This window comes from Balaenoptera borealis, assembly GCF_965194805.1.
Source record: "Balaenoptera borealis genome assembly, contig: HAP1_SCAFFOLD_297, whole genome shotgun sequence".
Classification (NCBI taxonomy): Eukaryota; Metazoa; Chordata; class Mammalia; order Artiodactyla; family Balaenopteridae; genus Balaenoptera; species Balaenoptera borealis.
In genome coordinates this window covers 18,420-90,508 of record NW_028123885.1, presented here as the reverse complement: position 1 = coordinate 90,508, position 72,089 = coordinate 18,420, and positions in this window count along the sequence as shown.

Genomic DNA, 72,089 nt, shown 5'->3' with positions numbered 1-72,089 from the left:
AGGCTCCCATTTCTCCATGGCCTGTCCTGCATTTCTGGTTTTGACACTTTTTTCAGCATGGCCCTTTTGACCGATGGGAAGCGAGACATCTTTGTAGCGCTGATTTGCCTTTCCAGGTTGCTCGGTTGGCCAAAAAGGGCGTATGCGTTTTTTCCTGAATATATTCAGGAAAAAACGCATACGCCCTTTTCGGCCAAGGGCATCATTGTCAACGTTTTGCCGCTTTTCATGTGCTTTAAAGGCGATTCGAATCTACCTCCTGAAATCTGTTTCCTGCAATTCTGCCTTGATTTCAAATCCTCTTCTTTGCCTTCCCTCAATATATTTGTGGATGAGAGTTATCATTTATAACTCTGCAGGTTTGTGAATTGCAGTGCCCTGAACCTCCATTTTACAACTCGCTTTTTAGGGAGCTGGCCGCAAAAGCGCAGGATGGCTAGGCCCTGTTCTGGTTCCGGGGGGCAGGCTGAGCCTGTGGTTAATTCTTCTTCCTGATGGGAAAATAGAGTGACCTGTGCCTGTCCCAACACCAAGAGCTAGTCTTTCATTGGTTCCACGTCTTCCCGTTCATCCTCAGTACAAATTGCAACCTGTACGGAACAGGAGGTTAAAGGTGCTGATGCTCCAAGGAGGGAGATTGCTAGTAAAGTGGCTGGAATGGCGAACCCGGGCACAAGCAGATGAGAAATGAGGTGCGTTTTAGAAACCTTTCCCCATCACACGGTGTACCATCTTCTGGGTATCTCATGCATGTTTTCGATGTAGGAAGATGCCCTTGAACCTGGAGATTTGGGACCCATGCGATGGGTACCACGCAGTATTACTTTAAAGGGTCTGCGTTTGCTCACCCAACCTCACCAAACCTCTCAGCCGCAACAGTGTCCACCCTTAGGTCTCATCCAGCTGTGGGTCTAGATATGGTCAATCCAGGTTGCATCACAGCCCCTGAACGCATTGTGTAAGAATTTCGCTCTCTTTCATTGTCTTTGTTTCATGGGTTTTTCAAAGTAATTTATTTTTATAATGGGGTTTAGCTGCTTTTCACTGCTGTGTTTATGCCGCTTTTTACCCACTTGACACACTAACAGAGAGATATCAATACATAGGTTTTAAGATTATTACTAGTCAGATATATTCTTGTGCGGTGAATAGGGCGTGTTGAGTCCAGTTCTCTGAGCAAGGAGTAGGTCTTGTCTATTACATATTGGGTTTATGGAACGGTATCTGAGCTAATTTGAAACCCTTGTTTTATGTATCACCCCACCTCACCTTTCCCGTTAAGCAGCCATAGTGTGTTTTCTGCATGTGTGACTCTGTTCTGTTTTGTAATTCAGTTCAAGTGTAACGGTTTTTACATTCCCTCTATCAGTGATACCTTATGAGAAGTGTCCTTTTCTGTGTGACTTATTTCACTTAGAGTCGTCGTACCTAAATCCACTCATCATGCTGCTACTAGCCTTATGACATTGATTTCACGGCTGAGTGATATTCCATTGTACATAAGGACCACAACTTCTTTATCCATTTTTCTCTTTCCTGGGATATTGAAGGTGGAATGAAGTGGAGGTCCTTGTCAACAGAGCAGCCCTAAACTTTGGGGTGCTTGTGTCTTGCTGATTTTTCATTTTCCCAATTTATACCCCCATGAGTGGAAGTGCCCTATGCTCTCTAAGCTTTGCTTTTTAGACGTTTCAGGACTCACCGTACACTTCTCCAGAGTGGCTGTTGACAATTTACATCCCGCCCATCAGTGTAGCAAGGCTCCCATTTCTCCATGGCCTGTCCTGCATTTCTGGTGTTGACACTTTTTTCAGCATGGCCCTTTTGACCGATGGAAAGCGAGACATCTTTGTAGCGCTGATTTGCCTTTCCAGGTTGCTCGGTTGGCCAAAAAGGGCGTATGCGTTTTTTCCTGAATATATTCAGGAAAAAACGCATACGCCCTTTTCGGCCAAGGGCATCATTGTCAACGTTTTGCCGCTTTTCATGTGCTTTAAAGGCGATTCGAATCTACCTCCTGAAATCTGTTTCCTGCAATTCTGCCTTGATTTCAAATCCTCTTCTTTGCCTTCCCTCAATATATTTGTGGATGAGAGTTATCATTTATAACTCTGCAGGTTTGTGAATTGCAGTGCCCTGAACCTCCATTTTACAACTCGCTTTTTAGGGAGCTGGCCGCAAAAGCGCAGGATGGCTAGGCCCTGTTCTGGTTCCGGGGGGCAGGCTGAGCCTGTGGTTAATTCTTCTTCCTGATGGGAAAATAGAGTGACCTGTGCCTGTCCCAACACCAAGAGCTAGTCTTTCATTGGTTCCACGTCTTCCCGTTCATCCTCAGTACAAATTGCAACCTGTACGGAACAGGAGGTTAAAGGTGCTGATGCTCCAAGGAGGGAGATTGCTAGTAAAGTGGCTGGAATGGCGAACCCGGGCACAAGCAGATGAGAAATGAGGTGCGTTTTAGAAACCTTTCCCCATCACACGGTGTACCATCTTCTGGGTATCTCATGCATGTTTTCGATGTAGGAAGATGCCCTTGAACCTGGAGATTTGGGACCCATGCGATGGGTACCACGCAGTATTATTTAAAGGGTCTGCGTTTGCTCACCCAACCTCACCAAACCTCTCAGCCGCAACAGTGTCCACCCTTAGGTCTCATCCAGCTGTGGGTCTAGATATGGTCAATCCAGGTTGCATCACAGCCCCTGAACGCATTGTGTAAGAATTTCGCTCTCTTTCACTGTCTTTGTTTCATGGGTTTTTCAAAGTAATTTATTTTTATAATGGGGTTTAGCTGCTTTTCACTGCTGTGTTTATGCCGCTTTACACCCACTTGACACAGTAACAGAGAGATATCAATACATAGGTTTTAAGATTATTACTAGTCAGATATATTCTTGTGCGGTGAATAGGGCGTGTTGAGTCCAGTTCTCTGAGCAAGGAGTAGGTCTTGTCTATTACATATTGGGTTTATGGAACGGTATCTGAGCTAATTTGAAACCCTTGTTTTATGTATCACCCCACCTCACCTTTCCCGTTAAGCAGCCATAGTGTGTTTTCTGCATGTGTGACTCTGTTCTGTTTTGTAATTCAGTTCAAGTGTAACGGTTTTTACATTCCCTCTATCAGTGATACCTTATGAGAAGTGTCCTTTTCTGTGTGACTTATTTCACTTAGAGTCGTCGTACCTAAATCCACTCATCATGCTGCTACTAGCCTTATGACATTGATTTCACGGCTGAGTGATATTCCATTGTACATAAGGACCACAACTTCTTTATCCATTTTTCTCTTTCCTGGGATATTGAAGGTGGAATGAAGTGGAGGTCCTTGTCAACAGAGCAGCCCTAAACTTTGGGGTGCTTGTGTCTTGCTGATTTTTAATTTTCCCAATTTATACCCCCATGAGTGGAAGTGCCCTATGCTCTCTAAGCTTTGCTTTTTAGACGTTTCAGGACTCACCGTACACTTCTCCAGAGTGGCTGTTGACAATTTACATCCCGCCCATCAGTGTAGCAAGGCTCCCATTTCTCCATGGCCTGTCCTGCATTTCTGGTTTTGACACTTTTTTCAGCATGGCCCTTTTGACCGATGGGAAGCGAGACATCTTTGTAGCGCTGATTTGCCTTTCCAGGTTGCTCGGTTGGCCAAAAAGGGCGTATGCGTTTTTTCCTGAATATATTCAGGAAAAAACGCATACGCCCTTTTCGGCCAAGGGCATCATTGTCAACGTTTTGCCGCTTTTCATGTGCTTTAAAGGCGATTCGAATCTACCTCCTGAAATCTGTTTCCTGCAATTCTGCCTTGATTTCAAATCCTCTTCTTTGCCTTCCCTCAATATATTTGTGGATGAGAGTTATCATTTATAACTCTGCAGGTTTGTGAATTGCAGTGCCCTGAACCTCCATTTTACAACTCGCTTTTTAGGGAGCTGGCCGCAAAAGCGCAGGATGGCTAGGCCCTGTTCTGGTTCCGGGGGGCAGGCTGAGCCTGTGGTTAATTCTTCTTCCTGATGGGAAAATAGAGTGACCTGTGCCTGTCCCAACACCAAGAGCTAGTCTTTCATTGGTTCCACGTCTTCCCGTTCATCCTCAGTACAAATTGCAACCTGTACGGAACAGGAGGTTAAAGGTGCTGATGCTCCAAGGAGGGAGATTGCTAGTAAAGTGGCTGGAATGGCGAACCCGGGCACAAGCAGATGAGAAATGAGGTGCGTTTTAGAAACCTTTCCCCATCACACGGTGTACCATCTTCTGGGTATCTCATGCATGTTTTCGATGTAGGAAGATGCCCTTGAACCTGGAGATTTGGGACCCATGCGATGGGTACCACGCAGTATTATTTAAAGGGTCTGCGTTTGCTCACCCAACCTCACCAAACCTCTCAGCCACAACAGTGTCCACCCTTAGGTCTCATCCAGCTGTGGGTCTAGATATGGTCAATCCAGGTTGCATCACAGCCCCTGAACGCATTGTGTAAGAATTTCGCTCTCTTTCACTGTCTTTGTTTCATGGGTTTTTCAAAGTAATTTATTTTTATAATGGGGTTTAGCTGCTTTTCACTGCTGTGTTTATGCCGCTTTACACCCACTTGACACAGTAACAGAGAGATATCAATACATAGGTTTTAAGATTATTACTAGTCAGATATATTCTTGTGCGGTGAATAGGGCGTGTTGAGTCCAGTTCTCTGAGCAAGGAGTAGGTCTTGTCTATTACATATTGGGTTTATGGAACGGTATCTGAGCTAATTTGAAACCCTTGTTTTATGTATCACCCCACCTCACCTTTCCCGTTAAGCAGCCATAGTGTGTTTTCTGCATGTGTGACTCTGTTCTGTTTTGTAATTCAGTTCAAGTGTAACGGTTTTTACATTCCCTCTATCAGTGATACCTTATGAGAAGTGTCCTTTTCTGTGTGACTTATTTCACTTAGAGTCGTCGTACCTAAATCCACTCATCATGCTGCTACTAGCCTTATGACATTGATTTCACGGCTGAGTGATATTCCATTGTACATAAGGACCACAACTTCTTTATCCATTTTTCTCTTTCCTGGGATATTGAAGGTGGAATGAAGTGGAGGTCCTTGTCAACAGAGCAGCCCTAAACTTTGGGGTGCTTGTGTCTTGCTGATTTTTCATTTTCCCAATTTATACCCCCATGAGTGGAAGTGCCCTATGCTCTCTAAGCTTTGCTTTTTAGACGTTTCAGGACTCACCGTACACTTCTCCAGAGTGGCTGTTGACAATTTACATCCCGCCCATCAGTGTAGCAAGGCTCCCATTTCTCCATGGCCTGTCCTGCATTTCTGGTTTTGACACTTTTTTCAGCATGGCCCTTTTGACCGATGGGAAGCGAGACATCTTTGTAGCGCTGATTTGCCTTTCCAGGTTGCTCGGTTGGCCAAAAAGGGCGTATGCGTTTTTTCCTGAATATATTCAGGAAAAAACGCATACGCCCTTTTTGGCCAAGGGCATCATTGTCAACGTTTTGCCGCTTTTCATGTGCTTGAAAGGCGATTCGAATCTACCTCCTGAAATCTGTTTCCTGCAATTCTGCCTTGATTTCAAATCCTCTTCTTTGCCTTCCCTCAATATATTTGTGGATGAGAGTTATCATTTATAACTCTGCAGGTTTGTGAATTGCAGTGCCCTGAACCTCCATTTTACAACTCGCTTTTTAGGGAGCTGGCCGCAAAAGCGCAGGATGGCTTCAGGCCCTGTTCTGGGTCCGGGGGGCAGGCTGAGCCTGTGGTTAATTCTTCTTCCTGATGGGAAAATAGAGTGACCTGTGCCTGTCCCAACACCAAGAGCTAGTCTTTTCATTGGTTCCACGTCTTCCCGTTCATCCTCAGTACAAATTGCAACCTGTACGGAACAGGAGGTTAAAGGTGCTGATGCTCCAAGGAGGGAGATTGCTAGTAAAGTGGCTGGAATGGCGAACCCGGGCACAAGCAGATGAGAAATGAGGTGCGTTTTAGAAACCTTTCCCCATCACACGGTGTACCATCTTCTGGGTATCTCATGCATGTTTTCGATGTAGGAAGATGCCCTTGAACCTGGAGATTTGGGACCCATGCGATGGGTACCACGCAGTATTACTTTAAAGGGTCTGCGTTTGCTCACCCAACCTCACCAAACCTCTCAGCCGCAACAGTGTCCACCCTTAGGTCTCATCCAGCTGTGGGTCTAGATATGGTCAATCCAGGTTGCATCACAGCCCTGAACGCATTGTGTAAGAATTTCTCTCTCTTTCACTGTCTTTGTTTCATGGGTGTTTCAAAGTAATTTATTTTTATAATGGGGTTTAGCTGCTTTTCACTGCTGTGTTTATGCCGCTTTACACCCACTTGACACAGTAACAGAGAGATATCAATACATAGGTTTTAAGATTATTACTAGTCAGATATATTCTTGTGCGGTGAATAGGGCGTGTTGAGTCCAGTTCTCTGAGCAAGGAGTAGGTCTTGTCTATTACATATTGGGTTTATGGAACGGTATCTGAGCTAATTTGAAACCCTTGTTTTATGTATCACCCCACCTCACCTTTCCCGTTAAGCAGCCATAGTGTGTTTTCTGCATGTGTGACTCTGTTCTGTTTTGTAATTCAGTTCAAGTGTAACGGTTTTTACATTCCCTCTATCAGTGATACCTTATGAGAAGTGTCCTTTTCTGTGTGACTTATTTCACTTAGAGTCGTCGTACCTAAATCCACTCATCATGCTGCTACTAGCCTTATGACATTGATTTCACGGCTGAGTGATATTCCATTGTACATAAGGACCACAACTTCTTTATCCATTTTTCTCTTTCCTGGGATATTGAAGGTGGAATGAAGTGGAGGTCCTTGTCAACAGAGCAGCCCTAAACTTTGGGGTGCTTGTGTCTTGCTGATTTTTCATTTTCCCAATTTATACCCCCATGAGTGGAAGTGCCCTATGCTCTCTAAGCTTTGCTTTTTAGACGTTTCAGGACTCACCGTACACTTCTCCAGAGTGGCTGTTGACAATTTACATCCCGCCCATCAGTGTAGCAAGGCTCCCATTTCTCCATGGCCTGTCCTGCATTTCTGGTTTTGACACTTTTTTCAGCATGGCCCTTTTGACCGATGGGAAGCGAGACATCTTTGTAGCGCTGATTTGCCTTTCCAGGTTGCTCGGTTGGCCAAAAAGGGCGTATGCGTTTTTTCCTGAATATATTCAGGAAAAAACGCATACGCCCTTTTTGGCCAAGGGCATCATTGTCAACGTTTTGCCGCTTTTCATGTGCTTGAAAGGCGATTCGAATCTACCTCCTGAAATCTGTTTCCTGCAATTCTGCCTTGATTTCAAATCCTCTTCTTTGCCTTCCCTCAATATATTTGTGGATGAGAGTTATCATTTATAACTCTGCAGGTTTGTGAATTGCAGTGCCCTGAACCTCCATTTTACAACTCGCTTTTTAGGGAGCTGGCCGCAAAAGCGCAGGATGGCTTCAGGCCCTGTTCTGGGTCCGGGGGGCAGGCTGAGCCTGTGGTTAATTCTTCTTCCTGATGGGAAAATAGAGTGACCTGTGCCTGTCCCAACACCAAGAGCTAGTCTTTCATTGGTTCCACGTCTTCCCGTTCATCCTCAGTACAAATTGCAACCTGTACGGAACAGGAGGTTAAAGGTGCTGATGCTCCAAGGAGGGAGATTGCTAGTAAAGTGGCTGGAATGGCGAACCCGGGCACAAGCAGATGAGAAATGAGGTGCGTTTTAGAAACCTTTCCCCATCACACGGTGTACCATCTTCTGGGTATCTCATGCATGTTTTCGATGTAGGAAGATGCCCTTGAACCTGGAGATTTGGGACCCATGCGATGGGTACCACGCAGTATTACTTTAAAGGGTCTGCGTTTGCTCACCCAACCTCACCAAACCTCTCAGCCGCAACAGTGTCCACCCTTAGGTCTCATCCAGCTGTGGGTCTAGATATGGTCAATCCAGGTTGCATCACAGCCCCTGAACGCATTGTGTAAGAATTTCTCTCTCTTTCACTGTCTTTGTTTCATGGGTGTTTCAAAGTAATTTATTTTTATAATGGGGTTTAGCTGCTTTTCACTGCTGTGTTTATGCCGCTTTACACCCACTTGACACAGTAACAGAGAGATATCAATACATAGGTTTTAAGATTATTACTAGTCAGATATATTCTTGTGCGGTGAATAGGGCGTGTTGAGTCCAGTTCTCTGAGCAAGGAGTAGGTCTTGTCTATTACATATTGGGTTTATGGAACGGTATCTGAGCTAATTTGAAACCCTTGTTTTATGTATCACCCCACCTCACCTTTCCCGTTAAGCAGCCATAGTGTGTTTTCTGCATGTGTGACTCTGTTCTGTTTTGTAATTCAGTTCAAGTGTAACGGTTTTTACATTCCCTCTATCAGTGATACCTTATGAGAAGTGTCCTTTTCTGTGTGACTTATTTCACTTAGAGTCGTCGTACCTAAATCCACTCATCATGCTGCTACTAGCCTTATGACATTGATTTCACGGCTGAGTGATATTCCATTGTACATAAGGACCACAACTTCTTTATCCATTTTTCTCTTTCCTGGGATATTGAAGGTGGAATGAAGTGGAGGTCCTTGTCAACAGAGCAGCCCTAAACTTTGGGGTGCTTGTGTCTTGCTGATTTTTCATTTTCCCAATTTATACCCCCATGAGTGGAAGTGCCCTATGCTCTCTAAGCTTTGCTTTTTAGACGTTTCAGGACTCACCGTACACTTCTCCAGAGTGGCTGTTGACAATTTACATCCCGCCCATCAGTGTAGCAAGGCTCCCATTTCTCCATGGCCTGTCCTGCATTTCTGGTGTTGACACTTTTTTCAGCATGGCCCTTTTGACCGATGGGAAGCGAGACATCTTTGTAGCGCTGATTTGCCTTTCCAGGTTGCTCGGTTGGCCAAAAAGGGCGTATGCGTTTTTTCCTGAATATATTCAGGAAAAAACGCATACGCCCTTTTTGGCCAAGGGCATCATTGTCAACGTTTTGCCGCTTTTCATGTGCTTGAAAGGCGATTCGAATCTACCTCCTGAAATCTGTTTCCTGCAATTCTGCCTTGATTTCAAATCCTCTTCTTTGCCTTCCCTCAATATATTTGTGGATGAGAGTTATCATTTATAACTCTGCAGGTTTGTGAATTGCAGTGCCCTGAACCTCCATTTTACAACTCGCTTTTTAGGGAGCTGGCCGCAAAAGCGCAGGATGGCTTCAGGCCCTGTTCTGGGTCCGGGGGGCAGGCTGAGCCTGTGGTTAATTCTTCTTCCTGATGGGAAAATAGAGTGACCTGTGCCTGTCCCAACACCAAGAGCTAGTCTTTCATTGGTTCCACGTCTTCCCGTTCATCCTCAGTACAAATTGCAACCTGTACGGAACAGGAGGTTAAAGGTGCTGATGCTCCAAGGAGGGAGATTGCTAGTAAAGTGGCTGGAATGGCGAACCCGGGCACAAGCAGATGAGAAATGAGGTGCGTTTTAGAAACCTTTCCCCATCACACGGTGTACCATCTTCTGGGTATCTCATGCATGTTTTCGATGTAGGAAGATGCCCTTGAACCTGGAGATTTGGGACCCATGCGATGGGTACCACGCAGTATTACTTTAAAGGGTCTGCGTTTGCTCACCCAACCTCACCAAACCTCTCAGCCGCAACAGTGTCCACCCTTAGGTCTCATCCAGCTGTGGGTCTAGATATGGTCAATCCAGGTTGCATCACAGCCCCTGAACGCATTGTGTAAGAATTTCTCTCTCTTTCACTGTCTTTGTTTCATGGGTGTTTCAAAGTAATTTATTTTTATAATGGGGTTTAGCTGCTTTTCACTGCTGTGTTTATGCCGCTTTACACCCACTTGACACAGTAACAGAGAGATATCAATACATAGGTTTTAAGATTATTACTAGTCAGATATATTCTTGTGCGGTGAATAGGGCGTGTTGAGTCCAGTTCTCTGAGCAAGGAGTAGGTCTTGTCTATTACATATTGGGTTTATGGAACGGTATCTGAGCTAATTTGAAACCCTTGTTTTATGTATCACCCCACCTCACCTTTCCCGTTAAGCAGCCATAGTGTGTTTTCTGCATGTGTGACTCTGTTCTGTTTTGTAATTCAGTTCAAGTGTAACGGTTTTTACATTCCCTCTATCAGTGATACCTTATGAGAAGTGTCCTTTTCTGTGTGACTTATTTCACTTAGAGTCGTCGTACCTAAATCCACTCATCATGCTGCTACTAGCCTTATGACATTGATTTCACGGCTGAGTGATATTCCATTGTACATAAGGACCACAACTTCTTTATCCATTTTTCTCTTTCCTGGGATATTGAAGGTGGAATGAAGTGGAGGTCCTTGTCAACAGAGCAGCCCTAAACTTTGGGGTGCTTGTGTCTTGCTGATTTTTCATTTTCCCAATTTATACCCCCATGAGTGGAAGTGCCCTATGCTCTCTAAGCTTTGCTTTTTAGACGTTTCAGGACTCACCGTACACTTCTCCAGAGTGGCTGTTGACAATTTACATCCCGCCCATCAGTGTAGCAAGGCTCCCATTTCTCCATGGCCTGTCCTGCATTTCTGGTGTTGACACTTTTTTCAGCATGGCCCTTTTGACCGATGGGAAGCGAGACATCTTTGTAGCGCTGATTTGCCTTTCCAGGTTGCTTGGTTGGCCAAAAAGGGCGTATGCGTTTTTTCCTGAATATATTCAGGAAAAAACGCATACGCCCTTTTTGGCCAAGGGCATCATTGTCAACGTTTTGCCGCTTTTCATGTGCTTGAAAGGCGATTCGAATCTACCTCCTGAAATCTGTTTCCTGCAATTCTGCCTTGATTTCAAATCCTCTTCTTTGCCTTCCCTCAATATATTTGTGGATGAGAGTTATCATTTATAACTCTGCAGGTTTGTGAATTGCAGTGCCCTGAACCTCCATTTTACAACTCGCTTTTTAGGGAGCTGGCCGCAAAAGCGCAGGATGGCTTCAGGCCCTGTTCTGGGTCCGGGGGGCAGGCTGAGCCTGTGGTTAATTCTTCTTCCTGATGGGAAAATAGAGTGACCTGTGCCTGTCCCAACACCAAGAGCTAGTCTTTCATTGGTTCCACGTCTTCCCGTTCATCCTCAGTACAAATTGCAACCTGTACGGAACAGGAGGTTAAAGGTGCTGATGCTCCAAGGAGGGAGATTGCTAGTAAAGTGGCTGGAATGGCGAACCCGGGCACAAGCAGATGAGAAATGAGGTGCGTTTTAGAAACCTTTCCCCATCACACGGTGTACCATCTTCTGGGTATCTCATGCATGTTTTCGATGTAGGAAGATGCCCTTGAACCTGGAGATTTGGGACCCATGCGATGGGTACCACGCAGTATTACTTTAAAGGGTCTGCGTTTGCTCACCCAACCTCACCAAACCTCTCAGCCGCAACAGTGTCCACCCTTAGGTCTCATCCAGCTGTGGGTCTAGATATGGTCAATCCAGGTTGCATCACAGCCCCTGAACGCATTGTGTAAGAATTTCTCTCTCTTTCACTGTCTTTGTTTCATGGGTGTTTCAAAGTAATTTATTTTTATAATGGGGTTTAGCTGCTTTTCACTGCTGTGTTTATGCCGCTTTTTACCCACTTGACACACTAACAGAGAGATATCAATACATAGGTTTTAAGATTATTACTAGTCAGATATATTCTTGTGCGGTGAATAGGGCGTGTTGAGTCCAGTTCTCTGAGCAAGGAGTAGGTCTTGTCTATTACATATTGGGTTTATGGAACGGTATCTGAGCTAATTTGAAACCCTTGTTTTATGTATCACCCCACCTCACCTTTCCCGTTAAGCAGCCATAGTGTGTTTTCTGCATGTGTGACTCTGTTCTGTTTTGTAATTCAGTTCAAGTGTAACGGTTTTTACATTCCCTCTATCAGTGATACCTTATGAGAAGTGTCCTTTTCTGTGTGACTTATTTCACTTAGAGTCGTCGTACCTAAATCCACTCATCATGCTGCTACTAGCCTTATGACATTGATTTCACGGCTGAGTGATATTCCATTGTACATAAGGACCACAACTTCTTTATCCATTTTTCTCTTTCCTGGGATATTGAAGGTGGAATGAAGTGGAGGTCCTTGTCAACAGAGCAGCCCTAAACTTTGGGGTGCTTGTGTCTTGCTGATTTTTCATTTTCCCAATTTATACCCCCATGAGTGGAAGTGCCCTATGCTCTCTAAGCTTTGCTTTTTAGACGTTTCAGGACTCACCGTACACTTCTCCAGAGTGGCTGTTGACAATTTACATCCCGCCCATCAGTGTAGCAAGGCTCCCATTTCTCCATGGCCTGTCCTGCATTTCTGGTGTTGACACTTTTTTCAGCATGGCCCTTTTGACCGATGGGAAGCGAGACATCTTTGTAGCGCTGATTTGCCTTTCCAGGTTGCTTGGTTGGCCAAAAAGGGCGTATGCGTTTTTTCCTGAATATATTCAGGAAAAAACGCATACGCCCTTTTTGGCCAAGGGCATCATTGTCAACGTTTTGCCGCTTTTCATGTGCTTGAAAGGCGATTCGAATCTACCTCCTGAAATCTGTTTCCTGCAATTCTGCCTTGATTTCAAATCCTCTTCTTTGCCTTCCCTCAATATATTTGTGGATGAGAGTTATCATTTATAACTCTGCAGGTTTGTGAATTGCAGTGCCCTGAACCTCCATTTTACAACTCGCTTTTTAGGGAGCTGGCCGCAAAAGCGCAGGATGGCTTCAGGCCCTGTTCTGGGTCCGGGGGGCAGGCTGAGCCTGTGGTTAATTCTTCTTCCTGATGGGAAAATAGAGTGACCTGTGCCTGTCCCAACACCAAGAGCTAGTCTTTCATTGGTTCCACGTCTTCCCGTTCATCCTCAGTACAAATTGCAACCTGTACGGAACAGGAGGTTAAAGGTGCTGATGCTCCAAGGAGGGAGATTGCTAGTAAAGTGGCTGGAATGGCGAACCCGGGCACAAGCAGATGAGAAATGAGGTGCGTTTTAGAAACCTTTCCCCATCACACGGTGTACCATCTTCTGGGTATCTCATGCATGTTTTCGATGTAGGAAGATGCCCTTGAACCTGGAGATTTGGGACCCATGCGATGGGTACCACGCAGTATTACTTTAAAGGGTCTGCGTTTGCTCACCCAACCTCACCAAACCTCTCAGCCGCAACAGTGTCCACCCTTAGGTCTCATCCAGCTGTGGGTCTAGATATGGTCAATCCAGGTTGCATCACAGCCCCTGAACGCATTGTGTAAGAATTTCTCTCTCTTTCACTGTCTTTGTTTCATGGGTGTTTCAAAGTAATTTATTTTTATAATGGGGTTTAGCTGCTTTTCACTGCTGTGTTTATGCCGCTTTTTACCCACTTGACACACTAACAGAGAGATATCAATACATAGGTTTTAAGATTATTACTAGTCAGATATATTCTTGTGCGGTGAATAGGGCGTGTTGAGTCCAGTTCTCTGAGCAAGGAGTAGGTCTTGTCTATTACATATTGGGTTTATGGAACGGTATCTGAGCTAATTTGAAACCCTTGTTTTATGTATCACCCCACCTCACCTTTCCCGTTAAGCAGCCATAGTGTGTTTTCTGCATGTGTGACTCTGTTCTGTTTTGTAATTCAGTTCAAGTGTAACGGTTTTTACATTCCCTCTATCAGTGATACCTTATGAGAAGTGTCCTTTTCTGTGTGACTTATTTCACTTAGAGTCGTCGTACCTAAATCCACTCATCATGCTGCTACTAGCCTTATGACATTGATTTCACGGCTGAGTGATATTCCATTGTACATAAGGACCACAACTTCTTTATCCATTTTTCTCTTTCCTGGGATATTGAAGGTGGAATGAAGTGGAGGTCCTTGTCAACAGAGCAGCCCTAAACTTTGGGGTGCTTGTGTCTTGCTGATTTTTCATTTTCCCAATTTATACCCCCATGAGTGGAAGTGCCCTATGCTCTCTAAGCTTTGCTTTTTAGACGTTTCAGGACTCACCGTACACTTCTCCAGAGTGGCTGTTGACAATTTACATCCCGCCCATCAGTGTAGCAAGGCTCCCATTTCTCCATGGCCTGTCCTGCATTTCTGGTGTTGACACTTTTTTCAGCATGGCCCTTTTGACCGATGGGAAGCGAGACATCTTTGTAGCGCTGATTTGCCTTTCCAGGTTGCTTGGTTGGCCAAAAAGGGCGTATGCGTTTTTTCCTGAATATATTCAGGAAAAAACGCATACGCCCTTTTTGGCCAAGGGCATCATTGTCAACGTTTTGCCGCTTTTCATGTGCTTTAAAGGCGATTCGAATCTACCTCCTGAAATCTGTTTCCTGCAATTCTGCCTTGATTTCAAATCCTCTTCTTTGCCTTCCCTCAATATATTTGTGGATGAGAGTTATCATTTATAACTCTGCAGGTTTGTGAATTGCAGTGCCCTGAACCTCCATTTTACAACTCGCTTTTTAGGGAGCTGGCCGCAAAAGCGCAGGATGGCTTCAGGCCCTGTTCTGGTTCCGGGGGGCAGGCTGAGCCTGTGGTTAATTCTTCTTCCTGATGGGAAAATAGAGTGACCTGTGCCTGTCCCAACACCAAGAGCTAGTCTTTCATTGGTTCCACGTCTTCCCGTTCATCCTCAGTACAAATTGCAACCTGTACGGAACAGGAGGTTAAAGGTGCTGATGCTCCAAGGAGGGAGATTGCTAGTAAAGTGGCTGGAATGGCGAACCCGGGCACAAGCAGATGAGAAATGAGGTGCGTTTTAGAAACCTTTCCCCATCACACGGTGTACCATCTTCTGGGTATCTCATGCATGTTTTCGATGTAGGAAGATGCCCTTGAACCTGGAGATTTGGGACCCATGCGATGGGTACCACGCAGTATTACTTTAAAGGGTCTGCGTTTGCTCACCCAACCTCACCAAACCTCTCAGCCGCAACAGTGTCCACCCTTAGGTCTCATCCAGCTGTGGGTCTAGATATGGTCAATCCAGGTTGCATCACAGCCCCTGAACGCATTGTGTAAGAATTTCTCTCTCTTTCACTGTCTTTGTTTCATGGGTGTTTCAAAGTAATTTATTTTTATAATGGGGTTTAGCTGCTTTTCACTGCTGTGTTTATGCCGCTTTTTACCCACTTGACACACTAACAGAGAGATATCAATACATAGGTTTTAAGATTATTACTAGTCAGATATATTCTTGTGCGGTGAATAGGGCGTGTTGAGTCCAGTTCTCTGAGCAAGGAGTAGGTCTTGTCTATTACATATTGGGTTTATGGAACGGTATCTGAGCTAATTTGAAACCCTTGTTTTATGTATCACCCCACCTCACCTTTCCCGTTAAGCAGCCATAGTGTGTTTTCTGCATGTGTGACTCTGTTCTGTTTTGTAATTCAGTTCAAGTGTAACGGTTTTTACATTCCCTCTATCAGTGATACCTTATGAGAAGTGTCCTTTTCTGTGTGACTTATTTCACTTAGAGTCGTCGTACCTAAATCCACTCATCATGCTGCTACTAGCCTTATGACATTGATTTCACGGCTGAGTGATATTCCATTGTACATAAGGACCACAACTTCTTTATCCATTTTTCTCTTTCCTGGGATATTGAAGGTGGAATGAAGTGGAGGTCCTTGTCAACAGAGCAGCCCTAAACTTTGGGGTGCTTGTGTCTTGCTGATTTTTCATTTTCCCAATTTATACCCCCATGAGTGGAAGTGCCCTATGCTCTCTAAGCTTTGCTTTTTAGACGTTTCAGGACTCACCGTACACTTCTCCAGAGTGGCTGTTGACAATTTACATCCCGCCCATCAGTGTAGCAAGGCTCCCATTTCTCCATGGCCTGTCCTGCATTTCTGGTGTTGACACTTTTTTCAGCATGGCCCTTTTGACCGATGGGAAGCGAGACATCTTTGTAGCGCTGATTTGCCTTTCCAGGTTGCTCGGTTGGCCAAAAAGGGCGTATGCGTTTTTTCCTGAATATATTCAGGAAAAAACGCATACGCCCTTTTCGGCCAAGGGCATCATTGTCAACGTTTTGCCGCTTTTCATGTGCTTTAAAGGCGATTCGAATCTACCTCCTGAAATCTGTTTCCTGCAATTCTGCCTTGATTTCAAATCCTCTTCTTTGCCTTCCCTCAATATATTTGTGGATGAGAGTTATCATTTATAACTCTGCAGGTTTGTGAATTGCAGTGCCCTGAACCTCCATTTTACAACTCGCTTTTTAGGGAGCTGGCCGCAAAAGCGCAGGATGGCTAGGCCCTGTTCTGGTTCCGGGGGGCAGGCTGAGCCTGTGGTTAATTCTTCTTCCTGATGGGAAAATAGAGTGACCTGTGCCTGTCCCAACACCAAGAGCTAGTCTTTCATTGGTTCCACGTCTTCCCGTTCATCCTCAGTACAAATTGCAACCTGTACGGAACAGGAGGTTAAAGGTGCTGATGCTCCAAGGAGGGAGATTGCTAGTAAAGTGGCTGGAATGGCGAACCCGGGCACAAGCAGATGAGAAATGAGGTGCGTTTTAGAAACCTTTCCCCATCACACGGTGTACCATCTTCTGGGTATCTCATGCATGTTTTCGATGTAGGAAGATGCCCTTGAACCTGGAGATTTGGGACCCATGCGATGGGTACCACGCAGTATTACTTTAAAGGGTCTGCGTTTGCTCACCCAACCTCACCAAACCTCTCAGCCGCAACAGTGTCCACCCTTAGGTCTCATCCAGCTGTGGGTCTAGATATGGTCAATCCAGGTTGCATCACAGCCCCTGAACGCATTGTGTAAGAATTTCTCTCTCTTTCACTGTCTTTGTTTCATGGGTGTTTCAAAGTAATTTATTTTTATAATGGGGTTTAGCTGCTTTTCACTGCTGTGTTTATGCCGCTTTTTACCCACTTGACACACTAACAGAGAGATATCAATACATAGGTTTTAAGATTATTACTAGTCAGATATATTCTTGTGCGGTGAATAGGGCGTGTTGAGTCCAGTTCTCTGAGCAAGGAGTAGGTCTTGTCTATTACATATTGGGTTTATGGAACGGTATCTGAGCTAATTTGAAACCCTTGTTTTATGTATCACCCCACCTCACCTTTCCCGTTAAGCAGCCATAGTGTGTTTTCTGCATGTGTGACTCTGTTCTGTTTTGTAATTCAGTTCAAGTGTAACGGTTTTTACATTCCCTCTATCAGTGATACCTTATGAGAAGTGTCCTTTTCTGTGTGACTTATTTCACTTAGAGTCGTCGTACCTAAATCCACTCATCATGCTGCTACTAGCCTTATGACATTGATTTCACGGCTGAGTGATATTCCATTGTACATAAGGACCACAACTTCTTTATCCATTTTTCTCTTTCCTGGGATATTGAAGGTGGAATGAAGTGGAGGTCCTTGTCAACAGAGCAGCCCTAAACTTTGGGGTGCTTGTGTCTTGCTGATTTTTCATTTTCCCAATTTATACCCCCATGAGTGGAAGTGCCCTATGCTCTCTAAGCTTTGCTTTTTAGACGTTTCAGGACTCACCGTACACTTCTCCAGAGTGGCTGTTGACAATTTACATCCCGCCCATCAGTGTAGCAAGGCTCCCATTTCTCCATGGCCTGTCCTGCATTTCTGGTGTTGACACTTTTTTCAGCATGGCCCTTTTGACCGATGGGAAGCGAGACATCTTTGTAGCGCTGATTTGCCTTTCCAGGTTGCTCGGTTGGCCAAAAAGGGCGTATGCGTTTTTTCCTGAATATATTCAGGAAAAAACGCATACGCCCTTTTCGGCCAAGGGCATCATTGTCAACGTTTTGCCGCTTTTCATGTGCTTGAAAGGCGATTCGAATCTACCTCCTGAAATCTGTTTCCTGCAATTCTGCCTTGATTTCAAATCCTCTTCTTTGCCTTCCCTCAATATATTTGTGGATGAGAGTTATCATTTATAACTCTGCAGGTTTGTGAATTGCAGTGCCCTGAACCTCCATTTTACAACTCGCTTTTTAGGGAGCTGGCCGCAAAAGCGCAGGATGGCTTCAGGCCCTGTTCTGGTTCCGGGGGGCAGGCTGAGCCTGTGGTTAATTCTTCTTCCTGATGGGAAAATAGAGTGACCTGTGCCTGTCCCAACACCAAGAGCTAGTCTTTCATTGGTTCCACGTCTTCCCGTTCATCCTCAGTACAAATTGCAACCTGTACGGAACAGGAGGTTAAAGGTGCTGATGCTCCAAGGAGGGAGATTGCTAGTAAAGTGGCTGGAATGGCGAACCCGGGCACAAGCAGATGAGAAATGAGGTGCGTTTTAGAAACCTTTCCCCATCACACGGTGTACCATCTTCTGGGTATCTCATGCATGTTTTCGATGTAGGAAGATGCCCTTGAACCTGGAGATTTGGGACCCATGCGATGGGTACCACGCAGTATTACTTTAAAGGGTCTGCGTTTGCTCACCCAACCTCACCAAACCTCTCAGCCGCAACAGTGTCCACCCTTAGGTCTCATCCAGCTGTGGGTCTAGATATGGTCAATCCAGGTTGCATCACAGCCCCTGAACGCATTGTGTAAGAATTTCTCTCTCTTTCACTGTCTTTGTTTCATGGGTGTTTCAAAGTAATTTATTTTTATAATGGGGTTTAGCTGCTTTTCACTGCTGTGTTTATGCCGCTTTTTACCCACTTGACACACTAACAGAGAGATATCAATACATAGGTTTTAAGATTATTACTAGTCAGATATATTCTTGTGCGGTGAATAGGGCGTGTTGAGTCCAGTTCTCTGAGCAAGGAGTAGGTCTTGTCTATTACATATTGGGTTTATGGAACGGTATCTGAGCTAATTTGAAACCCTTGTTTTATGTATCACCCCACCTCACCTTTCCCGTTAAGCAGCCATAGTGTGTTTTCTGCATGTGTGACTCTGTTCTGTTTTGTAATTCAGTTCAAGTGTAACGGTTTTTACATTCCCTCTATCAGTGATACCTTATGAGAAGTGTCCTTTTCTGTGTGACTTATTTCACTTAGAGTCGTCGTACCTAAATCCACTCATCATGCTGCTACTAGCCTTATGACATTGATTTCACGGCTGAGTGATATTCCATTGTACATAAGGACCACAACTTCTTTATCCATTTTTCTCTTTCCTGGGATATTGAAGGTGGAATGAAGTGGAGGTCCTTGTCAACAGAGCAGCCCTAAACTTTGGGGTGCTTGTGTCTTGCTGATTTTTCATTTTCCCAATTTATACCCCCATGAGTGGAAGTGCCCTATGCTCTCTAAGCTTTGCTTTTTAGACGTTTCAGGACTCACCGTACACTTCTCCAGAGTGGCTGTTGACAATTTACATCCCGCCCATCAGTGTAGCAAGGCTCCCATTTCTCCATGGCCTGTCCTGCATTTCTGGTGTTGACACTTTTTTCAGCATGGCCCTTTTGACCGATGGGAAGCGAGACATCTTTGTAGCGCTGATTTGCCTTTCCAGGTTGCTCGGTTGGCCAAAAAGGGCGTATGCGTTTTTTCCTGAATATATTCAGGAAAAAACGCATACGCCCTTTTCGGCCAAGGGCATCATTGTCAACGTTTTGCCGCTTTTCATGTGCTTTAAAGGCGATTCGAATCTACCTCCTGAAATCTGTTTCCTGCAATTCTGCCTTGATTTCAAATCCTCTTCTTTGCCTTCCCTCAATATATTTGTGGATGAGAGTTATCATTTATAACTCTGCAGGTTTGTGAATTGCAGTGCCCTGAACCTCCATTTTACAACTCGCTTTTTAGGGAGCTGGCCGCAAAAGCGCAGGATGGCTTCAGGCCCTGTTCTGGTTCCGGGGGGCAGGCTGAGCCTGTGGTTAATTCTTCTTCCTGATGGGAAAATAGAGTGACCTGTGCCTGTCCCAACACCAAGAGCTAGTCTTTCATTGGTTCCACGTCTTCCCGTTCATCCTCAGTACAAATTGCAACCTGTACGGAACAGGAGGTTAAAGGTGCTGATGCTCCAAGGAGGGAGATTGCTAGTAAAGTGGCTGGAATGGCGAACCCGGGCACAAGCAGATGAGAAATGAGGTGCGTTTTAGAAACCTTTCCCCATCACACGGTGTACCATCTTCTGGGTATCTCATGCATGTTTTCGATGTAGGAAGATGCCCTTGAACCTGGAGATTTGGGACCCATGCGATGGGTACCACGCAGTATTACTTTAAAGGGTCTGCGTTTGCTCACCCAACCTCACCAAACCTCTCAGCCGCAACAGTGTCCACCCTTAGGTCTCATCCAGCTGTGGGTCTAGATATGGTCAATCCAGGTTGCATCACAGCCCCTGAACGCATTGTGTAAGAATTTCTCTCTCTTTCACTGTCTTTGTTTCATGGGTGTTTCAAAGTAATTTATTTTTATAATGGGGTTTAGCTGCTTTTCACTGCTGTGTTTATGCCGCTTTTTACCCACTTGACACACTAACAGAGAGATATCAATACATAGGTTTTAAGATTATTACTAGTCAGATATATTCTTGTGCGGTGAATAGGGCGTGTTGAGTCCAGTTCTCTGAGCAAGGAGTAGGTCTTGTCTATTACATATTGGGTTTATGGAACGGTATCTGAGCTAATTTGAAACCCTTGTTTTATGTATCACCCCACCTCACCTTTCCCGTTAAGCAGCCATAGTGTGTTTTCTGCATGTGTGACTCTGTTCTGTTTTGTAATTCAGTTCAAGTGTAACGGTTTTTACATTCCCTCTATCAGTGATACCTTATGAGAAGTGTCCTTTTCTGTGTGACTTATTTCACTTAGAGTCGTCGTACCTAAATCCACTCATCATGCTGCTACTAGCCTTATGACATTGATTTCACGGCTGAGTGATATTCCATTGTACATAAGGACCACAACTTCTTTATCCATTTTTCTCTTTCCTGGGATATTGAAGGTGGAATGAAGTGGAGGTCCTTGTCAACAGAGCAGCCCTAAACTTTGGGGTGCTTGTGTCTTGCTGATTTTTCATTTTCCCAATTTATACCCCCATGAGTGGAAGTGCCCTATGCTCTCTAAGCTTTGCTTTTTAGACGTTTCAGGACTCACCGTACACTTCTCCAGAGTGGCTGTTGACAATTTACATCCCGCCCATCAGTGTAGCAAGGCTCCCAGTTCTCCATGGCCTGTCCTGCATTTCTGGTGTTGACACTTTTTTCAGCATGGCCCTTTTGACCGATGGGAAGCGAGACATCTTTGTAGCGCTGATTTGCCTTTCCAGGTTGCTCGGTTGGCCAAAAAGGGCGTATGCGTTTTTTCCTGAATATATTCAGGAAAAAACGCATACGCCCTTTTCGGCCAAGGGCATCATTGTCAACGTTTTGCCGCTTTTCATGTGCTTTAAAGGCGATTCGAATCTACCTCCTGAAATCTGTTTCCTGCAATTCTGCCTTGATTTCAAATCCTCTTCTTTGCCTTCCCTCAATATATTTGTGGATGAGAGTTATCATTTATAACTCTGCAGGTTTGTGAATTGCAGTGCCCTGAACCTCCATTTTACAACTCGCTTTTTAGGGAGCTGGCCGCAAAAGCGCAGGATGGCTAGGCCCTGTTCTGGTTCCGGGGGGCAGGCTGAGCCTGTGGTTAATTCTTCTTCCTGATGGGAAAATAGAGTGACCTGTGCCTGTCCCAACACCAAGAGCTAGTCTTTCATTGGTTCCACGTCTTCCCGTTCATCCTCAGTACAAATTGCAACCTGTACGGAACAGGAGGTTAAAGGTGCTGATGCTCCAAGGAGGGAGATTGCTAGTAAAGTGGCTGGAATGGCGAACCCGGGCACAAGCAGATGAGAAATGAGGTGCGTTTTAGAAACCTTTCCCCATCACACGGTGTACCATCTTCTGGGTATCTCATGCATGTTTTCGATGTAGGAAGATGCCCTTGAACCTGGAGATTTGGGACCCATGCGATGGGTACCACGCAGTATTATTTAAAGGGTCTGCGTTTGCTCACCCAACCTCACCAAACCTCTCAGCCGCAACAGTGTCCACCCTTAGGTCTCATCCAGCTGTGGGTCTAGATATGGTCAATCCAGGTTGCATCACAGCCCCTGAACGCATTGTGTAAGAATTTCGCTCTCTTTCACTGTCTTTGTTTCATGGGTTTTTCAAAGTAATTTATTTTTATAATGGGGTTTAGCTGCTTTTCACTGCTGTGTTTATGCCGCTTTACACCCACTTGACACAGTAACAGAGAGATATCAATACATAGGTTTTAAGATTATTACTAGTCAGATATATTCTTGTGCGGTGAATAGGGCGTGTTGAGTCCAGTTCTCTGAGCAAGGAGTAGGTCTTGTCTATTACATATTGGGTTTATGGAACGGTATCTGAGCTAATTTGAAACCCTTGTTTTATGTATCACCCCACCTCACCTTTCCCGTTAAGCAGCCATAGTGTGTTTTCTGCATGTGTGACTCTGTTCTGTTTTGTAATTCAGTTCAAGTGTAACGGTTTTTACATTCCCTCTATCAGTGATACCTTATGAGAAGTGTCCTTTTCTGTGTGACTTATTTCACTTAGAGTCGTCGTACCTAAATCCACTCATCATGCTGCTACTAGCCTTATGACATTGATTTCACGGCTGAGTGATATTCCATTGTACATAAGGACCACAACTTCTTTATCCATTTTTCTCTTTCCTGGGATATTGAAGGTGGAATGAAGTGGAGGTCCTTGTCAACAGAGCAGCCCTAAACTTTGGGGTGCTTGTGTCTTGCTGATTTTTCATTTTCCCAATTTATACCCCCATGAGTGGAAGTGCCCTATGCTCTCTAAGCTTTGCTTTTTAGACGTTTCAGGACTCACCGTACACTTCTCCAGAGTGGCTGTTGACAATTTACATCCCGCCCATCAGTGTAGCAAGGCTCCCAGTTCTCCATGGCCTGTCCTGCATTTCTGGTGTTGACACTTTTTTCAGCATGGCCCTTTTGACCGATGGGAAGCGAGACATCTTTGTAGCGCTGATTTGCCTTTCCAGGTTGCTTGGTTGGCCAAAAAGGGCGTATGCGTTTTTTCCTGAATATATTCAGGAAAAAACGCATACGCCCTTTTCGGCCAAGGGCATCATTGTCAACGTTTTGCCGCTTTTCATGTGCTTTAAAGGCGATTCGAATCTACCTCCTGAAATCTGTTTCCTGCAGTTCTGCCTTGATTTCAAATCCTCTTCTTTGCCTTCCCTCAATATATTTGTGGATGAGAGTTATCATTTATAACTCTGCAGGTTTGTGAATTGCAGTGCCCTGAACCTCCATTTTACAACTCGCTTTTTAGGGAGCTGGCCGCAAAAGCGCAGGATGGCTTCAGGCCCTGTTCTGGTTCCGGGGGGCAGGCTGAGCCTGTGGTTAATTCTTCTTCCTGATGGGAAAATAGAGTGACCTGTGCCTGTCCCAACACCAAGAGCTAGTCTTTCATTGGTTCCACGTCTTCCCGTTCATCCTCAGTACAAATTGCAACCTGTACGGAACAGGAGGTTAAAGGTGCTGATGCTCCAAGGAGGGAGATTGCTAGTAAAGTGGCTGGAATGGCGAACCCGGGCACAAGCAGATGAGAAATGAGGTGCGTTTTAGAAACCTTTCCCCATCACACGGTGTACCATCTTCTGGGTATCTCATGCATGTTTTCGATGTAGGAAGATGCCCTTGAACCTGGAGATTTGGGACCCATGCGATGGGTACCACGCAGTATTACTTTAAAGGGTCTGCGTTTGCTCACCCAACCTCACCAAACCTCTCAGCCGCAACAGTGTCCACCCTTAGGTCTCATCCAGCTGTGGGTCTAGATATGGTCAATCCAGGTTGCATCACAGCCCCTGAACGCATTGTGTAAGAATTTCTCTCTCTTTCACTGTCTTTGTTTCATGGGTGTTTCAAAGTAATTTATTTTTATAATGGGGTTTAGCTGCTTTTCACTGCTGTGTTTATGCCGCTTTTTACCCACTTGACACACTAACAGAGAGATATCAATACATAGGTTTTAAGATTATTACTAGTCAGATATATTCTTGTGCGGTGAATAGGGCGTGTTGAGTCCAGTTCTCTGAGCAAGGAGTAGGTCTTGTCTATTACATATTGGGTTTATGGAACGGTATCTGAGCTAATTTGAAACCCTTGTTTTATGTATCACCCCACCTCACCTTTCCCGTTAAGCAGCCATAGTGTGTTTTCTGCATGTGTGACTCTGTTCTGTTTTGTAATTCAGTTCAAGTGTAACGGTTTTTACATTCCCTCTATCAGTGATACCTTATGAGAAGTGTCCTTTTCTGTGTGACTTATTTCACTTAGAGTCGTCGTACCTAAATCCACTCATCATGCTGCTACTAGCCTTATGACATTGATTTCACGGCTGAGTGATATTCCATTGTACATAAGGACCACAACTTCTTTATCCATTTTTCTCTTTCCTGGGATATTGAAGGTGGAATGAAGTGGAGGTCCTTGTCAACAGAGCAGCCCTAAACTTTGGGGTGCTTGTGTCTTGCTGATTTTTCATTTTCCCAATTTATACCCCCATGAGTGGAAGTGCCCTATGCTCTCTAAGCTTTGCTTTTTAGACGTTTCAGGACTCACCGTACACTTCTCCAGAGTGGCTGTTGACAATTTACATCCCGCCCATCAGTGTAGCAAGGCTCCCAGTTCTCCATGGCCTGTCCTGCATTTCTGGTGTTGACACTTTTTTCAGCATGGCCCTTTTGACCGATGGGAAGCGAGACATCTTTGTAGCGCTGATTTGCCTTTCCAGGTTGCTCGGTTGGCCAAAAAGGGCGTATGCGTTTTTTCCTGAATATATTCAGGAAAAAACGCATACGCCCTTTTCGGCCAAGGGCATCATTGTCAACGTTTTGCCGCTTTTCATGTGCTTTAAAGGCGATTCGAATCTACCTCCTGAAATCTGTTTCCTGCAGTTCTGCCTTGATTTCAAATCCTCTTCTTTGCCTTCCCTCAATATATTTGTGGATGAGAGTTATCATTTATAACTCTGCAGGTTTGTGAATTGCAGTGCCCTGAACCTCCATTTTACAACTCGCTTTTTAGGGAGCTGGCCGCAAAAGCGCAGGATGGCTTCAGGCCCTGTTCTGGTTCCGGGGGGCAGGCTGAGCCTGTGGTTAATTCTTCTTCCTGATGGGAAAATAGAGTGACCTGTGCCTGTCCCAACACCAAGAGCTAGTCTTTCATTGGTTCCACGTCTTCCCGTTCATCCTCAGTACAAATTGCAACCTGTACGGAACAGGAGGTTAAAGGTGCTGATGCTCCAAGGAGGGAGATTGCTAGTAAAGTGGCTGGAATGGCGAACCCGGGCACAAGCAGATGAGAAATGAGGTGCGTTTTAGAAACCTTTCCCCATCACACGGTGTACCATCTTCTGGGTATCTCATGCATGTTTTCGATGTAGGAAGATGCCCTTGAACCTGGAGATTTGGGACCCATGCGATGGGTACCACGCAGTATTACTTTAAAGGGTCTGCGTTTGCTCACCCAACCTCACCAAACCTCTCAGCCGCAACAGTGTCCACCCTTAGGTCTCATCCAGCTGTGGGTCTAGATATGGTCAATCCAGGTTGCATCACAGCCCCTGAACGCATTGTGTAAGAATTTCTCTCTCTTTCACTGTCTTTGTTTCATGGGTGTTTCAAAGTAATTTATTTTTATAATGGGGTTTAGCTGCTTTTCACTGCTGTGTTTATGCCGCTTTTTACCCACTTGACACACTAACAGAGAGATATCAATACATAGGTTTTAAGATTATTACTAGTCAGATATATTCTTGTGCGGTGAATAGGGCGTGTTGAGTCCAGTTCTCTGAGCAAGGAGTAGGTCTTGTCTATTACATATTGGGTTTATGGAACGGTATCTGAGCTAATTTGAAACCCTTGTTTTATGTATCACCCCACCTCACCTTTCCCGTTAAGCAGCCATAGTGTGTTTTCTGCATGTGTGACTCTGTTCTGTTTTGTAATTCAGTTCAAGTGTAACGGTTTTTACATTCCCTCTATCAGTGATACCTTATGAGAAGTGTCCTTTTCTGTGTGACTTATTTCACTTAGAGTCGTCGTACCTAAATCCACTCATCATGCTGCTACTAGCCTTATGACATTGATTTCACGGCTGAGTGATATTCCATTGTACATAAGGACCACAACTTCTTTATCCATTTTTCTCTTTCCTGGGATATTGAAGGTGGAATGAAGTGGAGGTCCTTGTCAACAGAGCAGCCCTAAACTTTGGGGTGCTTGTGTCTTGCTGATTTTTCATTTTCCCAATTTATACCCCCATGAGTGGAAGTGCCCTATGCTCTCTAAGCTTTGCTTTTTAGACGTTTCAGGACTCACCGTACACTTCTCCAGAGTGGCTGTTGACAATTTACATCCCGCCCATCAGTGTAGCAAGGCTCCCAGTTCTCCATGGCCTGTCCTGCATTTCTGGTGTTGACACTTTTTTCAGCATGGCCCTTTTGACCGATGGGAAGCGAGACATCTTTGTAGCGCTGATTTGCCTTTCCAGGTTGCTCGGTTGGCCAAAAAGGGCGTATGCGTTTTTTCCTGAATATATTCAGGAAAAAACGCATACGCCCTTTTCGGCCAAGGGCATCATTGTCAACGTTTTGCCGCTTTTCATGTGCTTTAAAGGCGATTCGAATCTACCTCCTGAAATCTGTTTCCTGCAATTCTGCCTTGATTTCAAATCCTCTTCTTTGCCTTCCCTCAATATATTTGTGGATGAGAGTTATCATTTATAACTCTGCAGGTTTGTGAATTGCAGTGCCCTGAACCTCCATTTTACAACTCGCTTTTTAGGGAGCTGGCCGCAAAAGCGCAGGATGGCTTCAGGCCCTGTTCTGGTTCCGGGGGGCAGGCTGAGCCTGTGGTTAATTCTTCTTCCTGATGGGAAAATAGAGTGACCTGTGCCTGTCCCAACACCAAGAGCTAGTCTTTCATTGGTTCCACGTCTTCCCGTTCATCCTCAGTACAAATTGCAACCTGTACGGAACAGGAGGTTAAAGGTGCTGATGCTCCAAGGAGGGAGATTGCTAGTAAAGTGGCTGGAATGGCGAACCCGGGCACAAGCAGATGAGAAATGAGGTGCGTTTTAGAAACCTTTCCCCATCACACGGTGTACCATCTTCTGGGTATCTCATGCATGTTTTCGATGTAGGAAGATGCCCTTGAACCTGGAGATTTGGGACCCATGCGATGGGTACCACGCAGTATTACTTTAAAGGGTCTGCGTTTGCTCACCCAACCTCACCAAACCTCTCAGCCGCAACAGTGTCCACCCTTAGGTCTCATCCAGCTGTGGGTCTAGATATGGTCAATCCAGGTTGCATCACAGCCCCTGAACGCATTGTGTAAGAATTTCTCTCTCTTTCACTGTCTTTGTTTCATGGGTGTTTCAAAGTAATTTATTTTTATAATGGGGTTTAGCTGCTTTTCACTGCTGTGTTTATGCCGCTTTTTACCCACTTGACACACTAACAGAGAGATATCAATACATAGGTTTTAAGATTATTACTAGTCAGATATATTCTTGTGCGGTGAATAGGGCGTGTTGAGTCCAGTTCTCTGAGCAAGGAGTAGGTCTTGTCTATTACATATTGGGTTTATGGAACGGTATCTGAGCTAATTTGAAACCCTTGTTTTATGTATCACCCCACCTCACCTTTCCCGTTAAGCAGCCATAGTGTGTTTTCTGCATGTGTGACTCTGTTCTGTTTTGTAATTCAGTTCAAGTGTAACGGTTTTTACATTCCCTCTATCAGTGATACCTTATGAGAAGTGTCCTTTTCTGTGTGACTTATTTCACTTAGAGTCGTCGTACCTAAATCCACTCATCATGCTGCTACTAGCCTTATGACATTGATTTCACGGCTGAGTGATATTCCATTGTACATAAGGACCACAACTTCTTTATCCATTTTTCTCTTTCCTGGGATATTGAAGGTGGAATGAAGTGGAGGTCCTTGTCAACAGAGCAGCCCTAAACTTTGGGGTGCTTGTGTCTTGCTGATTTTTCATTTTCCCAATTTATACCCCCATGAGTGGAAGTGCCCTATGCTCTCTAAGCTTTGCTTTTTAGACGTTTCAGGACTCACCGTACACTTCTCCAGAGTGGCTGTTGACAATTTACATCCCGCCCATCAGTGTAGCAAGGCTCCCAGTTCTCCATGGCCTGTCCTGCATTTCTGGTTTTGACACTTTTTTCAGCATGGCCCTTTTGACCGATGGGAAGCGAGACATCTTTGTAGCGCTGATTTGCCTTTCCAGGTTGCTCGGTTGGCCAAAAAGGGCGTATGCGTTTTTTCCTGAATATATTCAGGAAAAAACGCATACGCCCTTTTCGGCCAAGGGCATCATTGTCAACGTTTTGCCGCTTTTCATGTGCTTTAAAGGCGATTCGAATCTACCTCCTGAAATCTGTTTCCTGCAGTTCTGCCTTGATTTCAAATCCTCTTCTTTGCCTTCCCTCAATATATTTGTGGATGAGAGTTATCATTTATAACTCTGCAGGTTTGTGAATTGCAGTGCCCTGAACCTCCATTTTACAACTCGCTTTTTAGGGAGCTGGCCGCAAAAGCGCAGGATGGCTTCAGGCCCTGTTCTGGTTCCGGGGGGCAGGCTGAGCCTGTGGTTAATTCTTCTTCCTGATGGGAAAATAGAGTGACCTGTGCCTGTCCCAACACCAAGAGCTAGTCTTTCATTGGTTCCACGTCTTCCCGTTCATCCTCAGTACAAATTGCAACCTGTACGGAACAGGAGGTTAAAGGTGCTGATGCTCCAAGGAGGGAGATTGCTAGTAAAGTGGCTGGAATGGCGAACCCGGGCACAAGCAGATGAGAAATGAGGTGCGTTTTAGAAACCTTTCCCCATCACACGGTGTACCATCTTCTGGGTATCTCATGCATGTTTTCGATGTAGGAAGATGCCCTTGAACCTGGAGATTTGGGACCCATGCGATGGGTACCACGCAGTATTATTTAAAGGGTCTGCGTTTGCTCACCCAACCTCACCAAACCTCTCAGCCGCAACAGTGTCCACCCTTATGTCTCATCCAGCTGTGGGTCTAGATATGGTCAATCCAGGTTGCATCACAGCCCCTGAACGCATTGTGTAAGAATTTCGCTCTCTTTCACTGTCTTTGTTTCATGGGTTTTTCAAAGTAATTTATTTTTATAATGGGGTTTAGCTGCTTTTCACTGCTGTGTTTATGCCGCTTTACACCCACTTGACACAGTAACAGAGAGATATCAATACATAGGTTTTAAGATTATTACTAGTCAGATATATTCTTGTGCGGTGAATAGGGCGTGTTGAGTCCAGTTCTCTGAGCAAGGAGTAGGTCTTGTCTATTACATATTGGGTTTATGGAACGGTATCTGAGCTAATTTGAAACCCTTGTTTTATGTATCACCCCACCTCACCTTTCCCGTTAAGCAGCCATAGTGTGTTTTCTGCATGTGTGACTCTGTTCTGTTTTGTAATTCAGTTCAAGTGTAACGGTTTTTACATTCCCTCTATCAGTGATACCTTATGAGAAGTGTCCTTTTCTGTGTGACTTATTTCACTTAGAGTCGTCGTACCTAAATCCACTCATCATGCTGCTACTAGCCTTATGACATTGATTTCACGGCTGAGTGATATTCCATTGTACATAAGGACCACAACTTCTTTATCCATTTTTCTCTTTCCTGGGATATTGAAGGTGGAATGAAGTGGAGGTCCTTGTCAACAGAGCAGCCCTAAACTTTGGGGTGCTTGTGTCTTGCTGATTTTTCATTTTCCCAATTTATACCCCCATGAGTGGAAGTGCCCTATGCTCTCTAAGCTTTGCTTTTTAGACGTTTCAGGACTCACCGTACACTTCTCCAGAGTGGCTGTTGACAATTTACATCCCGCCCATCAGTGTAGCAAGGCTCCCAGTTCTCCATGGCCTGTCCTGCATTTCTGGTTTTGACACTTTTTTCAGCATGGCCCTTTTGACCGATGGGAAGCGAGACATCTTTGTAGCGCTGATTTGCCTTTCCAGGTTGCTCGGTTGGCCAAAAAGGGCGTATGCGTTTTTTCCTGAATATATTCAGGAAAAAACGCATACGCCCTTTTCGGCCAAGGGCATCATTGTCAACGTTTTGCCGCTTTTCATGTGCTTTAAAGGCGATTCGAATCTACCTCCTGAAATCTGTTTCCTGCAGTTCTGCCTTGATTTCAAATCCTCTTCTTTGCCTTCCCTCAATATATTTGTGGATGAGAGTTATCATTTATAACTCTGCAGGTTTGTGAATTGCAGTGCCCTGAACCTCCATTTTACAACTCGCTTTTTAGGGAGCTGGCCGCAAAAGCGCAGGATGGCTTCAGGCCCTGTTCTGGTTCCGGGGGGCAGGCTGAGCCTGTGGTTAATTCTTCTTCCTGATGGGAAAATAGAGTGACCTGTGCCTGTCCCAACACCAAGAGCTAGTCTTTCATTGGTTCCACGTCTTCCCGTTCATCCTCAGTACAAATTGCAACCTGTACGGAACAGGAGGTTAAAGGTGCTGATGCTCCAAGGAGGGAGATTGCTAGTAAAGTGGCTGGAATGGCGAACCCGGGCACAAGCAGATGAGAAATGAGGTGCGTTTTAGAAACCTTTCCCCATCACACGGTGTACCATCTTCTGGGTATCTCATGCATGTTTTCGATGTAGGAAGATGCCCTTGAACCTGGAGATTTGGGACCCATGCGATGGGTACCACGCAGTATTACTTTAAAGGGTCTGCGTTTGCTCACCCAACCTCACCAAACCTCTCAGCCGCAACAGTGTCCACCCTTAGGTCTCATCCAGCTGTGGGTCTAGATATGGTCAATCCAGGTTGCATCACAGCCCCTGAACGCATTGTGTAAGAATTTCGCTCTCTTTCATTGTCTTTGTTTCATGGGTGTTTCAAAGTAATTTATTTTTATAATGGGGTTTAGCTGCTTTTCACTGCTGTGTTTATGCCGCTTTTTACCCACTTGACACACTAACAGAGAGATATCAATACATAGGTTTTAAGATTATTACTAGTCAGATATATTCTTGTGCGGTGAATAGGGCGTGTTGAGTCCAGTTCTCTGAGCAAGGAGTAGGTCTTGTCTATTACATATTGGGTTTATGGAACGGTATCTGAGCTAATTTGAAACCCTTGTTTTATGTATCACCCCACCTCACCTTTCCCGTTAAGCAGCCATAGTGTGTTTTCTGCATGTGTGACTCTGTTCTGTTTTGTAATTCAGTTCAAGTGTAACGGTTTTTACATTCCCTCTATCAGTGATACCTTATGAGAAGTGTCCTTTTCTGTGTGACTTATTTCACTTAGAGTCGTCGTACCTAAATCCACTCATCATGCTGCTACTAGCCTTATGACATTGATTTCACGGCTGAGTGATATTCCATTGTACATAAGGACCACAACTTCTTTATCCATTTTTCTCTTTCCTGGGATATTGAAGGTGGAATGAAGTGGAGGTCCTTGTCAACAGAGCAGCCCTAAACTTTGGGGTGCTTGTGTCTTGCTGATTTTTCATTTTCCCAATTTATACCCCCATGAGTGGAAGTGCCCTATGCTCTCTAAGCTTTGCTTTTTAGACGTTTCAGGACTCACCGTACACTTCTCCAGAGTGGCTGTTGACAATTTACATCCCGCCCATCAGTGTAGCAAGGCTCCCATTTCTCCATGGCCTGTCCTGCATTTCTGGTGTTGACACTTTTTTCAGCATGGCCCTTTTGACCGATGGAAAGCGAGACATCTTTGTAGCGCTGATTTGCCTTTCCAGGTTGCTCGGTTGGCCAAAAAGGGCGTATGCGTTTTTTCCTGAATATATTCAGGAAAAAACGCATACGCCCTTTTCGGCCAAGGGCATCATTGTCAACGTTTTGCCGCTTTTCATGTGCTTTAAAGGCGATTCGAATCTACCTCCTGAAATCTGTTTCCTGCAATTCTGCCTTGATTTCAAATCCTCTTCTTTGCCTTCCCTCAATATATTTGTGGATGAGAGTTATCATTTATAACTCTGCAGGTTTGTGAATTGCAGTGCCCTGAACCTCCATTTTACAACTCGCTTTTTAGGGAGCTGGCCGCAAAAGCGCAGGATGGCTAGGCCCTGTTCTGGTTCCGGGGGGCAGGCTGAGCCTGTGGTTAATTCTTCTTCCTGATGGGAAAATAGAGTGACCTGTGCCTGTCCCAACACCAAGAGCTAGTCTTTCATTGGTTCCACGTCTTCCCGTTCATCCTCAGTACAAATTGCAACCTGTACGGAACAGGAGGTTAAAGGTGCTGATGCTCCAAGGAGGGAGATTGCTAGTAAAGTGGCTGGAATGGCGAACCCGGGCACAAGCAGATGAGAAATGAGGTGCGTTTTAGAAACCTTTCCCCATCACACGGTGTACCATCTTCTGGGTATCTCATGCATGTTTTCGATGTAGGAAGATGCCCTTGAACCTGGAGATTTGGGACCCATGCGATGGGTACCACGCAGTATTATTTAAAGGGTCTGCGTTTGCTCACCCAACCTCACCAAACCTCTCAGCCGCAACAGTGTCCACCCTTAGGTCTCATCCAGCTGTGGGTCTAGATATGGTCAATCCAGGTTGCAGCACAGCCCCTGAACGCATTGTGTAAGAATTTCGCTCTCTTTCACTGTCTTTGTTTCATGGGTTTTTCAAAGTAATTTATTTTTATAATGGGGTTTAGCTGCTTTTCACTGCTGTGTTTATGCCGCTTTACACCCACTTGACACAGTAACAGAGAGATATCAATACATAGGTTTTAAGATTATTACTAGTCAGATATATTCTTGTGCGGTGAATAGGGCGTGTTGAGTCCAGTTCTCTGAGCAAGGAGTAGGTCTTGTCTATTACATATTGGGTTTATGGAACGGTATCTGAGCTAATTTGAAACCCTTGTTTTATGTATCACCCCACCTCACCTTTCCCGTTAAGCAGCCATAGTGTGTTTTCTGCATGTGTGACTCTGTTCTGTTTTGTAATTCAGTTCAAGTGTAACGGTTTTTACATTCCCTCTATCAGTGATACCTTATGAGAAGTGTCCTTTTCTGTGTGACTTATTTCACTTAGAGTCGTCGTACCTAAATCCACTCATCATGCTGCTACTAGCCTTATGACATTGATTTCACGGCTGAGTGATATTCCATTGTACATAAGGACCACAACTTCTTTATCCATTTTTCTCTTTCCTGGGATATTGAAGGTGGAATGAAGTGGAGGTCCTTGTCAACAGAGCAGCCCTAAACTTTGGGGTGCTTGTGTCTTGCTGATTTTTCATTTTCCCAATTTATACCCCCATGAGTGGAAGTGCCCTATGCTCTCTAAGCTTTGCTTTTTAGACGTTTCAGGACTCACCGTACACTTCTCCAGAGTGGCTGTTGACAATTTACATCCCGCCCATCAGTGTAGCAAGGCTCCCATTTCTCCATGGCCTGTCCTGCATTTCTGGTGTTGACACTTTTTTCAGCATGGCCCTTTTGACCGATGGGAAGCGAGACATCTTTGTAGCGCTGATTTGCCTTTCCAGGTTGCTCGGTTGGCCAAAAAGGGCGTATGCGTTTTTTCCTGAATATATTCAGGAAAAAACGCATACGCCCTTTTCGGCCAAGGGCATCATTGTCAACGTTTTGCCGCTTTTCATGTGCTTTAAAGGCGATTCGAATCTACCTCCTGAAATCTGTTTCCTGCAATTCTGCCTTGATTTCAAATCCTCTTCTTTGCCTTCCCTCAATATATTTGTGGATGAGAGTTATCATTTATAACTCTGCAGGTTTGTGAATTGCAGTGCCCTGAACCTCCATTTTACAACTCGCTTTTTAGGGAGCTGGCCGCAAAAGCGCAGGATGGCTAGGCCCTGTTCTGGTTCCGGGGGGCAGGCTGAGCCTGTGGTTAATTCTTCTTCCTGATGGGAAAATAGAGTGACCTGTGCCTGTCCCAACACCAAGAGCTAGTCTTTCATTGGTTCCACGTCTTCCCGTTCATCCTCAGTACAAATTGCAACCTGTACGGAACAGGAGGTTAAAGGTGCTGATGCTCCAAGGAGGGAGATTGCTAGTAAAGTGGCTGGAATGGCGAACCCGGGCACAAGCAGATGAGAAATGAGGTGCGTTTTAGAAACCTTTCCCCATCACACGGTGTACCATCTTCTGGGTATCTCATGCATGTTTTCGATGTAGGAAGATGCCCTTGAACCTGGAGATTTGGGACCCATGCGATGGGTACCACGCAGTATTATTTAAAGGGTCTGCGTTTGCTCACCCAACCTCACCAAACCTCTCAGCCGCAACAGTGTCCACCCTTAGGTCTCATCCAGCTGTGGGTCTAGATATGGTCAATCCAGGTTGCATCACAGCCCCTGAACGCATTGTGTAAGAATTTCGCTCTCTTTCACTGTCTTTGTTTCATGGGTGTTTCAAAGTAATTTATTTTTATAATGGGGTTTAGCTGCTTTTCACTGCTGTGTTTATGCCGCTTTACACCCACTTGACACAGTAACAGAGAGATATCAATACATAGGTTTTAAGATTATTACTAGTCAGATATATTCTTGTGCGGTGAATAGGGCGTGTTGAGTCCAGTTCTCTGAGCAAGGAGTAGGTCTTGTCTATTACATATTGGGTTTATGGAACGGTATCTGAGCTAATTTGAAACCCTTGTTTTATGTATCACCCCACCTCACCTTTCCCGTTAAGCAGCCATAGTGTGTTTTCTGCATGTGTGACTCTGTTCTGTTTTGTAATTCAGTTCAAGTGTAACGGTTTTTACATTCCCTCTATCAGTGATACCTTATGAGAAGTGTCCTTTTCTGTGTGACTTATTTCACTTAGAGTCGTCGTACCTAAATCCACTCATCATGCTGCTACTAGCCTTATGACATTGATTTCACGGCTGAGTGATATTCCATTGTACATAAGGACCACAACTTCTTTATCCATTTTTCTCTTTCCTGGGATATTGAAGGTGGAATGAAGTGGAGGTCCTTGTCAACAGAGCAGCCCTAAACTTTGGGGTGCTTGTGTCTTGCTGATTTTTCATTTTCCCAATTTATACCCCCATGAGTGGAAGTGCCCTATGCTCTCTAAGCTTTGCTTTTTAGACGTTTCAGGACTCACCGTACACTTCTCCAGAGTGGCTGTTGACAATTTACATCCCGCCCATCAGTGTAGCAAGGCTCCCAGTTCTCCATGGCCTGTCCTGCATTTCTGGTGTTGACACTTTTTTCAGCATGGCCCTTTTGACCGATGGGAAGCGAGACATCTTTGTAGCGCTGATTTGCCTTTCCAGGTTGCTCGGTTGGCCAAAAAGGGCGTATGCGTTTTTTCCTGAATATATTCAGGAAAAAACGCATACGCCCTTTTCGGCCAAGGGCATCATTGTCAACGTTTTGCCGCTTTTCATGTGCTTTAAAGGCGATTCGAATCTACCTCCTGAAATCTGTTTCCTGCAGTTCTGCCTTGATTTCAAATCCTCTTCTTTGCCTTCCCTCAATATATTTGTGGATGAGAGTTATCATTTATAACTCTGCAGGTTTGTGAATTGCAGTGCCCTGAACCTCCATTTTACAACTCGCTTTTTAGGGAGCTGGCCGCAAAAGCGCAGGATGGCTTCAGGCCCTGTTCTGGTTCCGGGGGGCAGGCTGAGCCTGTGGTTAATTCTTCTTCCTGATGGGAAAATAGAGTGACCTGTGCCTGTCCCAACACCAAGAGCTAGTCTTTCATTGGTTCCACGTCTTCCCGTTCATCCTCAGTACAAATTGCAACCTGTACGGAACAGGAGGTTAAAGGTGCTGATGCTCCAAGGAGGGAGATTGCTAGTAAAGTGGCTGGAATGGCGAACCCGGGCACAAGCAGATGAGAAATGAGGTGCGTTTTAGAAACCTTTCCCCATCACACGGTGTACCATCTTCTGGGTATCTCATGCATGTTTTCGATGTAGGAAGATGCCCTTGAACCTGGAGATTTGGGACCCATGCGATGGGTACCACGCAGTATTACTTTAAAGGGTCTGCGTTTGCTCACCCAACCTCACCAAACCTCTCAGCCGCAACAGTGTCCACCCTTAGGTCTCATCCAGCTGTGGGTCTAGATATGGTCAATCCAGGTTGCATCACAGCCCCTGAACGCATTGTGTAAGAATTTCGCTCTCTTTCACTGTCTTTGTTTCATGGGTTTTTCAAAGTAATTTATTTTTATAATGGGGTTTAGCTGCTTTTCACTGCTGTGTTTATGCCGCTTTACACCCACTTGACACAGTAACAGAGAGATATCAATACATAGGTTTTAAGATTATTACTAGTCAGATATATTCTTGTGCGGTGAATAGGGCGTGTTGAGTCCAGTTCTCTGAGCAAGGAGTAGGTCTTGTCTATTACATATTGGGTTTATGGAACGGTATCTGAGCTAATTTGAAACCCTTGTTTTATGTATCACCCCACCTCACCTTTCCCGTTAAGCAGCCATAGTGTGTTTTCTGCATGTGTGACTCTGTTCTGTTTTGTAATTCAGTTCAAGTGTAACGGTTTTTACATTCCCTCTATCAGTGATACCTTATGAGAAGTGTCCTTTTCTGTGTGACTTATTTCACTTAGAGTCGTCGTACCTAAATCCACTCATCATGCTGCTACTAGCCTTATGACATTGATTTCACGGCTGAGTGATATTCCATTGTACATAAGGACCACAACTTCTTTATCCATTTTTCTCTTTCCTGGGATATTGAAGGTGGAATGAAGTGGAGGTCCTTGTCAACAGAGCAGCCCTAAACTTTGGGGTGCTTGTGTCTTGCTGATTTTTCATTTTCCCAATTTATACCCCCATGAGTGGAAGTGCCCTATGCTCTCTAAGCTTTGCTTTTTAGACGTTTCAGGACTCACCGTACACTTCTCCAGAGTGGCTGTTGACAATTTACATCCCGCCCATCAGTGTAGCAAGGCTCCCATTTCTCCATGGCCTGTCCTGCATTTCTGGTGTTGACACTTTTTTCAGCATGGCCCTTTTGACCGATGGAAAGCGAGACATCTTTGTAGCGCTGATTTGCCTTTCCAGGTTGCTCGGTTGGCCAAAAAGGGCGTATGCGTTTTTTCCTGAATATATTCAGGAAAAAACGCATACGCCCTTTTCGGCCAAGGGCATCATTGTCAACGTTTTGCCGCTTTTCATGTGCTTTAAAGGCGATTCGAATCTACCTCCTGAAATCTGTTTCCTGCAATTCTGCCTTGATTTCAAATCCTCTTCTTTGCCTTCCCTCAATATATTTGTGGATGAGAGTTATCATTTATAACTCTGCAGGTTTGTGAATTGCAGTGCCCTGAACCTCCATTTTACAACTCGCTTTTTATGGAGCTGGCCGCAAAAGCGCAGGATGGCTAGGCCCTGTTCTGGTTCCGGGGGGCAGGCTGAGCCTGTGGTTAATTCTTCTTCCTGATGGGAAAATAGAGTGACCTGTGCCTGTCCCAACACCAAGAGCTAGTCTTTCATTGGTTCCACGTCTTCCCGTTCATCCTCAGTACAAATTGCAACCTGTACGGAACAGGAGGTTAAAGGTGCTGATGCTCCAAGGAGGGAGATTGCTAGTAAAGTGGCTGGAATGGCGAACCCGGGCACAAGCAGATGAGAAATGAGGTGCGTTTTAGAAACCTTTCCCCATCACACGGTGTACCATCTTCTGGGTATCTCATGCATGTTTTCGATGTAGGAAGATGCCCTTGAACCTGGAGATTTGGGACCCATGCGATGGGTACCACGCAGTATTATTTAAAGGGTCTGCGTTTGCTCACCCAACCTCACCAAACCTCTCAGCCGCAACAGTGTCCACCCTTAGGTCTCATCCAGCTGTGGGTCTAGATATGGTCAATCCAGGTTGCATCACAGCCCCTGAACGCATTGTGTAAGAATTTCGCTCTCTTTCACTGTCTTTGTTTCATGGGTTTTTCAAAGTAATTTATTTTTATAATGGGGTTTAGCTGCTTTTCACTGCTGTGTTTATGCCGCTTTACACCCACTTGACACAGTAACAGAGAGATATCAATACATAGGTTTTAAGATTATTACTAGTCAGATATATTCTTGTGCGGTGAATAGGGCGTGTTGAGTCCAGTTCTCTGAGCAAGGAGTAGGTCTTGTCTATTACATATTGGGTTTATGGAACGGTATCTGAGCTAATTTGAAACCCTTGTTTTATGTATCACCCCACCTCACCTTTCCCGTTAAGCAGCCATAGTGTGTTTTCTGCATGTGTGACTCTGTTCTGTTTTGTAATTCAGTTCAAGTGTAACGGTTTTTACATTCCCTCTATCAGTGATACCTTATGAGAAGTGTCCTTTTCTGTGTGACTTATTTCACTTAGAGTCGTCGTACCTAAATCCACTCATCATGCTGCTACTAGCCTTATGACATTGATTTCACGGCTGAGTGATATTCCATTGTACATAAGGACCACAACTTCTTTATCCATTTTTCTCTTTCCTGGGATATTGAAGGTGGAATGAAGTGGAGGTCCTTGTCAACAGAGCAGCCCTAAACTTTGGGGTGCTTGTGTCTTGCTGATTTTTCATTTTCCCAATTTATACCCCCATGAGTGGAAGTGCCCTATGCTCTCTAAGCTTTGCTTTTTAGACGTTTCAGGACTCACCGTACACTTCTCCAGAGTGGCTGTTGACAATTTACATCCCGCCCATCAGTGTAGCAAGGCTCCCATTTCTCCATGGCCTGTCCTGCATTTCTGGTTTTGACACTTTTTTCAGCATGGCCCTTTTGACCGATGGGAAGCGAGACATCTTTGTAGCGCTGATTTGCCTTTCCAGGTTGCTCGGTTGGCCAAAAAGGGCGTATGCGTTTTTTCCTGAATATATTCAGGAAAAAACGCATACGCCCTTTTCGGCCAAGGGCATCATTGTCAACGTTTTGCCGCTTTTCATGTGCTTTAAAGGCGATTCGAATCTACCTCCTGAAATCTGTTTCCTGCAATTCTGCCTTGATTTCAAATCCTCTTCTTTGCCTTCCCTCAATATATTTGTGGATGAGAGTTATCATTTATAACTCTGCAGGTTTGTGAATTGCAGTGCCCTGAACCTCCATTTTACAACTCGCTTTTTAGGGAGCTGGCCGCAAAAGCGCAGGATGGCTAGGCCCTGTTCTGGTTCCGGGGGGCAGGCTGAGCCTGTGGTTAATTCTTCTTCCTGATGGGAAAATAGAGTGACCTGTGCCTGTCCCAACACCAAGAGCTAGTCTTTCATTGGTTCCACGTCTTCCCGTTCATCCTCAGTACAAATTGCAACCTGTACGGAACAGGAGGTTAAAGGTGCTGATGCTCCAAGGAGGGAGATTGCTAGTAAAGTGGCTGGAATGGCGAACCCGGGCACAAGCAGATGAGAAATGAGGTGCGTTTTAGAAACCTTTCCCCATCACACGGTGTACCATCTTCTGGGTATCTCATGCATGTTTTCGATGTAGGAAGATGCCCTTGAACCTGGAGATTTGGGACCCATGCGATGGGTACCACGCAGTATTATTTAAAGGGTCTGCGTTTGCTCACCCAACCTCACCAAACCTCTCAGCCGCAACAGTGTCCACCCTTAGGTCTCATCCAGCTGTGGGTCTAGATATGGTCAATCCAGGTTGCATCACAGCCCCTGAACGCATTGTGTAAGAATTTCGCTCTCTTTCACTGTCTTTGTTTCATGGGTTTTTCAAAGTAATTTATTTTTATAATGGGGTTTAGCTGCTTTTCACTGCTGTGTTTATGCCGCTTTACACCCACTTGACACAGTAACAGAGAGATATCAATACATAGGTTTTAAGATTATTACTAGTCAGATATATTCTTGTGCGGTGAATAGGGCGTGTTGAGTCCAGTTCTCTGAGCAAGGAGTAGGTCTTGTCTATTACATATTGGGTTTATGGAACGGTATCTGAGCTAATTTGAAACCCTTGTTTTATGTATCACCCCACCTCACCTTTCCCGTTAAGCAGCCATAGTGTGTTTTCTGCATGTGTGACTCTGTTCTGTTTTGTAATTCAGTTCAAGTGTAACGGTTTTTACATTCCCTCTATCAGTGATACCTTATGAGAAGTGTCCTTTTCTGTGTGACTTATTTCACTTAGAGTCGTCGTACCTAAATCCACTCATCATGCTGCTACTAGCCTTATGACATTGATTTCACGGCTGAGTGATATTCCATTGTACATAAGGACCACAACTTCTTTATCCATTTTTCTCTTTCCTGGGATATTGAAGGTGGAATGAAGTGGAGGTCCTTGTCAACAGAGCAGCCCTAAACTTTGGGGTGCTTGTGTCTTGCTGATTTTTCATTTTCCCAATTTATACCCCCATGAGTGGAAGTGCCCTATGCTCTCTAAGCTTTGCTTTTTAGACGTTTCAGGACTCACCGTACACTTCTCCAGAGTGGCTGTTGACAATTTACATCCCGCCCATCAGTGTAGCAAGGCTCCCATTTCTCCATGGCCTGTCCTGCATTTCTGGTTTTGACACTTTTTTCAGCATGGCCCTTTTGACCGATGGGAAGCGAGACATCTTTGTAGCGCTGATTTGCCTTTCCAGGTTGCTCGGTTGGCCAAAAAGGGCGTATGCGTTTTTTCCTGAATATATTCAGGAAAAAACGCATACGCCCTTTTCGGCCAAGGGCATCATTGTCAACGTTTTGCCGCTTTTCATGTGCTTTAAAGGCGATTCGAATCTACCTCCTGAAATCTGTTTCCTGCAATTCTGCCTTGATTTCAAATCCTCTTCTTTGCCTTCCCTCAATATATTTGTGGATGAGAGTTATCATTTATAACTCTGCAGGTTTGTGAATTGCAGTGCCCTGAACCTCCATTTTACAACTCGCTTTTTAGGGAGCTGGCCGCAAAAGCGCAGGATGGCTAGGCCCTGTTCTGGTTCCGGGGGGCAGGCTGAGCCTGTGGTTAATTCTTCTTCCTGATGGGAAAATAGAGTGACCTGTGCCTGTCCCAACACCAAGAGCTAGTCTTTCATTGGTTCCACGTCTTCCCGTTCATCCTCAGTACAAATTGCAACCTGTACGGAACAGGAGGTTAAAGGTGCTGATGCTCCAAGGAGGGAGATTGCTAGTAAAGTGGCTGGAATGGCGAACCCGGGCACAAGCAGATGAGAAATGAGGTGCGTTTTAGAAACCTTTCCCCATCACACGGTGTACCATCTTCTGGGTATCTCATGCATGTTTTCGATGTAGGAAGATGCCCTTGAACCTGGAGATTTGGGACCCATGCGATGGGTACCACGCAGTATTATTTAAAGGGTCTGCGTTTGCTCACCCAACCTCACCAAACCTCTCAGCCGCAACAGTGTCCACCCTTAGGTCTCATCCAGCTGTGGGTCTAGATATGGTCAATCCAGGTTGCATCACAGCCCCTGAACGCATTGTGTAAGAATTTCGCTCTCTTTCACTGTCTTTGTTTCATGGGTTTTTCAAAGTAATTTATTTTTATAATGGGGTTTAGCTGCTTTTCACTGCTGTGTTTATGCCGCTTTACACCCACTTGACACAGTAACAGAGAGATATCAATACATAGGTTTTAAGATTATTACTAGTCAGATATATTCTTGTGCGGTGAATAGGGCGTGTTGAGTCCAGTTCTCTGAGCAAGGAGTAGGTCTTGTCTATTACATATTGGGTTTATGGAACGGTATCTGAGCTAATTTGAAACCCTTGTTTTATGTATCACCCCACCTCACCTTTCCCGTTAAGCAGCCATAGTGTGTTTTCTGCATGTGTGACTCTGTTCTGTTTTGTAATTCAGTTCAAGTGTAACGGTTTTTACATTCCCTCTATCAGTGATACCTTATGAGAAGTGTCCTTTTCTGTGTGACTTATTTCACTTAGAGTCGTCGTACCTAAATCCACTCATCATGCTGCTACTAGCCTTATGACATTGATTTCACGGCTGAGTGATATTCCATTGTACATAAGGACCACAACTTCTTTATCCATTTTTCTCTTTCCTGGGATATTGAAGGTGGAATGAAGTGGAGGTCCTTGTCAACAGAGCAGCCCTAAACTTTGGGGTGCTTGTGTCTTGCTGATTTTTCATTTTCCCAATTTATACCCCCATGAGTGGAAGTGCCCTATGCTCTCTAAGCTTTGCTTTTTAGACGTTTCAGGACTCACCGTACACTTCTCCAGAGTGGCTGTTGACAATTTACATCCCGCCCATCAGTGTAGCAAGGCTCCCATTTCTCCATGGCCTGTCCTGCATTTCTGGTGTTGACACTTTTTTCAGCATGGCCCTTTTGACCGATGGGAAGCGAGACATCTTTGTAGCGCTGATTTGCCTTTCCAGGTTGCTCGGTTGGCCAAAAAGGGCGTATGCGTTTTTTCCTGAATATATTCAGGAAAAAACGCATACGCCCTTTTCGGCCAAGGGCATCATTGTCAACGTTTTGCCGCTTTTCATGTGCTTTAAAGGCGATTCGAATCTACCTCCTGAAATCTGTTTCCTGCAATTCTGCCTTGATTTCAAATCCTCTTCTTTGCCTTCCCTCAATATATTTGTGGATGAGAGTTATCATTTATAACTCTGCAGGTTTGTGAATTGCAGTGCCCTGAACCTCCATTTTACAACTCGCTTTTTAGGGAGCTGGCCGCAAAAGCGCAGGATGGCTAGGCCCTGTTCTGGTTCCGGGGGGCAGGCTGAGCCTGTGGTTAATTCTTCTTCCTGATGGGAAAATAGAGTGACCTGTGCCTGTCCCAACACCAAGAGCTAGTCTTTCATTGGTTCCACGTCTTCCCGTTCATCCTCAGTACAAATTGCAACCTGTACGGAACAGGAGGTTAAAGGTGCTGATGCTCCAAGGAGGGAGATTGCTAGTAAAGTGGCTGGAATGGCGAACCCGGGCACAAGCAGATGAGAAATGAGGTGCGTTTTAGAAACCTTTCCCCATCACACGGTGTACCATCTTCTGGGTATCTCATGCATGTTTTCGATGTAGGAAGATGCCCTTGAACCTGGAGATTTGGGACCCATGCGATGGGTACCACGCAGTATTATTTAAAGGGTCTGCGTTTGCTCACCCAACCTCACCAAACCTCTCAGCCGCAACAGTGTCCACCCTTAGGTCTCATCCAGCTGTGGGTCTAGATATGGTCAATCCAGGTTGCATCACAGCCCCTGAACGCATTGTGTAAGAATTTCGCTCTCTTTCACTGTCTTTGTTTCATGGGTTTTTCAAAGTAATTTATTTTTATAATGGGGTTTAGCTGCTTTTCACTGCTGTGTTTATGCCGCTTTACACCCACTTGACACAGTAACAGAGAGATATCAATACATAGGTTTTAAGATTATTACTAGTCAGATATATTCTTGTGCGGTGAATAGGGCGTGTTGAGTCCAGTTCTCTGAGCAAGGAGTAGGTCTTGTCTATTACATATTGGGTTTATGGAACGGTATCTGAGCTAATTTGAAACCCTTGTTTTATGTATCACCCCACCTCACCTTTCCCGTTAAGCAGCCATAGTGTGTTTTCTGCATGTGTGACTCTGTTCTGTTTTGTAATTCAGTTCAAGTGTAACGGTTTTTACATTCCCTCTATCAGTGATACCTTATGAGAAGTGTCCTTTTCTGTGTGACTTATTTCACTTAGAGTCGTCGTACCTAAATCCACTCATCATGCTGCTACTAGCCTTATGACATTGATTTCACGGCTGAGTGATATTCCATTGTACATAAGGACCACAACTTCTTTATCCATTTTTCTCTTTCCTGGGATATTGAAGGTGGAATGAAGTGGAGGTCCTTGTCAACAGAGCAGCCCTAAACTTTGGGGTGCTTGTGTCTTGCTGATTTTTCATTTTCCCAATTTATACCCCCATGAGTGGAAGTGCCCTATGCTCTCTAAGCTTTGCTTTTTAGACGTTTCAGGACTCACCGTACACTTCTCCAGAGTGGCTGTTGACAATTTACATCCCGCCCATCAGTGTAGCAAGGCTCCCATTTCTCCATGGCCTGTCCTGCATTTCTGGTGTTGACACTTTTTTCAGCATGGCCCTTTTGACCGATGGAAAGCGAGACATCTTTGTAGCGCTGATTTGCCTTTCCAGGTTGCTCGGTTGGCCAAAAAGGGCGTATGCGTTTTTTCCTGAATATATTCAGGAAAAAACGCATACGCCCTTTTCGGCCAAGGGCATCATTGTCAACGTTTTGCCGCTTTTCATGTGCTTTAAAGGCGATTCGAATCTACCTCCTGAAATCTGTTTCCTGCAATTCTGCCTTGATTTCAAATCCTCTTCTTTGCCTTCCCTCAATATATTTGTGGATGAGAGTTATCATTTATAACTCTGCAGGTTTGTGAATTGCAGTGCCCTGAACCTCCATTTTACAACTCGCTTTTTATGGAGCTGGCCGCAAAAGCGCAGGATGGCTAGGCCCTGTTCTGGTTCCGGGGGGCAGGCTGAGCCTGTGGTTAATTCTTCTTCCTGATGGGAAAATAGAGTGACCTGTGCCTGTCCCAACACCAAGAGCTAGTCTTTCATTGGTTCCACGTCTTCCCGTTCATCCTCAGTACAAATTGCAACCTGTACGGAACAGGAGGTTAAAGGTGCTGATGCTCCAAGGAGGGAGATTGCTAGTAAAGTGGCTGGAATGGCGAACCCGGGCACAAGCAGATGAGAAATGAGGTGCGTTTTAGAAACCTTTCCCCATCACACGGTGTACCATCTTCTGGGTATCTCATGCATGTTTTCGATGTAGGAAGATGCCCTTGAACCTGGAGATTTGGGACCCATGCGATGGGTACCACGCAGTATTATTTAAAGGGTCTGCGTTTGCTCACCCAACCTCACCAAACCTCTCAGCCGCAACAGTGTCCACCCTTAGGTCTCATCCAGCTGTGGGTCTAGATATGGTCAATCCAGGTTGCATCACAGCCCCTGAACGCATTGTGTAAGAATTTCGCTCTCTTTCACTGTCTTTGTTTCATGGGTTTTTCAAAGTAATTTATTTTTATAATGGGGTTTAGCTGCTTTTCACTGCTGTGTTTATGCCGCTTTACACCCACTTGACACAGTAACAGAGAGATATCAATACATAGGTTTTAAGATTATTACTAGTCAGATATATTCTTGTGCGGTGAATAGGGCGTGTTGAGTCCAGTTCTCTGAGCAAGGAGTAGGTCTTGTCTATTACATATTGGGTTTATGGAACGGTATCTGAGCTAATTTGAAACCCTTGTTTTATGTATCACCCCACCTCACCTTTCCCGTTAAGCAGCCATAGTGTGTTTTCTGCATGTGTGACTCTGTTCTGTTTTGTAATTCAGTTCAAGTGTAACGGTTTTTACATTCCCTCTATCAGTGATACCTTATGAGAAGTGTCCTTTTCTGTGTGACTTATTTCACTTAGAGTCGTCGTACCTAAATCCACTCATCATGCTGCTACTAGCCTTATGACATTGATTTCACGGCTGAGTGATATTCCATTGTACATAAGGACCACAACTTCTTTATCCATTTTTCTCTTTCCTGGGATATTGAAGGTGGAATGAAGTGGAGGTCCTTGTCAACAGAGCAGCCCTAAACTTTGGGGTGCTTGTGTCTTGCTGATTTTTCATTTTCCCAATTTATACCCCCATGAGTGGAAGTGCCCTATGCTCTCTAAGCTTTGCTTTTTAGACGTTTCAGGACTCACCGTACACTTCTCCAGAGTGGCTGTTGACAATTTACATCCCGCCCATCAGTGTAGCAAGGCTCCCATTTCTCCATGGCCTGTCCTGCATTTCTGGTGTTGACACTTTTTTCAGCATGGCCCTTTTGACCGATGGAAAGCGAGACATCTTTGTAGCGCTGATTTGCCTTTCCAGGTTGCTCGGTTGGCCAAAAAGGGCGTATGCGTTTTTTCCTGAATATATTCAGGAAAAAACGCATACGCCCTTTTCGGCCAAGGGCATCATTGTCAACGTTTTGCCGCTTTTCATGTGCTTTAAAGGCGATTCGAATCTACCTCCTGAAATCTGTTTCCTGCAATTCTGCCTTGATTTCAAATCCTCTTCTTTGCCTTCCCTCAATATATTTGTGGATGAGAGTTATCATTTATAACTCTGCAGGTTTGTGAATTGCAGTGCCCTGAACCTCCATTTTACAACTCGCTTTTTATGGAGCTGGCCGCAAAAGCGCAGGATGGCTAGGCCCTGTTCTGGTTCCGGGGGGCAGGCTGAGCCTGTGGTTAATTCTTCTTCCTGATGGGAAAATAGAGTGACCTGTGCCTGTCCCAACACCAAGAGCTAGTCTTTCATTGGTTCCACGTCTTCCCGTTCATCCTCAGTACAAATTGCAACCTGTACGGAACAGGAGGTTAAAGGTGCTGATGCTCCAAGGAGGGAGATTGCTAGTAAAGTGGCTGGAATGGCGAACCCGGGCACAAGCAGATGAGAAATGAGGTGCGTTTTAGAAACCTTTCCCCATCACACGGTGTACCATCTTCTGGGTATCTCATGCATGTTTTCGATGTAGGAAGATGCCCTTGAACCTGGAGATTTGGGACCCATGCGATGGGTACCACGCAGTATTATTTAAAGGGTCTGCGTTTGCTCACCCAACCTCACCAAACCTCTCAGCCGCAACAGTGTCCACCCTTAGGTCTCATCCAGCTGTGGGTCTAGATATGGTCAATCCAGGTTGCATCACAGCCCCTGAACGCATTGTGTAAGAATTTCGCTCTCTTTCACTGTCTTTGTTTCATGGGTTTTTCAAAGTAATTTATTTTTATAATGGGGTTTAGCTGCTTTTCACTGCTGTGTTTATGCCGCTTTACACCCACTTGACACAGTAACAGAGAGATATCAATACATAGGTTTTAAGATTATTACTAGTCAGATATATTCTTGTGCGGTGAATAGGGCGTGTTGAGTCCAGTTCTCTGAGCAAGGAGTAGGTCTTGTCTATTACATATTGGGTTTATGGAACGGTATCTGAGCTAATTTGAAACCCTTGTTTTATGTATCACCCCACCTCACCTTTCCCGTTAAGCAGCCATAGTGTGTTTTCTGCATGTGTGACTCTGTTCTGTTTTGTAATTCAGTTCAAGTGTAACGGTTTTTACATTCCCTCTATCAGTGATACCTTATGAGAAGTGTCCTTTTCTGTGTGACTTATTTCACTTAGAGTCGTCGTACCTAAATCCACTCATCATGCTGCTACTAGCCTTATGACATTGATTTCACGGCTGAGTGATATTCCATTGTACATAAGGACCACAACTTCTTTATCCATTTTTCTCTTTCCTGGGATATTGAAGGTGGAATGAAGTGGAGGTCCTTGTCAACAGAGCAGCCCTAAACTTTGGGGTGCTTGTGTCTTGCTGATTTTTCATTTTCCCAATTTATACCCCCATGAGTGGAAGTGCCCTATGCTCTCTAAGCTTTGCTTTTTAGACGTTTCAGGACTCACCGTACACTTCTCCAGAGTGGCTGTTGACAATTTACATCCCGCCCATCAGTGTAGCAAGGCTCCCATTTCTCCATGGCCTGTCCTGCATTTCTGGTGTTGACACTTTTTTCAGCATGGCCCTTTTGACCGATGGGAAGCGAGACATCTTTGTAGCGCTGATTTGCCTTTCCAGGTTGCTCGGTTGGCCAAAAAGGGCGTATGCGTTTTTTCCTGAATATATTCAGGAAAAAACGCATACGCCCTTTTCGGCCAAGGGCATCATTGTCAACGTTTTGCCGCTTTTCATGTGCTTTAAAGGCGATTCGAATCTACCTCCTGAAATCTGTTTCCTGCAATTCTGCCTTGATTTCAAATCCTCTTCTTTGCCTTCCCTCAATATATTTGTGGATGAGAGTTATCATTTATAACTCTGCAGGTTTGTGAATTGCAGTGCCCTGAACCTCCATTTTACAACTCGCTTTTTAGGGAGCTGGCCGCAAAAGCGCAGGATGGCTTCAGGCCCTGTTCTGGTTCCGGGGGGCAGGCTGAGCCTGTGGTTAATTCTTCTTCCTGATGGGAAAATAGAGTGACCTGTGCCTGTCCCAACACCAAGAGCTAGTCTTTCATTGGTTCCACGTCTTCCCGTTCATCCTCAGTACAAATTGCAACCTGTACGGAACAGGAGGTTAAAGGTGCTGATGCTCCAAGGAGGGAGATTGCTAGTAAAGTGGCTGGAATGGCGAACCCGGGCACAAGCAGATGAGAAATGAGGTGCGTTTTAGAAACCTTTCCCCATCACACGGTGTACCATCTTCTGGGTATCTCATGCATGTTTTCGATGTAGGAAGATGCCCTTGAACCTGGAGATTTGGGACCCATGCGATGGGTACCACGCAGTATTATTTAAAGGGTCTGCGTTTGCTCACCCAACCTCACCAAACCTCTCAGCCGCAACAGTGTCCACCCTTAGGTCTCATCCAGCTGTGGGTCTAGATATGGTCAATCCAGGTTGCATCACAGCCCCTGAACGCATTGTGTAAGAATTTCGCTCTCTTTCACTGTCTTTGTTTCATGGGTTTTTCAAAGTAATTTATTTTTATAATGGGGTTTAGCTGCTTTTCACTGCTGTGTTTATGCCGCTTTACACCCACTTGACACAGTAACAGAGAGATATCAATACATAGGTTTTAAGATTATTACTAGTCAGATATATTCTTGTGCGGTGAATAGGGCGTGTTGAGTCCAGTTCTCTGAGCAAGGAGTAGGTCTTGTCTATTACATATTGGGTTTATGGAACGGTATCTGAGCTAATTTGAAACCCTTGTTTTATGTATCACCCCACCTCACCTTTCCCGTTAAGCAGCCATAGTGTGTTTTCTGCATGTGTGACTCTGTTCTGTTTTGTAATTCAGTTCAAGTGTAACGGTTTTTACATTCCCTCTATCAGTGATACCTTATGAGAAGTGTCCTTTTCTGTGTGACTTATTTCACTTAGAGTCGTCGTACCTAAATCCACTCATCATGCTGCTACTAGCCTTATGACATTGATTTCACGGCTGAGTGATATTCCATTGTACATAAGGACCACAACTTCTTTATCCATTTTTCTCTTTCCTGGGATATTGAAGGTGGAATGAAGTGGAGGTCCTTGTCAACAGAGCAGCCCTAAACTTTGGGGTGCTTGTGTCTTGCTGATTTTTCATTTTCCCAATTTATACCCCCATGAGTGGAAGTGCCCTATGCTCTCTAAGCTTTGCTTTTTAGACGTTTCAGGACTCACCGTACACTTCTCCAGAGTGGCTGTTGACAATTTACATCCCGCCCATCAGTGTAGCAAGGCTCCCATTTCTCCATGGCCTGTCCTGCATTTCTGGTTTTGACACTTTTTTCAGCATGGCCCTTTTGACCGATGGGAAGCGAGACATCTTTGTAGCGCTGATTTGCCTTTCCAGGTTGCTCGGTTGGCCAAAAAGGGCGTATGCGTTTTTTCCTGAATATATTCAGGAAAAAACGCATACGCCCTTTTCGGCCAAGGGCATCATTGTCAACGTTTTGCCGCTTTTCATGTGCTTTAAAGGCGATTCGAATCTACCTCCTGAAATCTGTTTCCTGCAATTCTGCCTTGATTTCAAATCCTCTTCTTTGCCTTCCCTCAATATATTTGTGGATGAGAGTTATCATTTATAACTCTGCAGGTTTGTGAATTGCAGTGCCCTGAACCTCCATTTTACAACTCGCTTTTTAGGGAGCTGGCCGCAAAAGCGCAGGATGGCCTCAGGCCCTGTTCTGGTTCCGGGGGGCAGGCTGAGCCTGTGGTTAATTCTTCTTCCTGATGGGAAAATAGAGTGACCTGTGCCTGTCCCAACACCAAGAGCTAGTCTTTCATTGGTTCCACGTCTTCCCGTTCATCCTCAGTACAAATTGCAACCTGTACGGAACAGGAGGTTAAAGGTGCTGATGCTCCAAGGAGGGAGATTGCTAGTAAAGTGGCTGGAATGGCGAACCCGGGCACAAGCAGATGAGAAATGAGGTGCGTTTTAGAAACCTTTCCCCATCACACGGTGTACCATCTTCTGGGTATCTCATGCATGTTTTCGATGTAGGAAGATGCCCTTGAACCTGGAGATTTGGGACCCATGCGATGGGTACCACGCAGTATTACTTTAAAGGGTCTGCGTTTGCTCACCCAACCTCACCAAACCTCTCAGCCGCAACAGTGTCCACCCTTAGGTCTCATCCAGCTGTGGGTCTAGATATGGTCAATCCAGGTTGCATCACAGCCCCTGAACGCATTGTGTAAGAATTTCTCTCTCTTTCACTGTCTTTGTTTCATGGGTGTTTCAAAGTAATTTATTTTTATAATGGGGTTTAGCTGCTTTTCACTGCTGTGTTTATGCCGCTTTACACCCACTTGACACAGTAACAGAGAGATATCAATACATAGGTTTTAAGATTATTACTAGTCAGATATATTCTTGTGCGGTGAATAGGGCATGTTGAGTCCAGTTCTCTGAGCAAGGAGTAGGTCTTGTCTATTACATATTGGGTTTATGGAACGGTATCTGAGCTAATTTGAAACCCTTGTTTTATGTATCACCCCACCTCACCTTTCCCGTTAAGCAGCCATAGTGTGTTTTCTGCATGTGTGACTCTGTTCTGTTTTGTAATTCAGTTCAAGTGTAACGGTTTTTACATTCCCTCTATCAGTGATACCTTATGAGAAGTGTCCTTTTCTGTGTGACTTATTTCACTTAGAGTCGTCGTACCTAAATCCACTCATCATGCTGCTACTAGCCTTATGACATTGATTTCACGGCTGAGTGATATTCCATTGTACATAAGGACCACAACTTCTTTATCCATTTTTCTCTTTCCTGGGATATTGAAGGTGGAATGAAGTGGAGGTCCTTGTCAACAGAGCAGCCCTAAACTTTGGGGTGCTTGTGTCTTGCTGATTTTTCATTTTCCCAATTTATACCCCCATGAGTGGAAGTGCCCTATGCTCTCTAAGCTTTGCTTTTTAGACGTTTCAGGACTCACCGTACACTTCTCCAGAGTGGCTGTTGACAATTTACATCCCGCCCATCAGTGTAGCAAGGCTCCCATTTCTCCATGGCCTGTCCTGCATTTCTGGTGTTGACACTTTTTTCAGCATGGCCCTTTTGACCGATGGGAAGCGAGACATCTTTGTAGCGCTGATTTGCCTTTCCAGGTTGCTCGGTTGGCCAAAAAGGGCGTATGCGTTTTTTCCTGAATATATTCAGGAAAAAACGCATACGCCCTTTTCGGCCAAGGGCATCATTGTCAACGTTTTGCCGCTTTTCATGTGCTTTAAAGGCGATTCGAATCTACCTCCTGAAATCTGTTTCCTGCAATTCTGCCTTGATTTCAAATCCTCTTCTTTGCCTTCCCTCAATATATTTGTGGATGAGAGTTATCATTTATAACTCTGCAGGTTTGTGAATTGCAGTGCCCTGAACCTCCATTTTACAACTCGCTTTTTAGGGAGCTGGCCGCAAAAGCGCAGGATGGCCTCAGGCCCTGTTCTGGTTCCGGGGGGCAGGCTGAGCCTGTGGTTAATTCTTCTTCCTGATGGGAAAATAGAGTGACCTGTGCCTGTCCCAACACCAAGAGCTAGTCTTTCATTGGTTCCACGTCTTCCCGTTCATCCTCAGTACAAATTGCAACCTGTACGGAACAGGAGGTTAAAGGTGCTGATGCTCCAAGGAGGGAGATTGCTAGTAAAGTGGCTGGAATGGCGAACCCGGGCACAAGCAGATGAGAAATGAGGTGCGTTTTAGAAACCTTTCCCCATCACACGGTGTACCATCTTCTGGGTATCTCATGCATGTTTTCGATGTAGGAAGATGCCCTTGAACCTGGAGATTTGGGACCCATGCGATGGGTACCACGCAGTATTACTTTAAAGGGTCTGCGTTTGCTCACCCAACCTCACCAAACCTCTCAGCCGCAACAGTGTCCACCCTTAGGTCTCATCCAGCTGTGGGTCTAGATATGGTCAATCCAGGTTGCATCACAGCCCCTGAACGCATTGTGTAAGAATTTCTCTCTCTTTCACTGTCTTTGTTTCATGGGTGTTTCAAAGTAATTTATTTTTATAATGGGGTTTAGCTGCTTTTCACTGCTGTGTTTATGCCGCTTTTTACCCACTTGACACACTAACAGAGAGATATCAATACATAGGTTTTAAGATTATTACTAGTCAGATATATTCTTGTGCGGTGAATAGGGCGTGTTGAGTCCAGTTCTCTGAGCAAGGAGTAGGTCTTGTCTATTACATATTGGGTTTATGGAACGGTATCTGAGCTAATTTGAAACCCTTGTTTTATGTATCACCCCACCTCACCTTTCCCGTTAAGCAGCCATAGTGTGTTTTCTGCATGTGTGACTCTGTTCTGTTTTGTAATTCAGTTCAAGTGTAACGGTTTTTACATTCCCTCTATCAGTGATACCTTATGAGAAGTGTCCTTTTCTGTGTGACTTATTTCACTTAGAGTCGTCGTACCTAAATCCACTCATCATGCTGCTACTAGCCTTACGACATTGATTTCACGGCTGAGTGATATTCCATTGTACATAAGGACCACAACTTCTTTATCCATTTTTCTCTTTCCTGGGATATTGAAGGTGGAATGAAGTGGAGGTCCTTGTCAACAGAGCAGCCCTAAACTTTGGGGTGCTTGTGTCTTGCTGATTTTTCATTTTCCCAATTTATACCCCCATGAGTGGAAGTGCCCTATGCTCTCTAAGCTTTGCTTTTTAGACGTTTCAGGACTCACCGTACACTTCTCCAGAGTGGCTGTTGACAATTTACATCCCGCCCATCAGTGTAGCAAGGCTCCCATTTCTCCATGGCCTGTCCTGCATTTCTGGTGTTGACACTTTTTTCAGCATGGCCCTTTTGACCGATGGGAAGCGAGACATCTTTGTAGCGCTGATTTGCCTTTCCAGGTTGCTCGGTTGGCCAAAAAGGGCGTATGCGTTTTTTCCTGAATATATTCAGGAAAAAACGCATACGCCCTTTTTGGCCAAGGGCATCATTGTCAACGTTTTGCCGCTTTTCATGTGCTTTAAAGGCGATTCGAATCTACCTCCTGAAATCTGTTTCCTGCAATTCTGCCTTGATTTCAAATCCTCTTCTTTGCCTTCCCTCAATATATTTGTGGATGAGAGTTATCATTTATAACTCTGCAGGTTTGTGAATTGCAGTGCCCTGAACCTCCATTTTACAACTCGCTTTTTAGGGAGCTGGCCGCAAAAGCGCAGGATGGCTTCAGGCCCTGTTCTGGTTCCGGGGGGCAGGCTGAGCCTGTGGTTAATTCTTCTTCCTGATGGGAAAATAGAGTGACCTGTGCCTGTCCCAACACCAAGAGCTAGTCTTTCATTGGTTCCACGTCTTCCCGTTCATCCTCAGTACAAATTGCAACCTGTACGGAACAGGAGGTTAAAGGTGCTGATGCTCCAAGGAGGGAGATTGCTAGTAAAGTGGCTGGAATGGCGAACCCGGGCACAAGCAGATGAGAAATGAGGTGCGTTTTAGAAACCTTTCCCCATCACACGGTGTACCATCTTCTGGGTATCTCATGCATGTTTTCGATGTAGGAAGATGCCCTTGAACCTGGAGATTTGGGACCCATGCGATGGGTACCACGCAGTATTACTTTAAAGGGTCTGCGTTTGCTCACCCAACCTCACCAAACCTCTCAGCCGCAACAGTGTCCACCCTTAGGTCTCATCCAGCTGTGGGTCTAGATATGGTCAATCCAGGTTGCATCACAGCCCCTGAACGCATTGTGTAAGAATTTCTCTCTCTTTCACTGTCTTTGTTTCATGGGTGTTTCAAAGTAATTTATTTTTATAATGGGGTTTAGCTGCTTTTCACTGCTGTGTTTATGCCGCTTTTTACCCACTTGACACACTAACAGAGAGATATCAATACATAGGTTTTAAGATTATTACTAGTCAGATATATTCTTGTGCGGTGAATAGGGCGTGTTGAGTCCAGTTCTCTGAGCAAGGAGTAGGTCTTGTCTATTACATATTGGGTTTATGGAACGGTATCTGAGCTAATTTGAAACCCTTGTTTTATGTATCACCCCACCTCACCTTTCCCGTTAAGCAGCCATAGTGTGTTTTCTGCATGTGTGACTCTGTTCTGTTTTGTAATTCAGTTCAAGTGTAACGGTTTTTACATTCCCTCTATCAGTGATACCTTATGAGAAGTGTCCTTTTCTGTGTGACTTATTTCACTTAGAGTCGTCGTACCTAAATCCACTCATCATGCTGCTACTAGCCTTATGACATTGATTTCACGGCTGAGTGATATTCCATTGTACATAAGGACCACAACTTCTTTATCCATTTTTCTCTTTCCTGGGATATTGAAGGTGGAATGAAGTGGAGGTCCTTGTCAACAGAGCAGCCCTAAACTTTGGGGTGCTTGTGTCTTGCTGATTTTTCATTTTCCCAATTTATACCCCCATGAGTGGAAGTGCCCTATGCTCTCTAAGCTTTGCTTTTTAGACGTTTCAGGACTCACCGTACACTTCTCCAGAGTGGCTGTTGACAATTTACATCCCGCCCATCAGTGTAGCAAGGCTCCCATTTCTCCATGGCCTGTCCTGCATTTCTGGTGTTGACACTTTTTTCAGCATGGCCCTTTTGACCGATGGGAAGCGAGACATCTTTGTAGCGCTGATTTGCCTTTCCAGGTTGCTCGGTTGGCCAAAAAGGGCGTATGCGTTTTTTCCTGAATATATTCAGGAAAAAACGCATACGCCCTTTTCGGCCAAGGGCATCATTGTCAACGTTTTGCCGCTTTTCATGTGCTTTAAAGGCGATTCGAATCTACCTCCTGAAATCTGTTTCCTGCAATTCTGCCTTGATTTCAAATCCTCTTCTTTGCCTTCCCTCAATATATTTGTGGATGAGAGTTATCATTTATAACTCTGCAGGTTTGTGAATTGCAGTGCCCTGAACCTCCATTTTACAACTCGCTTTTTAGGGAGCTGGCCGCAAAAGCGCAGGATGGCTTCAGGCCCTGTTCTGGTTCCGGGGGGCAGGCTGAGCCTGTGGTTAATTCTTCTTCCTGATGGGAAAATAGAGTGACCTGTGCCTGTCCCAACACCAAGAGCTAGTCTTTCATTGGTTCCACGTCTTCCCGTTCATCCTCAGTACAAATTGCAACCTGTACGGAACAGGAGGTTAAAGGTGCTGATGCTCCAAGGAGGGAGATTGCTAGTAAAGTGGCTGGAATGGCGAACCCGGGCACAAGCAGATGAGAAATGAGGTGCGTTTTAGAAACCTTTCCCCATCACACGGTGTACCATCTTCTGGGTATCTCATGCATGTTTTCGATGTAGGAAGATGCCCTTGAACCTGGAGATTTGGGACCCATGCGATGGGTACCACGCAGTATTATTTAAAGGGTCTGCGTTTGCTCACCCAACCTCACCAAACCTCTCAGCCGCAACAGTGTCCACCCTTAGGTCTCATCCAGCTGTGGGTCTAGATATGGTCAATCCAGGTTGCATCACAGCCCCTGAACGCATTGTGTAAGAATTTCGCTCTCTTTCACTGTCTTTGTTTCATGGGTTTTTCAAAGTAATTTATTTTTATAATGGGGTTTAGCTGCTTTTCACTGCTGTGTTTATGCCGCTTTACACCCACTTGACACAGTAACAGAGAGATATCAATACATAGGTTTTAAGATTATTACTAGTCAGATATATTCTTGTGCGGTGAATAGGGCGTGTTGAGTCCAGTTCTCTGAGCAAGGAGTAGGTCTTGTCTATTACATATTGGGTTTATGGAACGGTATCTGAGCTAATTTGAAACCCTTGTTTTATGTATCACCCCACCTCACCTTTCCCGTTAAGCAGCCATAGTGTGTTTTCTGCATGTGTGACTCTGTTCTGTTTTGTAATTCAGTTCAAGTGTAACGGTTTTTACATTCCCTCTATCAGTGATACCTTATGAGAAGTGTCCTTTTCTGTGTGACTTATTTCACTTAGAGTCGTCGTACCTAAATCCACTCATCATGCTGCTACTAGCCTTATGACATTGATTTCACGGCTGAGTGATATTCCATTGTACATAAGGACCACAACTTCTTTATCCATTTTTCTCTTTCCTGGGATATTGAAGGTGGAATGAAGTGGAGGTCCTTGTCAACAGAGCAGCCCTAAACTTTGGGGTGCTTGTGTCTTGCTGATTTTTCATTTTCCCAATTTATACCCCCATGAGTGGAAGTGCCCTATGCTCTCTAAGCTTTGCTTTTTAGACGTTTCAGGACTCACCGTACACTTCTCCAGAGTGGCTGTTGACAATTTACATCCCGCCCATCAGTGTAGCAAGGCTCCCATTTCTCCATGGCCTGTCCTGCATTTCTGGTGTTGACACTTTTTTCAGCATGGCCCTTTTGACCGATGGGAAGCGAGACATCTTTGTAGCGCTGATTTGCCTTTCCAGGTTGCTCGGTTGGCCAAAAAGGGCGTATGCGTTTTTTCCTGAATATATTCAGGAAAAAACGCATACGCCCTTTTCGGCCAAGGGCATCATTGTCAACGTTTTGCCGCTTTTCATGTGCTTTAAAGGCGATTCGAATCTACCTCCTGAAATCTGTTTCCTGCAATTCTGCCTTGATTTCAAATCCTCTTCTTTGCCTTCCCTCAATATATTTGTGGATGAGAGTTATCATTTATAACTCTGCAGGTTTGTGAATTGCAGTGCCCTGAACCTCCATTTTACAACTCGCTTTTTAGGGAGCTGGCCGCAAAAGCGCAGGATGGCTTCAGGCCCTGTTCTGGTTCCGGGGGGCAGGCTGAGCCTGTGGTTAATTCTTCTTCCTGATGGGAAAATAGAGTGACCTGTGCCTGTCCCAACACCAAGAGCTAGTCTTTCATTGGTTCCACGTCTTCCCGTTCATCCTCAGTACAAATTGCAACCTGTACGGAACAGGAGGTTAAAGGTGCTGATGCTCCAAGGAGGGAGATTGCTAGTAAAGTGGCTGGAATGGCGAACCCGGGCACAAGCAGATGAGAAATGAGGTGCGTTTTAGAAACCTTTCCCCATCACACGGTGTACCATCTTCTGGGTATCTCATGCATGTTTTCGATGTAGGAAGATGCCCTTGAACCTGGAGATTTGGGACCCATGCGATGGGTACCACGCAGTATTATTTAAAGGGTCTGCGTTTGCTCACCCAACCTCACCAAACCTCTCAGCCGCAACAGTGTCCACCCTTAGGTCTCATCCAGCTGTGGGTCTAGATATGGTCAATCCAGGTTGCATCACAGCCCCTGAACGCATTGTGTAAGAATTTCGCTCTCTTTCACTGTCTTTGTTTCATGGGTTTTTCAAAGTAATTTATTTTTATAATGGGGTTTAGCTGCTTTTCACTGCTGTGTTTATGCCGCTTTACACCCACTTGACACAGTAACAGAGAGATATCAATACATAGGTTTTAAGATTATTACTAGTCAGATATATTCTTGTGCGGTGAATAGGGCGTGTTGAGTCCAGTTCTCTGAGCAAGGAGTAGGTCTTGTCTATTACATATTGGGTTTATGGAACGGTATCTGAGCTAATTTGAAACCCTTGTTTTATGTATCACCCCACCTCACCTTTCCCGTTAAGCAGCCATAGTGTGTTTTCTGCATGTGTGACTCTGTTCTGTTTTGTAATTCAGTTCAAGTGTAACGGTTTTTACATTCCCTCTATCAGTGATACCTTATGAGAAGTGTCCTTTTCTGTGTGACTTATTTCACTTAGAGTCGTCGTACCTAAATCCACTCATCATGCTGCTACTAGCCTTATGACATTGATTTCACGGCTGAGTGATATTCCATTGTACATAAGGACCACAACTTCTTTATCCATTTTTCTCTTTCCTGGGATATTGAAGGTGGAATGAAGTGGAGGTCCTTGTCAACAGAGCAGCCCTAAACTTTGGGGTGCTTGTGTCTTGCTGATTTTTCATTTTCCCAATTTATACCCCCATGAGTGGAAGTGCCCTATGCTCTCTAAGCTTTGCTTTTTAGACGTTTCAGGACTCACCGTACACTTCTCCAGAGTGGCTGTTGACAATTTACATCCCGCCCATCAGTGTAGCAAGGCTCCCATTTCTCCATGGCCTGTCCTGCATTTCTGGTGTTGACACTTTTTTCAGCATGGCCCTTTTGACCGATGGGAAGCGAGACATCTTTGTAGCGCTGATTTGCCTTTCCAGGTTGCTCGGTTGGCCAAAAAGGGCGTATGCGTTTTTTCCTGAATATATTCAGGAAAAAACGCATACGCCCTTTTCGGCCAAGGGCATCATTGTCAACGTTTTGCCGCTTTTCATGTGCTTTAAAGGCGATTCGAATCTACCTCCTGAAATCTGTTTCCTGCAATTCTGCCTTGATTTCAAATCCTCTTCTTTGCCTTCCCTCAATATATTTGTGGATGAGAGTTATCATTTATAACTCTGCAGGTTTGTGAATTGCAGTGCCCTGAACCTCCATTTTACAACTCGCTTTTTAGGGAGCTGGCCGCAAAAGCGCAGGATGGCTTCAGGCCCTGTTCTGGTTCCGGGGGGCAGGCTGAGCCTGTGGTTAATTCTTCTTCCTGATGGGAAAATAGAGTGACCTGTGCCTGTCCCAACACCAAGAGCTAGTCTTTCATTGGTTCCACGTCTTCCCGTTCATCCTCAGTACAAATTGCAACCTGTACGGAACAGGAGGTTAAAGGTGCTGATGCTCCAAGGAGGGAGATTGCTAGTAAAGTGGCTGGAATGGCGAACCCGGGCACAAGCAGATGAGAAATGAGGTGCGTTTTAGAAACCTTTCCCCATCACACGGTGTACCATCTTCTGGGTATCTCATGCATGTTTTCGATGTAGGAAGATGCCCTTGAACCTGGAGATTTGGGACCCATGCGATGGGTACCACGCAGTATTATTTAAAGGGTCTGCGTTTGCTCACCCAACCTCACCAAACCTCTCAGCCGCAACAGTGTCCACCCTTAGGTCTCATCCAGCTGTGGGTCTAGATATGGTCAATCCAGGTTGCATCACAGCCCCTGAACGCATTGTGTAAGAATTTCGCTCTCTTTCACTGTCTTTGTTTCATGGGTTTTTCAAAGTAATTTATTTTTATAATGGGGTTTAGCTGCTTTTCACTGCTGTGTTTATGCCGCTTTACACCCACTTGACACAGTAACAGAGAGATATCAATACATAGGTTTTAAGATTATTACTAGTCAGATATATTCTTGTGCGGTGAATAGGGCGTGTTGAGTCCAGTTCTCTGAGCAAGGAGTAGGTCTTGTCTATTACATATTGGGTTTATGGAACGGTATCTGAGCTAATTTGAAACCCTTGTTTTATGTATCACCCCACCTCACCTTTCCCGTTAAGCAGCCATAGTGTGTTTTCTGCATGTGTGACTCTGTTCTGTTTTGTAATTCAGTTCAAGTGTAACGGTTTTTACATTCCCTCTATCAGTGATACCTTATGAGAAGTGTCCTTTTCTGTGTGACTTATTTCACTTAGAGTCGTCGTACCTAAATCCACTCATCATGCTGCTACTAGCCTTATGACATTGATTTCACGGCTGAGTGATATTCCATTGTACATAAGGACCACAACTTCTTTATCCATTTTTCTCTTTCCTGGGATATTGAAGGTGGAATGAAGTGGAGGTCCTTGTCAACAGAGCAGCCCTAAACTTTGGGGTGCTTGTGTCTTGCTGATTTTTCATTTTCCCAATTTATACCCCCATGAGTGGAAGTGCCCTATGCTCTCTAAGCTTTGCTTTTTAGACGTTTCAGGACTCACCGTACACTTCTCCAGAGTGGCTGTTGACAATTTACATCCCGCCCATCAGTGTAGCAAGGCTCCCATTTCTCCATGGCCTGTCCTGCATTTCTGGTGTTGACACTTTTTTCAGCATGGCCCTTTTGACCGATGGGAAGCGAGACATCTTTGTAGCGCTGATTTGCCTTTCCAGGTTGCTCGGTTGGCCAAAAAGGGCGTATGCGTTTTTTCCTGAATATATTCAGGAAAAAACGCATACGCCCTTTTCGGCCAAGGGCATCATTGTCAACGTTTTGCCGCTTTTCATGTGCTTTAAAGGCGATTCGAATCTACCTCCTGAAATCTGTTTCCTGCAATTCTGCCTTGATTTCAAATCCTCTTCTTTGCCTTCCCTCAATATATTTGTGGATGAGAGTTATCATTTATAACTCTGCAGGTTTGTGAATTGCAGTGCCCTGAACCTCCATTTTACAACTCGCTTTTTAGGGAGCTGGCCGCAAAAGCGCAGGATGGCTTCAGGCCCTGTTCTGGTTCCGGGGGGCAGGCTGAGCCTGTGGTTAATTCTTCTTCCTGATGGGAAAATAGAGTGACCTGTGCCTGTCCCAACACCAAGAGCTAGTCTTTCATTGGTTCCACGTCTTCCCGTTCATCCTCAGTACAAATTGCAACCTGTACGGAACAGGAGGTTAAAGGTGCTGATGCTCCAAGGAGGGAGATTGCTAGTAAAGTGGCTGGAATGGCGAACCCGGGCACAAGCAGATGAGAAATGAGGTGCGTTTTAGAAACCTTTCCCCATCACACGGTGTACCATCTTCTGGGTATCTCATGCATGTTTTCGATGTAGGAAGATGCCCTTGAACCTGGAGATTTGGGACCCATGCGATGGGTACCACGCAGTATTACTTTAAAGGGTCTGCGTTTGCTCACCCAACCTCACCAAACCTCTCAGCCGCAACAGTGTCCACCCTTAGGTCTCATCCAGCTGTGGGTCTAGATATGGTCAATCCAGGTTGCATCACAGCCCCTGAACGCATTGTGTAAGAATTTCTCTCTCTTTCACTGTCTTTGTTTCATGGGTGTTTCAAAGTAATTTATTTTTATAATGGGGTTTAGCTGCTTTTCACTGCTGTGTTTATGCCGCTTTTTACCCACTTGACACACTAACAGAGAGATATCAATACATAGGTTTTAAGATTATTACTAGTCAGATATATTCTTGTGCGGTGAATAGGGCGTGTTGAGTCCAGTTCTCTGAGCAAGGAGTAGGTCTTGTCTATTACATATTGGGTTTATGGAACGGTATCTGAGCTAATTTGAAACCCTTGTTTTATGTATCACCCCACCTCACCTTTCCCGTTAAGCAGCCATAGTGTGTTTTCTGCATGTGTGACTCTGTTCTGTTTTGTAATTCAGTTCAAGTGTAACGGTTTTTACATTCCCTCTATCAGTGATACCTTATGAGAAGTGTCCTTTTCTGTGTGACTTATTTCACTTAGAGTCGTCGTACCTAAATCCACTCATCATGCTGCTACTAGCCTTACGACATTGATTTCACGGCTGAGTGATATTCCATTGTACATAAGGACCACAACTTCTTTATCCATTTTTCTCTTTCCTGGGATATTGAAGGTGGAATGAAGTGGAGGTCCTTGTCAACAGAGCAGCCCTAAACTTTGGGGTGCTTGTGTCTTGCTGATTTTTCATTTTCCCAATTTATACCCCCATGAGTGGAAGTGCCCTATGCTCTCTAAGCTTTGCTTTTTAGACGTTTCAGGACTCACCGTACACTTCTCCAGAGTGGCTGTTGACAATTTACATCCCGCCCATCAGTGTAGCAAGGCTCCCAGTTCTCCATGGCCTGTCCTGCATTTCTGGTGTTGACACTTTTTTCAGCATGGCCCTTTTGACCGATGGGAAGCGAGACATCTTTGTAGCGCTGATTTGCCTTTCCAGGTTGCTCGGTTGGCCAAAAAGGGCGTATGCGTTTTTTCCTGAATATATTCAGGAAAAAACGCATACGCCCTTTTCGGCCAAGGGCATCATTGTCAACGTTTTGCCGCTTTTCATGTGCTTTAAAGGCGATTCGAATCTACCTCCTGAAATCTGTTTCCTGCAATTCTGCCTTGATTTCAAATCCTCTTCTTTGCCTTCCCTCAATATATTTGTGGATGAGAGTTATCATTTATAACTCTGCAGGTTTGTGAATTGCAGTGCCCTGAACCTCCATTTTACAACTCGCTTTTTAGGGAGCTGGCCGCAAAAGCGCAGGATGGCTTCAGGCCCTGTTCTGGTTCCGGGGGGCAGGCTGAGCCTGTGGTTAATTCTTCTTCCTGATGGGAAAATAGAGTGACCTGTGCCTGTCCCAACACCAAGAGCTAGTCTTTCATTGGTTCCACGTCTTCCCGTTCATCCTCAGTACAAATTGCAACCTGTACGGAACAGGAGGTTAAAGGTGCTGATGCTCCAAGGAGGGAGATTGCTAGTAAAGTGGCTGGAATGGCGAACCCGGGCACAAGCAGATGAGAAATGAGGTGCGTTTTAGAAACCTTTCCCCATCACACGGTGTACCATCTTCTGGGTATCTCATGCATGTTTTCGATGTAGGAAGATGCCCTTGAACCTGGAGATTTGGGACCCATGCGATGGGTACCACGCAGTATTACTTTAAAGGGTCTGCGTTTGCTCACCCAACCTCACCAAACCTCTCAGCCGCAACAGTGTCCACCCTTAGGTCTCATCCAGCTGTGGGTCTAGATATGGTCAATCCAGGTTGCATCACAGCCCCTGAACGCATTGTGTAAGAATTTCTCTCTCTTTCACTGTCTTTGTTTCATGGGTGTTTCAAAGTAATTTATTTTTATAATGGGGTTTAGCTGCTTTTCACTGCTGTGTTTATGCCGCTTTTTACCCACTTGACACACTAACAGAGAGATATCAATACATAGGTTTTAAGATTATTACTAGTCAGATATATTCTTGTGCGGTGAATAGGGCGTGTTGAGTCCAGTTCTCTGAGCAAGGAGTAGGTCTTGTCTATTACATATTGGGTTTATGGAACGGTATCTGAGCTAATTTGAAACCCTTGTTTTATGTATCACCCCACCTCACCTTTCCCGTTAAGCAGCCATAGTGTGTTTTCTGCATGTGTGACTCTGTTCTGTTTTGTAATTCAGTTCAAGTGTAACGGTTTTTACATTCCCTCTATCAGTGATACCTTATGAGAAGTGTCCTTTTCTGTGTGACTTATTTCACTTAGAGTCGTCGTACCTAAATCCACTCATCATGCTGCTACTAGCCTTATGACATTGATTTCACGGCTGAGTGATATTCCATTGTACATAAGGACCACAACTTCTTTATCCATTTTTCTCTTTCCTGGGATATTGAAGGTGGAATGAAGTGGAGGTCCTTGTCAACAGAGCAGCCCTAAACTTTGGGGTGCTTGTGTCTTGCTGATTTTTCATTTTCCCAATTTATACCCCCATGAGTGGAAGTGCCCTATGCTCTCTAAGCTTTGCTTTTTAGACGTTTCAGGACTCACCGTACACTTCTCCAGAGTGGCTGTTGACAATTTACATCCCGCCCATCAGTGTAGCAAGGCTCCCAGTTCTCCATGGCCTGTCCTGCATTTCTGGTGTTGACACTTTTTTCAGCATGGCCCTTTTGACCGATGGGAAGCGAGACATCTTTGTAGCGCTGATTTGCCTTTCCAGGTTGCTTGGTTGGCCAAAAAGGGCGTATGCGTTTTTTCCTGAATATATTCAGGAAAAAACGCATACGCCCTTTTCGGCCAAGGGCATCATTGTCAACGTTTTGCCGCTTTTCATGTGCTTTAAAGGCGATTCGAATCTACCTCCTGAAATCTGTTTCCTGCAATTCTGCCTTGATTTCAAATCCTCTTCTTTGCCTTCCCTCAATATATTTGTGGATGAGAGTTATCATTTATAACTCTGCAGGTTTGTGAATTGCAGTGCCCTGAACCTCCATTTTACAACTCGCTTTTTAGGGAGCTGGCCGCAAAAGCGCAGGATGGCTTCAGGCCCTGTTCTGGTTCCGGGGGGCAGGCTGAGCCTGTGGTTAATTCTTCTTCCTGATGGGAAAATAGAGTGACCTGTGCCTGTCCCAACACCAAGAGCTAGTCTTTCATTGGTTCCACGTCTTCCCGTTCATCCTCAGTACAAATTGCAACCTGTACGGAACAGGAGGTTAAAGGTGCTGATGCTCCAAGGAGGGAGATTGCTAGTAAAGTGGCTGGAATGGCGAACCCGGGCACAAGCAGATGAGAAATGAGGTGCGTTTTAGAAACCTTTCCCCATCACACGGTGTACCATCTTCTGGGTATCTCATGCATGTTTTCGATGTAGGAAGATGCCCTTGAACCTGGAGATTTGGGACCCATGCGATGGGTACCACGCAGTATTACTTTAAAGGGTCTGCGTTTGCTCACCCAACCTCACCAAACCTCTCAGCCGCAACAGTGTCCACCCTTAGGTCTCATCCAGCTGTGGGTCTAGATATGGTCAATCCAGGTTGCATCACAGCCCCTGAACGCATTGTGTAAGAATTTCTCTCTCTTTCACTGTCTTTGTTTCATGGGTGTTTCAAAGTAATTTATTTTTATAATGGGGTTTAGCTGCTTTTCACTGCTGTGTTTATGCCGCTTTTTACCCACTTGACACACTAACAGAGAGATATCAATACATAGGTTTTAAGATTATTACTAGTCAGATATATTCTTGTGCGGTGAATAGGGCGTGTTGAGTCCAGTTCTCTGAGCAAGGAGTAGGTCTTGTCTATTACATATTGGGTTTATGGAACGGTATCTGAGCTAATTTGAAACCCTTGTTTTATGTATCACCCCACCTCACCTTTCCCGTTAAGCAGCCATAGTGTGTTTTCTGCATGTGTGACTCTGTTCTGTTTTGTAATTCAGTTCAAGTGTAACGGTTTTTACATTCCCTCTATCAGTGATACCTTATGAGAAGTGTCCTTTTCTGTGTGACTTATTTCACTTAGAGTCGTCGTACCTAAATCCACTCATCATGCTGCTACTAGCCTTATGACATTGATTTCATGGCTGAGTGATATTCCATTGTACATAAGGACCACAACTTCTTTATCCATTTTTCTCTTTCCTGGGATATTGAAGGTGGAATGAAGTGGAGGTCCTTGTCAACAGAGCAGCCCTAAACTTTGGGGTGCTTGTGTCTTGCTGATTTTTCATTTTCCCAATTTATACCCCCATGAGTGGAAGTGCCCTATGCTCTCTAAGCTTTGCTTTTTAGACGTTTCAGGACTCACCGTACACTTCTCCAGAGTGGCTGTTGACAATTTACATCCCGCCCATCAGTGTAGCAAGGCTCCCAGTTCTCCATGGCCTGTCCTGCATTTCTGGTTTTGACACTTTTTTCAGCATGGCCCTTTTGACCGATGGGAAGCGAGACATCTTTGTAGCGCTGATTTGCCTTTCCAGGTTGCTTGGTTGGCCAAAAAGGGCGTATGCGTTTTTTCCTGAATATATTCAGGAAAAAACGCATACGCCCTTTTCGGCCAAGGGCATCATTGTCAACGTTTTGCCGCTTTTCATGTGCTTTAAAGGCGATTCGAATCTACCTCCTGAAATCTGTTTCCTGCAATTCTGCCTTGATTTCAAATCCTCTTCTTTGCCTTCCCTCAATATATTTGTGGATGAGAGTTATCATTTATAACTCTGCAGGTTTGTGAATTGCAGTGCCCTGAACCTCCATTTTACAACTCGCTTTTTAGGGAGCTGGCCGCAAAAGCGCAGGATGGCTTCAGGCCCTGTTCTGGTTCCGGGGGGCAGGCTGAGCCTGTGGTTAATTCTTCTTCCTGATGGGAAAATAGAGTGACCTGTGCCTGTCCCAACACCAAGAGCTAGTCTTTCATTGGTTCCACGTCTTCCCGTTCATCCTCAGTACAAATTGCAACCTGTACGGAACAGGAGGTTAAAGGTGCTGATGCTCCAAGGAGGGAGATTGCTAGTAAAGTGGCTGGAATGGCGAACCCGGGCACAAGCAGATGAGAAATGAGGTGCGTTTTAGAAACCTTTCCCCATCACACGGTGTACCATCTTCTGGGTATCTCATGCATGTTTTCGATGTAGGAAGATGCCCTTGAACCTGGAGATTTGGGACCCATGCGATGGGTACCACGCAGTATTACTTTAAAGGGTCTGCGTTTGCTCACCCAACCTCACCAAACCTCTCAGCCGCAACAGTGTCCACCCTTAGGTCTCATCCAGCTGTGGGTCTAGATATGGTCAATCCAGGTTGCATCACAGCCCCTGAACGCATTGTGTAAGAATTTCTCTCTCTTTCACTGTCTTTGTTTCATGGGTGTTTCAAAGTAATTTATTTTTATAATGGGGTTTAGCTGCTTTTCACTGCTGTGTTTATGCCGCTTTTTACCCACTTGACACACTAACAGAGAGATATCAATACATAGGTTTTAAGATTATTACTAGTCAGATATATTCTTGTGCGGTGAATAGGGCGTGTTGAGTCCAGTTCTCTGAGCAAGGAGTAGGTCTTGTCTATTACATATTGGGTTTATGGAACGGTATCTGAGCTAATTTGAAACCCTTGTTTTATGTATCACCCCACCTCACCTTTCCCGTTAAGCAGCCATAGTGTGTTTTCTGCATGTGTGACTCTGTTCTGTTTTGTAATTCAGTTCAAGTGTAACGGTTTTTACATTCCCTCTATCAGTGATACCTTATGAGAAGTGTCCTTTTCTGTGTGACTTATTTCACTTAGAGTCGTCGTACCTAAATCCACTCATCATGCTGCTACTAGCCTTATGACATTGATTTCACGGCTGAGTGATATTCCATTGTACATAAGGACCACAACTTCTTTATCCATTTTTCTCTTTCCTGGGATATTGAAGGTGGAATGAAGTGGAGGTCCTTGTCAACAGAGCAGCCCTAAACTTTGGGGTGCTTGTGTCTTGCTGATTTTTCATTTTCCCAATTTATACCCCCATGAGTGGAAGTGCCCTATGCTCTCTAAGCTTTGCTTTTTAGACGTTTCAGGACTCACCGTACACTTCTCCAGAGTGGCTGTTGACAATTTACATCCCGCCCATCAGTGTAGCAAGGCTCCCATTTCTCCATGGCCTGTCCTGCATTTCTGGTTTTGACACTTTTTTCAGCATGGCCCTTTTGACCGATGGGAAGCGAGACATCTTTGTAGCGCTGATTTGCCTTTCCAGGTTGCTTGGTTGGCCAAAAAGGGCGTATGCGTTTTTTCCTGAATATATTCAGGAAAAAACGCATACGCCCTTTTTGGCCAAGGGCATCATTGTCAACGTTTTGCCGCTTTTCATGTGCTTTAAAGGCGATTCGAATCTACCTCCTGAAATCTGTTTCCTGCAATTCTGCCTTGATTTCAAATCCTCTTCTTTGCCTTCCCTCAATATATTTGTGGATGAGAGTTATCATTTATAACTCTGCAGGTTTGTGAATTGCAGTGCCCTGAAGCTCCATTTTACAACTCGCTTTTTAGGGAGCTGGCCGCAAAAGCGCAGGATGGCTTCAGGCCCTGTTCTGGTTCCGGGGGGCAGGCTGAGCCTGTGGTTAATTCTTCTTCCTGATGGGAAAATAGAGTGACCTGTGCCTGTCCCAACACCAAGAGCTAGTCTTTCATTGGTTCCACGTCTTCCCGTTCATCCTCAGTACAAATTGCAACCTGTACGGAACAGGAGGTTAAAGGTGCTGATGCTCCAAGGAGGGAGATTGCTAGTAAAGTGGCTGGAATGGCGAACCCGGGCACAAGCAGATGAGAAATGAGGTGCGTTTTAGAAACCTTTCCCCATCACACGGTGTACCATCTTCTGGGTATCTCATGCATGTTTTCGATGTAGGAAGATGCCCTTGAACCTGGAGATTTGGGACCCATGCGATGGGTACCACGCAGTATTACTTTAAAGGGTCTGCGTTTGCTCACCCAACCTCACCAAACCTCTCAGCCGCAACAGTGTCCACCCTTAGGTCTCATCCAGCTGTGGGTCTAGATATGGTCAATCCAGGTTGCATCACAGCCCCTGAACGCATTGTGTAAGAATTTCTCTCTCTTTCACTGTCTTTGTTTCATGGGTGTTTCAAAGTAATTTATTTTTATAATGGGGTTTAGCTGCTTTTCACTGCTGTGTTTATGCCGCTTTTTACCCACTTGACACACTAACAGAGAGATATCAATACATAGGTTTTAAGATTATTACTAGTCAGATATATTCTTGTGCGGTGAATAGGGCGTGTTGAGTCCAGTTCTCTGAGCAAGGAGTAGGTCTTGTCTATTACATATTGGGTTTATGGAACGGTATCTGAGCTAATTTGAAACCCTTGTTTTATGTATCACCCCACCTCACCTTTCCCGTTAAGCAGCCATAGTGTGTTTTCTGCATGTGTGACTCTGTTCTGTTTTGTAATTCAGTTCAAGTGTAACGGTTTTTACATTCCCTCTATCAGTGATACCTTATGAGAAGTGTCCTTTTCTGTGTGACTTATTTCACTTAGAGTCGTCGTACCTAAATCCACTCATCATGCTGCTACTAGCCTTATGACATTGATTTCACGGCTGAGTGATATTCCATTGTACATAAGGACCACAACTTCTTTATCCATTTTTCTCTTTCCTGGGATATTGAAGGTGGAATGAAGTGGAGGTCCTTGTCAACAGAGCAGCCCTAAACTTTGGGGTGCTTGTGTCTTGCTGATTTTTCATTTTCCCAATTTATACCCCCATGAGTGGAAGTGCCCTATGCTCTCTAAGCTTTGCTTTTTAGACGTTTCAGGACTCACCGTACACTTCTCCAGAGTGGCTGTTGACAATTTACATCCCGCCCATCAGTGTAGCAAGGCTCCCATTTCTCCATGGCCTGTCCTGCATTTCTGGTTTTGACACTTTTTTCAGCATGGCCCTTTTGACCGATGGGAAGCGAGACATCTTTGTAGCGCTGATTTGCCTTTCCAGGTTGCTTGGTTGGCCAAAAAGGGCGTATGCGTTTTTTCCTGAATATATTCAGGAAAAAACGCATACGCCCTTTTTGGCCAAGGGCATCATTGTCAACGTTTTGCCGCTTTTCATGTGCTTTAAAGGCGATTCGAATCTACCTCCTGAAATCTGTTTCCTGCAATTCTGCCTTGATTTCAAATCCTCTTCTTTGCCTTCCCTCAATATATTTGTGGATGAGAGTTATCATTTATAACTCTGCAGGTTTGTGAATTGCAGTGCCCTGAACCTCCATTTTACAACTCGCTTTTTAGGGAGCTGGCCGCAAAAGCGCAGGATGGCTTCAGGCCCTGTTCTGGTTCCGGGGGGCAGGCTGAGCCTGTGGTTAATTCTTCTTCCTGATGGGAAAATAGAGTGACCTGTGCCTGTCCCAACACCAAGAGCTAGTCTTTCATTGGTTCCACGTCTTCCCGTTCATCCTCAGTACAAATTGCAACCTGTACGGAACAGGAGGTTAAAGGTGCTGATGCTCCAAGGAGGGAGATTGCTAGTAAAGTGGCTGGAATGGCGAACCCGGGCACAAGCAGATGAGAAATGAGGTGCGTTTTAGAAACCTTTCCCCATCACACGGTGTACCATCTTCTGGGTATCTCATGCATGTTTTCGATGTAGGAAGATGCCCTTGAACCTGGAGATTTGGGACCCATGCGATGGGTACCACGCAGTATTACTTTAAAGGGTCTGCGTTTGCTCACCCAACCTCACCAAACCTCTCAGCCGCAACAGTGTCCACCCTTAGGTCTCATCCAGCTGTGGGTCTAGATATGGTCAATCCAGGTTGCATCACAGCCCCTGAACGCATTGTGTAAGAATTTCTCTCTCTTTCACTGTCTTTGTTTCATGGGTGTTTCAAAGTAATTTATTTTTATAATGGGGTTTAGCTGCTTTTCACTGCTGTGTTTATGCCGCTTTTTACCCACTTGACACACTAACAGAGAGATATCAATACATAGGTTTTAAGATTATTACTAGTCAGATATATTCTTGTGCGGTGAATAGGGCGTGTTGAGTCCAGTTCTCTGAGCAAGGAGTAGGTCTTGTCTATTACATATTGGGTTTATGGAACGGTATCTGAGCTAATTTGAAACCCTTGTTTTATGTATCACCCCACCTCACCTTTCCCGTTAAGCAGCCATAGTGTGTTTTCTGCATGTGTGACTCTGTTCTGTTTTGTAATTCAGTTCAAGTGTAACGGTTTTTACATTCCCTCTATCAGTGATACCTTATGAGAAGTGTCCTTTTCTGTGTGACTTATTTCACTTAGAGTCGTCGTACCTAAATCCACTCATCATGCTGCTACTAGCCTTATGACATTGATTTCACGGCTGAGTGATATTCCATTGTACATAAGGACCACAACTTCTTTATCCATTTTTCTCTTTCCTGGGATATTGAAGGTGGAATGAAGTGGAGGTCCTTGTCAACAGAGCAGCCCTAAACTTTGGGGTGCTTGTGTCTTGCTGATTTTTCATTTTCCCAATTTATACCCCCATGAGTGGAAGTGCCCTATGCTCTCTAAGCTTTGCTTTTTAGACGTTTCAGGACTCACCGTACACTTCTCCAGAGTGGCTGTTGACAATTTACATCCCGCCCATCAGTGTAGCAAGGCTCCCATTTCTCCATGGCCTGTCCTGCATTTCTGGTTTTGACACTTTTTTCAGCATGGCCCTTTTGACCGATGGGAAGCGAGACATCTTTGTAGCGCTGATTTGCCTTTCCAGGTTGCTTGGTTGGCCAAAAAGGGCGTATGCGTTTTTTCCTGAATATATTCAGGAAAAAACGCATACGCCCTTTCTGGCCAAGGGCATCATTGTCAACGTTTTGCCGCTTTTCATGTGCTTTAAAGGCGATTCGAATCTACCTCCTGAAATCTGTTTCCTGCAATTCTGCCTTGATTTCAAATCCTCTTCTTTGCCTTCCCTCAATATATTTGTGGATGAGAGTTATCATTTATAACTCTGCAGGTTTGTGAATTGCAGTGCCCTGAACCTCCATTTTACAACTCGCTTTTTAGGGAGCTGGCCGCAAAAGCGCAGGATGGCTTCAGGCCCTGTTCTGGTTCCGGGGGGCAGGCTGAGCCTGTGGTTAATTCTTCTTCCTGATGGGAAAATAGAGTGACCTGTGCCTGTCCCAACACCAAGAGCTAGTCTTTCATTGGTTCCACGTCTTCCCGTTCATCCTCAGTACAAATTGCAACCTGTACGGAACAGGAGGTTAAAGGTGCTGATGCTCCAAGGAGGGAGATTGCTAGTAAAGTGGCTGGAATGGCGAACCCGGGCACAAGCAGATGAGAAATGAGGTGCGTTTTAGAAACCTTTCCCCATCACACGGTGTACCATCTTCTGGGTATCTCATGCATGTTTTCGATGTAGGAAGATGCCCTTGAACCTGGAGATTTGGGACCCATGCGATGGGTACCACGCAGTATTACTTTAAAGGGTCTGCGTTTGCTCACCCAACCTCACCAAACCTCTCAGCCGCAACAGTGTCCACCCTTAGGTCTCATCCAGCTGTGGGTCTAGATATGGTCAATCCAGGTTGCATCACAGCCCCTGAACGCATTGTGTAAGAATTTCTCTCTCTTTCACTGTCTTTGTTTCATGGGTGTTTCAAAGTAATTTATTTTTATAATGGGGTTTAGCTGCTTTTCACTGCTGTGTTTATGCCGCTTTTTACCCACTTGACACACTAACAGAGAGATATCAATACATAGGTTTTAAGATTATTACTAGTCAGATATATTCTTGTGCGGTGAATAGGGCGTGTTGAGTCCAGTTCTCTGAGCAAGGAGTAGGTCTTGTCTATTACATATTGGGTTTATGGAACGGTATCTGAGCTAATTTGAAACCCTTGTTTTATGTATCACCCCACCTCACCTTTCCCGTTAAGCAGCCATAGTGTGTTTTCTGCATGTGTGACTCTGTTCTGTTTTGTAATTCAGTTCAAGTGTAACGGTTTTTACATTCCCTCTATCAGTGATACCTTATGAGAAGTGTCCTTTTCTGTGTGACTTATTTCACTTAGAGTCGTCGTACCTAAATCCACTCATCATGCTGCTACTAGCCTTATGACATTGATTTCACGGCTGAGTGATATTCCATTGTACATAAGGACCACAACTTCTTTATCCATTTTTCTCTTTCCTGGGATATTGAAGGTGGAATGAAGTGGAGGTCCTTGTCAACAGAGCAGCCCTAAACTTTGGGGTGCTTGTGTCTTGCTGATTTTTCATTTTCCCAATTTATACCCCCATGAGTGGAAGTGCCCTATGCTCTCTAAGCTTTGCTTTTTAGACGTTTCAGGACTCACCGTACACTTCTCCAGAGTGGCTGTTGA